Genomic DNA, 64,564 nt, shown 5'->3' with positions numbered 1-64,564 from the left:
TCCCTTTTAGGTACTTTATACAAGACTGCATAATATCTAATCAGATATGATCAATCGTACCTGCTTAACACCACACTGGGCATCGTAATTTGGTTGTTGGTGCCAGACAGGCTGGTATGAGTATTTCAGAGATTTGGAATACACTTGGCCATCTCAAGGATTTACAGAGAACATATTTTGGGAGCGGCAGTTCTCTAGGTGAAAATAGCTTTGTTGATACGAGAGGTCAAAGGAGAATGGACAGACTGGTTCAAAATGATATTAAAGGCAACAAAATCTCACATAAACAACTTTTATACTTCCAACTTATGAAGAACAAGTTAAAAAAAAACCTTTAAGCTGGCTCTCACTCCTGCACTTTATTTTGTGTCCTTTGTAGCCAAAAAATACATTCTTTGATGACAACACAAAGTAACAAGCAACTGTGTAAGAAAAACAACATGGCTGACGGTGAACCATGTGGTTTGAGCTCCTAGGGACATTTTCACCGATGTAGCGTGTCGTCTACACAACATTTATCATCTTTAGTGTCATTTCTTATTTCAGAAATGCCGTGGGAACATTCCTGTCCTGCATGTAATCCAGTGATTCCCCAAATCCTCAGCGTTGGTGACACAGTGCCATGTGGTGAGTGAAACATTTCCAGAGTCATCTATTGAAATTATAATGCAATTATAATATAATTAAGCTTTTTTTACTTTCTTACAAAACTCTTTAGAGTACAAGTAAATAACTTTTTGTGTTGTAATCTCAGATATTTCACAGATTACATCCAAACAATTCATAGTAGTAGTATTTTTAAAAATCTTTTTAGGGAGATCTTGAAACATTGACAACGTCATTCAAAACTAGTGTCACCTATATGTCGTTTGATGTATTCCTGCTTCTGGTGTAATTAGTAAAAGCCATCACTGAGATGTAGAGCTGAAACAATTAATCGATGTTGAATTATTAATCGATTCCTAAATGAATCGTCAACTATTTTGATAATCGATAATCGGTTTGAAGCTTTTTTCATGATTAAAACAAGATTTCGGATTCTTTTAGCTTCTTTAATGTGAATATTTCTTTGTTTCTTTGCTCCACATAACAAAGGAATCATCAAAACTGAATCATTTTGGTTTGAGGACAAAAACAAGACATTTAAGAACATCGTCATTTCCAGGTTTGACAAACACTGATCAACGTTTTTTAACATTTTCGGACATTTTAAGGACTAAGCGATTTATCGAGAATATAATCGACATATTAATCGATTGCAAAAATAATCGTTAGCTGCAGCTCTACTGAGATGCATTTTATTGTGTTTATCTCAAGTTTAATACGTATCGCTTCTTGATGTGCATAAAACCAGAGAGTCTCATTGGCCCTCGTGATCTGCCACTTGTTCTAACACTGAGTTGTACAAGTTCAGTGACCTGCACTCACTCGCCTTTGTTTGGGGCGGGAAATGGCATAATTATTCCAGTGAGTGACCAGGGCAGCTTTACTGTGCCTCATCTCTCAGTGTGTGTCCAGGCAGCTGTAAGAGCTCTGCTTGCGTGTCAAGCCCCGGTCAGACACATGGCTGCTAAATGTAGACGAACCCACACCTCCAACATCAACTCCACAACCGCAGTCTCCAGAAGGCTACTGTATGGGGGATTACAGGCGTTTTCAGATTACTGCTCAACTGCTCCGATGCCCTTTTTAACAGGGGCAAAAACAACCAGCTCACTGATGCTTATATTTTATCGGTCTAGTTCTACAGGGACAGAATTTACATTTCTGTAAATGCGCCAGAGGCTGTTTTTCATCTGTAGTCCCTGGACAGATGTAACAGTGTCCCATGTCGCCGTCAAAACAGAATATAAAAGTTATAACGCTATACGACATACTCGAATATGCATAACAGTGATAAAATAGAGACGAATTCAGATTCATAAAACATAATTTAGGATACCCTGTGGCTTTAAGCTATTAGGTATTCAACACAGAGACTAACACTAGAAGACAAACAAAATATAATTAAAAAACATCTGTACAGGTAAATGAAAGCAGAGCAAGAAGGTGGCAAAGACTGCAAAGAGAATAAAACACATGCACACTCAGGACAGTTAAAGGTCCTGTGTGTGTAAAATGTAGGTGAAATTATTTTAGATATTGAGAATAAAATAATTATGTTTCGTGTACATTGACTTGTAGGGGTGGGAATCACAGAGAACCTTGTGATACAAGTTTCATTTGAGCAGCGCCACCGCGAGGAGACATGAAGTAGCGACGCCTGGAGAGTAAAACTGGCCATTGACAACTAAAGCTGTTTATTGGTGTATATCTGCACCATTACCTCATTTATGAAGCCCTAAAGTTTGGAAACAAACAGTTTGGCCACTGCTGAGAATGCTGGGTTTTATGTATTCTCAGGCTTTGCAAGCATTCTGAAAAAACCTGGTATCGTGACGTAAGGATCCCGTCTCATGAACAGCAGATCCTCCTGGTCCAGGCACAAGTCCGGGCACTAGTCCGGGCACATCCGGTTGCGTACATTGAACCGCAGAAGAAGAAGAACTTCCGAAGAACAATGTTTTCATAATGAGTAGCAGCGCTTGTGCTAATTACGTCACTTCCATGTACCTGGCCAATCACAAGACATTTGGGAAAGCCCTCGTTGGCTGGCCAATCACAACTCAGTTTTGTCTTCTGGGGGTGAGATTTCGGTCTGAAACAGCGTGACTAATGAGAGCTTCAGTGAGGAAAGATTTCGATCGGCTGGTTTGCAGCAACTAGGAGGTTTTTGACCATAAAAACAAATTAATGTATGTAAGTCGACCTCCATAACTCATATATGTGCGATAGGACTGCTCTATGGGAGCTTTAAAATATCGATATTTGCCCTGGTGTTATCATAGGATAAACATGGTATCACCAAATCGATATTTTGTGCCAATCTCAGCTGACATAGGGCAGGCGATAGGTGGGGTACAGCCTGTCCAGATGGCCAGTCTTCAAATCTAAATCTAAATAATCTATGTGCCCAGTTCTTTTATTCCTGTTGGGACAGGTTTCCATTGCAGTGCTGCTCTAACAGAGAGTGACTGACACATCCCTTCCTCAGAGGGATAATACAGTCACCTCTTGTGGCACCTGCAGTATGTGGCTGCCAGTAAAGACACACACACACACTACAAGGGGAAACACTGTCAAATATTTTATGAGCAAGTGTCACTGGTTATAGTTTTGGGAGTTGAGTGTGGATGCATCATTTAGTGCACTAACTGGGATGTTGTCTAACCTGGCCACATTTGTGGTAATTAAATGACTTGTAAAATGTATCTCCAGTGTCAGAATAAGCAATATTCCCAGTGCTAAGGTGGCATGTGGACAAAAGAGGGGATGGGGGATGCAGGGGCTGTGTCAGTTTGGCTTTGGTTACTGTAAACAAGTGGTTACACGCGCACGCACACACACACACACACACACCCTCTCGCCCAGCCCATAATGTCTCTAATCACGGACATCTTAATCAAACTGAGCAAAACATAAAGAATTGGCTGGCACTGTGGATTAGGTTAGGAATGTGGGGGAGGAGGAGGGGAGAAGGGGGGGCACTCCTTAATGTAGGATGACAGTCCGGTGCCAGGAGTATGCCCCTGTCCATCTGCCATTCCACTTACCCAACCACCCGCCCACCCACCCACTGACTCACTACTGACTGGTGCATGCGCGCAGACACACGTGTGTTATTTTTTGTGTGTGTGCACGCGCTGAAATACTCCACCCCGCACTCTGGCCCTGCCCTTGTCCTCACTTGGCCTGGGCAGCAGATGGTGAGGGGTAAGGCTTGTAGCCCCCCCCCCCTACTCCCTACTCCAAGCCACAAACCCATCACCCCCTTATTTTTTTTCCACCCCACCCTTCTTTGTGTTGTTGAAGAGCTAGAGTGTTGAAAGGCGAAACTCCAGCTTGCCCCCCCCACCACCCACAAATCCTTGGCTGGCTGCCATTGGCGGGAATCAGTCAGGTGTTCTAATGCTTCAGTTAGGGGAGGAAACGCTGGTTAATCTGCCCATCGCGTGCCACTGGCCATGGCCTGGCCTCTTTGTGTCTGGCACCCCTCTGATCACTCCCTCCACCCCTTCATCTGTCTTGTCCCCCCTTTTCTTGTCCACCCCAGTTTTTCTTCCCCAAGACGGTGTCATCCTTTCTTAAGAACTGACCCCTCGTCCTTTTCGGGATGTTTGTTGACCACAGTCTTTGTCGGTCAAACCCAAAAAGTTCTGACACTTTAGTCTAGTTTTACTGTGCACTCCAGCCATTTGTAATCCCTTTGTAGTTTGTGCTGAGTCATCACAGAAATGTAATTAAGCGAGTCGATTTTTTATGGGGGGCATCATTATAGAATGAATCATCCTATTATAACTTTGTTTGTTTTGTTTGTTTTATTCAAACCTTTTGCACCTGCGCTGAAGTTTCCTGTATTTAAATTAAGCATTAATTATCTTGTGTTTCGTCTGTTATAGTTAAATGTTTATATTTAATTAGATGGAGAAGCTGCCCTCATTTTGGCATTAGCCATAGAAAATCCCATATTGATGACAACATATATATGTATATACTTATGTGTGTGTGTGTATATATATATATATATATATATATACAGTATATATGTATATGTGTGTATATATGTTTATATGTGTGTGTATATATTTATATATATTTTTTTAATGTCGACATTGATAATGTACACTATAACTGTAAAACAAGTAAACATTAGTTTACGCTCCTGAGTAGTCACAAACAAACAGAGAAACATTGTACAACACGTGTTATACAGTACCAAACCATGTATAAACCCTTTATTGATACTGAACCCTTGTTATTTTGCTATTGAAGAAAGGTTTATTACGATTTAATTAGATGGAGAAGCTGCGCTGATGTTAGCCATAGAAAAACCCATATTGATTACAACATAAATATATATATATATATATACATACGTATACACACACAAACATATATATACACATACATTATATATATATTTTTTTTAAATGGTAGACATTGATCATTTACTCTATAACTGTAAAACAAGTAAAGATTAGTTTACGCTCCTGAGTGGAAGAAACCAGTATTTTCCAAATATCCATTCAAAGCAGTTATACAGTACCACACCATGTACAGTATAGACCTTTATTGATATTGAACCCTTGTTATTTTGCTATTGAAGAAAGATTTATTATGATATATATTATATATAGATTGTTTGATTGAATTATTGCCCACTACTTATGACGTAGTATAGCAGATGGTGGAGGAAATTTGACATTTTATAGCTTCTCTGCTGCTGCTTCTAATTTAAAATATGTAGTGAGACTTCTAATGACATCAAATGAGATTTTATTGCTAGTATTCCACATGATCCCATAATAATAATAATGATAATAAGACATTCATGGTTGCTTTTAGTGAAATAAGTCAACACCTTCTCCAAAATTGCTTCCAATTGAACAAAATCCACAATTTGAATTGCTTCATCTGGTGATTACCCTCGTCTTTGTTGTCGTATCACAGAGTCAGATCATCACCATGGACTTCACGCCTTCGTTATACACAGGCAGCATCACCTCGTCCTCCTGGAAGGTGCACAGCTCTGATTACGATGAATGATGCTCAGATGCTACTTGGAGGAGGTTGATATGGTTGCGTAAACGGAGAGAGGGGTCATTACCATTTGACCCCTGCTGACCCTCTTCTTGATTGACCCCCTGCATTTGGTCAATGCATCGGAGAGTATAAGGTCAGAGATCAGAGTGTCCTCAGCTGTGCTGTCATGGAAACGGCAGCATTTGCTCTCCTTGTGGTCAGTTTAAATCTGAGGACAGTGGGTCATCCGCTTTCATTGTCTCACCTTTGAAAAATGTTTGGCGTTTACAGCTTTAAAGCTCGAGCTGATAGGGGAAGTGTTGAAATGTGGGTGCATGTCGTGCTTTACTGGGATGTTTTCTGAGGATAACGTGGCTGCAAATGTGTTCTGCTGATGCAACGTTTCCAAAGTGCTCGTCATATTCTACATCATTGTTCCTTCTTTGTGTTTTGCATCGGTAGTACTGTCTTGGGTGTGTGTGCAGCAATCACAGAGCCCCCTTCTTTTACTCTTATCGCCGACGCTTCACAGTCCGCCATTGTGGTCAGTCGAAAAACACACACCCGTGGTTTGTTTTTTTCCACTTCCTGTTTGTGAGGGTTTCCTCGCAATCAGTAGTGCTGCGGCGGGGCGGTGGGGGGAGAAAAATCAATACTTTGAATATAACGTGTGGCCAATGGAACACAGGCGTGATTTATGTCGGAATGGCCACTCTCCGAATCATATGGGATTTTCGTTAGGTGGCCAGATGAGAGGAGAGGAGGAGGGGTGGTAAGCACGGACGACCCAGAGCACCAAGAACTGTAAAAGGTTATGGAGAATAGAAAAGTGTTGATCATGGCAGCACTCCACTCCCCTCCCTACTGTCCCTCTCTCATTACACCACGCTCTCTGACCGTCCCGCTAATTGTAGCACTGTTAGTATCACCGTAGACTAAAAGACTGACGGGACAAAAACACAACAAGAGTCAAGCAGGTCGCCGACCACCAGCCAGAAACGGCATATGTCCCCTCTCCAGATTAATGAGAGCATGTTCATATTACCATACAGTAAAGAGAGGACGGGTGAAGAGGCGAGAGAGTGCAGCTTCAGATTCAGAGGGAAGCACGAGGCAGAAGGGGGGGGGGAAGGAGGGGAACGAGCAAGTCTTGAAAGGGGGACAGAAAGATGGAAGTGTGGAGGCGGGAAAGAGGCAGAGAAGCGAGGACATAACAGCCATCGAAAAATGTGAGTCTGTGTGTGTGTGTGTGTGTGTGTGTTTGCTTTATTGCAGTGGCCCCACCTACCCCTCCATCCTGTTAAGGAGGCACAGTCCTCAGGAGGAGGGGTAGGATCCCCCTCCCTCGGCCACTGACACACACACACACACTCTCTCTCTCTCTGGCTCACACACACACACACACACACTGGTGCTCTGTGAGGGAGCAGTCGCTGAAGAGCTCTGGATAGACCACACGAGGTTCTGCAGGTGTCCCCACCCTTCTCTCCTCACACTGATGCTTTAGAAGGTACTATGATGTTATTGTTATTTTTCTTACCTTACGCCGTGTTCTTCTTTAGTTTTCTTTGGGGTTTTCTGTCCGCTTTCTTCTTGTTCGCTCATCCTCACACGTCACGAGTAATCACTGTGCCTGTGATTCTAGTGTGTGTGTGTGTGTGAGTTGGTGTGACACCGAAACGTGTTTGGTTGTTTACAAGCTCTGCCGTAGTCGGGAGGGGGGAAAAAAATGCTTCACAACTTCAGCGGTAGTGAATTTTGTCAGCTGCATGTGTTTCAGCTCGGTTATATTTGATGCTGCGATGCCCTTTTTTTTTTTTTTTTCAAAACTAATTTAATCACGGCGGTGGCTTGAGCTGCTTGTTGCATTATTTAGTCTTGTATTTTATTACTTTTAATGGTACTCAACTCTTAAGGGGACGAGGGAGTCGGAGCACATTACGATTGCACTGTGTACACCCCCCCCCCCTCCCTCCCCCACATGTGTATTCATGTTTGAGGTTCAGGCGTTTACAGTAGTGATGGAGACTAAAAAGTGTTGGAGATGAGCAAATTGTGATTTTTGTGTTTACAGTCAAATAAAACAAAAAATGACAGCTGGGCAGTTGGGTTGTGGACCTTGCTGTTTTAAATTGTCCTCATAAGAAGTATATTTGGAGTCAAGTGTATCAGTCGCAGGCCTAAACTTGGATCTTAAATGCTCAGAATATGGCAAATTACTAATTTGTGTGTGCGTGTGTGTGTGTGTGTGTGTGTGCGCGCGTGTGTGTGTGTGTGTGAGAGAGAGAGCACATGTCACGTACTGTACTGGTGAACACCCAGTGCAACTATCACTTGAAAAGATGGAGGTTACAGTGTAAAGAGGCACTCCTCATACGATTTAAACAGCCACAATATGAACATTTTTTATTATATTTCTATGATATGTGCAGCTGCATTTTAAGTTCAAATTTGATGATAATTCCACATTATATAAGTCATCGAAAGTGTCGAGATGGCACAATTTTAAATGGGATGACTAAGCTTTAATGCTTGTGTTATACTCTGGGGTTTCAGTTGGAGACTCCTGCTGCTCATGTTTGTTTGTTTGTGACGACACAGTAATGACTATACACTCTGCAAATGACCCTTTTTTTGTTAGTGGTATTCACAATTAGTTGATTCCTAGTTTGTAAAGGAAATTTGAAAAGAGATCCGATGAATAACGAAGCTAAAATCAAGTTTCCTCCACTGTTCTATTACCTCTCGCATGTGCACATGCACGTGCTTTAGTGGTGGACGTTGGACTGCACCTGCCACCTTCTGCTAATATGAGAGACGCAGGTTTAGTGTAAAGTGGCACTCTGCTTTAACCTGTCCATTTTGAGAATTTTATTTGAATGAATAAAACATTTGGCTCACTTCTCCTCCTGCTTTCATTCATCAAAAAATGATTTCACACTCTACAAATTACCTCTCTTTTTTTTCTTCAGGTTTGTAGTACAGCTTCATTTGTCCTGACAGTGTGTAAATGAAGCTTGTGATGATTTGTTCAAACAGTCTTTCACATGTGTTTCCTCCTCTATATCTCATCCCTTTCTTCTGTTCTTCCTTTAGGTTAAAGCAGTGTTCTCTCCAACCACTCCCTCCCCTTTTTTTTAGGCTTGTATTGACCTGTTAATAGTATTATCCTCAGAGCGTGTGGCAGGGCCAGGGTCACATCCCTCTAGGGTTTGGATGGTCAGCTCCCTGACCACAGTTTGGTTAGAGAGTGACCAATAGGAACCTAAGCTGTGGTCATCCCTCAATCTCGCTCCTTTCACGGCAGAGGTCAAGCGAGTCAAAGGGTAATAAGTTTAACCCCCGGTGAGGAGTGAGGAGTCAGAGGTCACAAACAAGGTTTTGAGGGGAGAAAGGTTTGGCGTCATCAATCAGTGGCAGTCGTGGTTATATCCGCGCATATCGACGACACGCGACTCGTTTTCTGTCAGTCTCATCTGCATGGCTTACCCAACACAAAGGGCAGCAAGGATAGTCGTGAATAGAAATGTGAATGAAAGTAACGTCGCTGCTAGGAGCAGAGCAGTGGTTGAGCTTGTGCACTAACATTTGTAATCCTTGCTGTAAATGTAAGGTCCAGATTAATGTTGATTTTTAGTTTTCTCCACAAATCAGCTTTCCTTAATATGTTTTTATTGCTACCATAAGGCCATAGGATAATTTATTGTATAATATATTATTAATACACATGTTAATAAGGTTCTTTATCAATATTTCTGGTCCGTTTTCATGACTTTATGTAAATGACGTTGCGTTAATTTTTGAAAGGGTGTGGCCTTTTTCGCTACATTGTCACAGCCTCACTGGTGTATTATTATTATTATTATTATTTGAAAAATACACGTAATTAAACAGTCTTTTTATTCAAGAGGTAATAATATACATGGATAACACGGCATTTTCTCCAATTCACCTGCAGATGAGCAGAAGTGTATCGCTGCTTGTAAATCTCACATGGTGCTCTGCTGATGTTTCCTCTTCCTGGCTGATGTTAGCGATGTGTCAGCATTAAGCTAGGCCTGCCTGCTTGGCTGCTGAGAGGGCCGTGGATGGCGAGCGGCCCATCCTGGCCCTGGCCAAAAGCCAGATCAGACATGTATTGGTATCAGACGAACAGATGAAACACAATCAAGGATTAAGCGGGGGGGAGAAACAGTTTAATACCGTACGCAGCGGTGTTGATTCGTGTGATGCACAAAGTATAGCAATCTGCAATTCTGTATGTTACTCACATAAAGAGTTTTAATGATTAATGGCTTTTTTTCTGTCTGTGTGTGTGTGTGTGTTTTGATTTAACAGTGGACGGGAGGGAGAAATAATCTACAAAGTCAGCAGATGAAAAAGGCCACGCGACGGTGATCCCAGGTTGGTCCCAAAACCCCCAAAAATGTCGCAGTTAAATCGTACGCTCCTTTTAGCGAAACGAGCCACCGTAATTGACCTTATTGTTATTAGTATTTTAATTATAATAAGGGAGCGTCCACTTACACATTACACTCTGGTGCTGCGGTGCATACTGTACACTGAGATGCATGCACGCCTTTTAGGTGTGTGAATAGGAGATGTACATGTTGCTCAGTCAGCGACTGCTCATAGACACAGACCATCAATCACAAATGCACGGTGAGCTGCATTGCTCTTTCGCTGCTCCCTCAAGTCCTTTATCGGGGGCTGGAATTACACAGCACTTTACCCCTCGTCGCTGCGTTTTTCTGGACTCTCGTCTTAACCTTGCACCGCCTAGACTCCCGAGAACATGGGTTTTAAAAACTGTGACGAAAAAAAGGTGACAAATAATTTTCCACTTGCTTTAATAATGCCGTTTAGACAAATTGACGAACAAAAGCAATGAGTAAGATCTTTTTTTTGTGCATTGGTAAATGCAGTGAACTGTAAGCAGAATATTCTAACTTATTTTTAAACGTTCTGTAAGTGGCCTCTTGTTTCCCTGCATGTTCAATAGCTCTGCGTGTGCTTGACCATCATGTCCAGACCATTATCATCAATATGCATGGCTTCATACTTTACCACGCTTTCTGTTATATTTTCCCTATAAGATTTGCTGTTTTGAATCCAAACCTATGTCAGGATGTGGTCAAATTATCTATAGGTGCATGTATGGGCAGAGGCCAGGTGTTTTTGATAGATGAGTGTAAAGAACCTTGGCTTCTGGATAAGAAACAAGGCGCCGTATCCCGACGACTCTTTGCATTTTGCAATAGCGGCGAGGTTTTTTCGCGGAGGAGCGTGTGATAACGAGCAGGTGGACTGGTTATAGTCGTGATAAGAGCGCGTGGTCGATGACGCGGTCAAGGTCTCGCCTCTCGGACATAGTTTGATCAGCTGAAAGGGTTCACTTCACTTTTTTTTATCTCTCGGACTGCAACAGTTGCACGCAAGCACACACCACGCAGGACTGGATTCACAAGGCGCGACAGCGTATTAGGCCCTCGGGAAAACTATTTCGTTTTCTAAAGTGGAAAGTTCTTTAAATTGAAATCTAGCGGCCAAAACATAGTGTACAAATGGATAAGAGTTAATTTAAGTAATTTGGAGTGGCATTGTGGCATCAGGGTTCTCTGTTCGAATCTTTGCCCTCTGAGTGGGTCTTAATTAACTGGTGGTCGTCTCAATGTTGTCAAGAAATGCTCCCTGTAAAGGTCACTTATTACAACTCGCCATGTTGTGATGCCGCCAATAAAATGGCCAATAACTGACTCTGACAGTCGCGCGCTAATGAGAACAGTTTTGTCAAGACTTTGATCCTCAGCATTCAAACGATCAGCCTCCAAAATAACAAACACCTTCATTGTCATTCACGACGCTGTGGAATAATGATCTAAAAACTTGACAGAGAAATCTTATTGTCATTGATTAATCCATCTCAATTGTTGTCTCACTGAATCAATCAGCTGTTTGGTCTATGAAATGTCAGAAAATGGTATAAAATATCGACTGCTGTCTTACAAATGTCTTGTTTTATGCGCAAAAACAACAGTTTATTGTCGTAGAGCAGCAAAAGAAACCAGAAAACCAGAACAATTAACTGGATAATCAAATTAATTTAGTGGTTGATTAACAGTGCAACCGTACGTTGATGAATACGATTTAAGAACTGGATATGAGGCTCTTTGTGCCGATGTTGAGGCTCTGCAGGTTTAAAAACTATCTCCATAATCTGAGGTACGCGAGTGAAGCACTTTGTCACCGTTTTAGACGCAGTGTGTGTGTCGCGTGACACACACACTTGTACAATGTGTGTTACACGACTGGAACGAGGTGTTTTCTTCAGCTCCAAGAAGAGTAGAGGAGACTGGGTAACAGATCCTGGAAAACATTGTCATTTCTGCACGTTAAAAGTGACATTTCACTTCAATTTAATACGCTAAAGATGATTATGAAATGTAATATTTGATTATTTCTAGGTGTGTAACACAAGAAGTGCAGTATCTCTTTGAAGTCGACACTCAGTTGTTGTTTTGGTGGTGAAATCTGTCTCCAGATTCAATGAAGGTGATGAACAGTGACCTTGAAATGACCAGAGACCTATGACGCGAGGCTCCTTGGGAAAAGGCCATTCCTTCAATTGGCCTCGATCGACTCGGCGCTCATTTACATGGAACATAAATTCACATTTTAAACGGAAGAAAATTGCTCCGGCGGCTGATACACTGGAGCATATGAAATTATAATTGTAGTGGGGCCTGCGTTGGTGCGTGTTTCAGCGTGATAGAGCACTGAAGAGATGCGGAGCAGGAATTATGCGTCCAATAACCGAGATGGGATGTAAATATGGACAGTAGTTTGATGTGCCATCGGGCCATTTCATCTGGGACTGCAGTGCAGGGGCTAAATGGCAACCAGGCTCACACTGAAATTGGGGTCTCACAAGCCTAAAGTTTGTGTTTTATATCGTAGGTATGTGGTCTCATTCAAGTGTTTTAAGTGTAAATTGTTTTACATTTGACCTACAGATTATTTCCTCAGTGAACTCAGACAAGCAAATCCAAGTTTTCCTTTAAAACAAGCATCCAAACGTCATTCATATTTAATAATTAGTTCATTTTATGCCGATTTATCATTTGTAACTTATTAGAAGCGGTGATATGTTAATTGGGGCTGAGCTATTATAAACGGCGCTATTAGCAAAATTGCAATGACTGCAGTCTAATCCTTAAAAATGTATCTCATACACATCAGAAGCAGTTAATCTCTACGTTTTCATCCCTGCAATAGGATATAGATTTGTCCGTTTGATGGCAACATGTGAAATCTGTAAAAAAAATTGGAAAAAGATGGAGCTGAGCAGTGAGGTTTCTGAAGAATCAGATCTGTCAGACACATAAATACAGTATTTTCCTCAAATCGTTCAGTTCTAGTATTAATTCATACAAACGACAGTGGACGACGGTGATTGACTTCAAATCTGTCCCAATACAAGGCACTGAAACAATGATAATGTTGATGTTTGGGTTCATATAATACACATTTTAAGCGCATTTAATTGTGTGCATCTTGTGCTCCTTCAGTCTTTCCTCGGTGTGTCCCTCCCTCATCCTAATCCCTCCATCCCTCCCCTTCTTTGCACAGTTTCTTTTTTTTTCTCCTTCCTTTCACCTCTACAGTAGGGCTCCTAACGGAAAGGGCTGAGACAAACACACATGTCACATCAGTTCACGGAGATTCCAATTGTTTTTATTCACTGTGCACGTCAGAGGTCTCTGGGGTTGCCTGTGTTTCTCAGCGTGGCTTTTGTATATGCAAGTGCAACCACACACACACATCATTTGACACAGCTCCTGCACACCATTCTCCACGTCCATTCACATTTCAGGACCTCGTATATTGCACATCTCCTCCTCCTCCTCTCTACCTACACTGTTTATACACAAAAGTTTGGGGTCACCTATTCAATTTTTAGTGTTTTCCATTAAACGTCACACTTTTATTCATCAAAAGTTGCAAAATGAATAGAAAATATAGTCAAGACATTGACAAGATTAGAAATTATGATTTTTATTCAAAATAATGCACAAGGGTTTTCTAATCATCCAATAGCCTTCTAACGCCATTAGCAAACACAATGTACCATTAGAACACTGGAAATGTGCCTCTATACACCTATGTACATATTCCATTAAAAACCAGAAGTTTTAATGGTCGTTTACCACATTAACAATGTAAAGAGTGTATTACTGATTAATTTAATGTTATATTCATTGAAAAAAATGTGCATTTCCTTCAAAAATAAGGACATTTCAAAGTGACCCCAAACTTTTAGTGTGTGCTGCACTATTTTCCCTCTGAATTTCACCTCCTGTCACTCTGAACCATCAACACACAGGACAATATGGCTCAGCAGGAGGCCCATGTTTCAGAATTTGCTCTGCTCCGTCCATTGTGTCGTCCTCTTTGATGAATTTGCCTCCGACTGATACGAATGCGTCAGTCTTTTTGTTAGACCAAGACAATTGCTTGTACAGTGATGGTCCAGCGCCTTAACGGAATACTCGAGCATCCGCGGTTGCCGCGGGGGCCACAGAGGTCATGTTTTAGTCTTAACGTTACATGACAGCTAACAGACGGGACGAGGCGATGACGGGGCTGAGACTCGAGTTGAATTGGTGATAATGTGGAAAACACGAGAGCTGCAGCTAACGGTTATTTTCACGATGAATCGTTTGGTCCATAAAATGTCAGGAAATGCTAAAATACCTTGATCAGTGTTTGTCAAACCTGGAAATGACGATGTTCTCGAACGTCTTGTTTTGTCCACAAACCAAAATGATTCAGTTTTAATGATTTCTTGTTACATGGAGCAAAGAAACGAGGAAAATATTCACATTTAAGAAGCTAAAACAATCAGAAATCTCGTATTAATCACGAAAACCAATTAATCGATATATAAGATCTGCATTTCAGAATAAGACACAGTGAGAACCTCACTGAACTTATAAAAAACAATGATCTTGACCTTCCCAGCATACGACTGAACCCTCATGTGATCTCTAAAACAATAGTCAAATATGGGGGGGGTGGAGTAGAGATTTCCCCGCGCCCTTAATTTGGAAGGACTTGTTATTTGCAGTCTTACAAAGGCAGCGTCTTTATTCAAGGGTCACTAGTACCGTCTTAGACCTGACCCTTTTCTTTCTTCTCTCTCTCTTTCAAGGCTCCGGCTGAATTTTGAAAGTTTTTAAGCGCACAGCAAAACCAAGCAGTAGTAGATACTCAAGGTCTGTAAAATGAAGAAAGATATATCAGTTCCACTTAAGTCTACGTAATTGCGCTGATGACCCAGCGTTTACATATCTTGTTTTCGCACACAAACAGTTTTGTCGTTTGCGAGAGTTTAAGACAAACTTAAGATGAAAGTTTAGCTTTTACTGAATCAATGTAAGGACTTTTTAGAGTACAGTTATTTTCTATTTTTCTAATTGCAGTGAATGATTACAATGCTAAAGTGTTGGGGTGTGCAGGTTTTTTTTTACAAAGTGGGGAGGGGGGGGGGGGCTCATGATGTTGGGACAGATGGCATTTAGCTCTAGCTGTGCTGAGCTCAGTGGGACCCGAAGCTTAAGAGGTTAGGCCTGTCAAAACCACTCTGTTCATTCACTGCCTAACAAAGTGTTGACTGTCAGCCTGTTCCGTTTAATAAACTTAAGATTTTTCCTTTGTCAACGTCTGAGCAACACTTTGCAACTCGATGACCTGAATATTCCAACAAAGGGGAGAAAAAGATGGCACCTCGGGCAAAAGATGTTAAAATGTGTAGTGTTTTGTTAATTAAGCATATTAAATGAGAGATATCTGTATTTAAAAAGCTCAAGGATACACATTTGGTGTTGTATTATTGAGTTATCAAAACAAAAAAATATATTTTTTCTTCTATTCTATGCAGTAGTTTAGAACGCAGATGTAAACAGGAAAGGGAATAGGATGAGGTGGAATTATTTAGGACGCCTCATATTCAGTTATTTTGTCCTGCACATGAAATGAGTCATTATTTCATGCATCGTGCTTCACCACAAGAGGGAGACATACTGTAACAGCATACTGTACTCTGTCCACGCTCAGCTCATCTGTCCTGAAACACAACACAAGTACAAGTTACGAGTGTTTTTGAACCGTCACAAATTGTTGAGTAAACACACTTTCTCTCTTTCTCTTTTTCCTCTTCCGTCTCTCAATTTGTTTCAGGGCTCGTTTGAGGTTAAAGGCAGGCAAGCGGTGACCTGAGAGCGAGAGGCAGCCGTGACATCTGACCTCTGACCTCTGGCTGGGTGTGCGGCTGACCCAGGAGGATACGGCTCCACAATGGGAGGCACGTGCCTCATCCATGTCGCCATGGTAACACGAGACCTTTTAGAATCAGTGGGGGCGGGCGGGGGTGCAGGAGGTCAAAGCGTGGTCTTTATCCCGATCTGTGTTAACCATCTGCTGCCAATTGACTCTTATAGATATAACATGTACCTGTGTGTGTGTGTGTGTGGAGCCCAATCCATGGTCTGACTGTGTAATCTCTGCAGGCAACTGTGATGGTGCTTTAAAATTCTCACAATCACCTGGAGAGATTCTGCAGTTTTTCTTCAATATGCGTAAAAAAAAAATCTGACTTGCGCCACTAAATTGTTTAATCTGTTTATTTAGTTGTTAGTTTCTATATAACAAATCACAAATTCTTCAGTCTCTTTATTTCAACCTGTTTTCCTCTATACAGGAACAATATTTACAAAATTAACATCATGTTCAGTTGAAGAAGCCCCGAAACTAGTGATTAACCCTTTAACACCTGACCCTCAAAATGCCCATCTTTGCTTATTTTAACCATAAAAGGACCAGAAAATATGTGATTTTGCCAATTTTTCAACAATATCTTGCAGTTATTTATAATGTAATGCATGTTAAAATAGTGTAGGAACAATTTAAAATGAAGAAAAACAAAACACTGTTGCAGATTTTGGCCGTTAAACAGTATAAAACTAAATTGAGTTTTTGTCTCAATGTCCAAATTTTTTTAACTATGTACAGTTTTCACTTTTTCCCCTTTCTGGAGACAAAGATGGCTGATTCTGAGGGAAATTACCGTAATAACCACACGTTGGCTTTGACGTGCAACTTCTCCGCTTTCAGAAACAGTTGGGAATTTTTCCAATGAACCAATAAACCATCGTGTAATAACGGTAACGCAAAGTGCGCTCGCGTAAACGCGCGTTCTGCGATACGCTCGGTGTATTAAGTAATGTTGTAACTCGCATGAGAAGTGGGCTATTTACAACCAGCAAAGTCACCCCCTGGTGGCTGTTCACTATATCTTTACCTTCACATTGACGGCCTCCAGCAAACAGTAAGACGATGGCCACTTTTTAATGTCTGGTCTACGTTGGAAAAACAGCACTTTTAGCACAGACATAGTGTAGAATGTCTCAGTCGCCTTTAGGAGGACTATTCCCTCGCACTCTTCTGCATCGAGATTGGAGAGCAGATTGTTTACCAAAGGTTGGCTGAAAAACCGTCTGCTTACAAGAAACTGTGATCAAAGTGGATTTCACACGCTGGCTTAAGGTAATAATGATTTGTGCCCAGGAGAAAAAAAACCACGATCCCATGTGACAGTTTTTCTCCGTCTTTTTTGTGTCTGACACTGAGTCAAAACAGAACAGTCAGTGATTGGGTGAAAGAGAAAGAAGAAGAAGAAGGGCTGAAGATTATTGAATTACAGGTCCTGAATGAGGGCCAACAGGTGCAGTCCACCTGGAAGAAAGCGTGTTTCACACTTTATACTTCATGCCTCTTTGATGCCACAGAAGAACCGCAAACACCCTGATCCTGCCACCCCCACCACTTTGTAGAAACCCATAAACACTATAGAAGCCTCCAGGTTTAATTTACAGTAATATTCAACACTCTTTTTACTCATTAGCACCATCATCCCCCCCCCCCCCCCCCTTCTGCTCCATCTCTGGTTTTCCTATCTCGTCGCCTTCTCCTTGTGTTCTGCTGTGTCTTGGTAAAATCTCAGCTGGCAACTGTGAGTCGTTCACTCGCTGCTCTCACAATGGCCTCTGGGATTATGCTAAACACAGCGCCTCGGCCGCTCTCCACATCGACTGGCGTCAGCGACGCCCTTTAAGGGAGCACACAGGAAAAGAGATGGAGGCTTCTCAATGAAGATGTCACTGCAATTACAGCAGCACGGTTCACAGATACCCTCGCTGTCTCCTCTTCCCCCCTCCGCCCTTTCCCCACTTTTTCCTTTTTCAGATTTTCTTTTTGAAGTGCTGCCTCATCTCTCGCAGCTCCTTCATAATGCATGTCCATTTTGAATTTGCATGAATTTACTTTCCAGATGCTTCTCCTGCCATCTTGACTTACAGTGATGAGTACTGTACAGAGCCGGCCCATTGTGTCATCGCTGGATGAAAGGACAGAAAACAGCTTGTTTTTATAACTTAATTTTTCTGTCGTCGGGTGGTGGTATTTCTTTTTTACAGAAGGAGCTCAAGGTTTTTTTGTGAAGTGTGCGGCAGTCGCTGCCCCTGCAGTGATGCTGGAGGGGGTGAAGACGAGCTTTCTGATGCGGATGATACTGCATCAGGAACTGATTGGCTGATGCTCTATAGCCAACAGTATCTGATGCATTGCCCTCAGCATCGAAAGAATCATCACTAAAAAAAAAAACGAAACCTTCCTGATTCATCAGTTTAAAATTGAATTTTTTAAACTGCCAGAACTGTTAAACAGTTAAAATAAACAGATGCTGCAGAGTTGCGACATTGGTTACCCCCCCAGAATTAGACTGTGTTTGTGTACATGTATGCTAGTCACCGTTGTAGGCTGGGGGATTGTGTAACGATGATCACAGAGAGGTTGTGAAACTCAAAGCAGCACTTACGCTAAGCTCTGGTCCAATCTGTCAACTCTTTGACGTTTAAACGTACGTCCGTGCTATCTGGTGTCATGTTCCCCCACCACCACTCGTTTGTTCAAGTTCAAATGGGACATTTTAGTCAATTGAGGTCACGTTTTGGCTTCTCTTCTCCCTTTCTCCTGGCTGCCAGGTTCCGTTTTAATGAATTTCTACATGTACTGCATCAATATTTTACCCTCTTTTACTCTCTCGCACCCACTTTGCTCTCACCTGGATTTGCCGGCACAACTTGTCTCCTTTTGGTTCTCAAAGGGAATATCTGTCATCCTCTTTCATTAGACACTGGATCCATTCTATTTATTAATGTCGACAAAGTGTTTTTCTTTTTGATTAATCAAGTGCTTTATCTTAACTGTCTCTGCTGACTCGTGACTTCTTGCCAAGTCAAATAAACTCTGAGTGAAGAAGAGCCTTTTTTGTTGCACATGCGTTTTCTGCGTCATCTGTGTTTGTAGACATTTCTTTATTCACGGCACGTGAGTGGATATTAATGCAGTCTGTAGTTGTATCTGAAGGGGGAAATTGCAGGGATCTATGGCGGCCTTTGCGTACCAGGAAGGATGTTTTGTTTGCTTTGTTAGCTTCTGCTTTAAAGGCGCCATATGTAAGAATGTGGCCAAAAACAGTTACTACACTCAAGTTCAAAATACCGAGGTCTTTAAAGTTTTGTTTTCTCCGCCACATACCCGTGGTTGCTCAGCAGCTGAGACTCTACTGACTGCAATGATTGGTAGACGGCGGTAGGTGGCGCCACAACATGATTTCAAAACATAGACATGATTTGCAGTCTGCAAAAGATTTTTTTTAATGCAAATATTTTGTCTGTACTGTTGTTGTTGGTGAGTTCAGTTTGTTATATGAACATTATTCCTGAGTCTCTGTGACATATTAGGAGAAATATTCTGGCCAGTTGCTTTAGATTTATTACATAATGCACCTTTAAACCACATATAATAGTCTTATTCTAAGGCTTTATACACCGACGCAAACATACTTATTTAAACCCTCCCAAATGTTACATACTGAACCTTTTAGTGTCAAAAACTTCTTTGTTTAGACTGAAAAATTCACACAGAGCACAAATGAAAACACTGACGTGTATCTTGTTTATAAGATATCTTGTCGATCAATCACATAATTGTTTTGCTCGACTTTGGCTCTAAACTTGGCAGGTGACTTACTAAGTGCACCAGTGTGCTCAGTGCCCAGTTTGGTGGATGATAAACACAAGAGATATTGGTTCAAAAGGAACTCATTGAAAGAGAAGAATCTACTCTACTTTTTTTTTTTTTACCATGTCAAAGTTTTAGTTTTTTAAATTCTACACCTACAGAATCTGCACTCCTGTCATCCACGCCCTGTGAGGAAGGTCAGCATTAAAGGAGGTGGTGCCAAGTTCATCTCTATCCACTCATATCAGCAAGCTGTTGGCACATGTACATGAGTGTGTAGTGTACACACACACACATACACACACAATCCCCTCGCTGTCTCTCCACCCATGGGAAATCCAGGAAGCCATGCCAATTCCAGCAGATGTTCCTGAAGCACAGGCATCTTGTAAACACCATGAAATGTTGAGGCTAATGTAGTGGCTGCTGACAGAGGTCTTAACACATGATTCGATTTTACCACCTGCTGCAAACACATAATGCAGGCTTACATGCTAAGGTGCTAAAAAAAACTCTTGACAGCGTTGAAGGGTATCTGTGCACTGCAGCGCCCCAAACATTGTGAAAATAAATACATGTTTATTTCCATTAAATAAACGTCAAAAGCTCCAGATTTGTTCCTCAAAAAAGTAAAGAGGGCAACAACACAGTGGTAGAAATTTTACTAAAAGCTTAAATTAATATTTATTGTCTTATTGATTCTGGATTCAATGTTTACTGCATGCAAGAGTAACTTAAAGGAGCGCTGTATGTTACACATTTATAGTATATGTCACCAGAGATTAAGTAAATGCTAGATTAAAAATGTAAAAGACAACAGTGTATATTCACAAGTTATGCTATAATTTATACCAATAATGCAGATTAAACGCACAAAGCACAGACGTCTTTAACCATATTGAGTTGGACATTATGTATAGGGATCCATATTCCTGATCATATTAACAATTAAATAGATTGATTCCGTTGTTTTTTAGTGTTAAAGCAAACGATACTAACAAATATGGTCAAATTCACAGATAAAGCACGACAAGAACAACTCCAGACACATTAAACAGACAATAACGCATACTGTTATTGTGTTATATATCAAAATAACTTGGATTAAAAAGGACTAAAACAACTAAAACGCAGAAATGAAGTAGATGATTTTTTTTATTGAGGCAAACGAGCCGTTTTACATCATTACATTTACAAGACAGTGAACAAAACTGTAAGATGAAAAAGAAACTCAGAGAAATAAAGGGTTAAAATCCTCAAAATGATTGAATAAAGGCGTTAAAGTTGTCTAGATTGTTGTATGAAAAAATATTTAATGTTCTTACAACAGTTTTTGGAAGTTGACATTTTTGTCCTCCAATGACTTAAGAGGGCAGTAAATTAAACTAACGCCTGAGGGTGAAAACAGGACATGATGGTCGAAGGTTTTGAGGTATACAGTATATATACAACTTGTGTATAGTATAGAAGTTCTGTCACAATTTTTTAATTAATAAACCTTGATTTTCAACTTCAAATATGGTATAAATACACCAGCTAATGTGTAAAAAGTCTCCCATAAAACCTCTCATTTGGAAGATAAATACAAAGTACAGATCTTTAGGATAATAAAAGCTGGTATAGGTTGCCAGATGTAGCTTTTTTTTATTGCATCAGACTCAGTAAATGTGAATTATGTTATTAGAATCCACCTTATTTGTGGTAATAGGCAGGAAAAATGCCATCACTTTATCTTCTCTACTGCATATTTTAAAAGTATTATCATGGAGAAGATGCAGAAGAGGAATACATGAGTGAGTTTCTAACAGCATCCACTATTTTCCCTCCTCATCACCAGTCCATAGAGGGAGCCACTGCAGTCTGCGGCTGATGATCGCTCACTGCGCCCCCGCTGAGAGAGAGCTCAACCTGCCCGGTTCACCGCCCCCCCAGCAGCATGTCATACTGTACGAACCGCATGTTCATCACAAGTGCTACTTGCACTACTCAGACATCCACGTAAACATCCACTGCCTGCGCACTTTGCGTGGATAAAAGCCAGTCTTCTGCTCCAGCTCCAGCTCCGTCAGCGCGCACACGGCTGGACTGGTTTTGGGAAGTGTTTTCTCTGGGCACGCAGGGAGAGTTGGAGATCCACAGGTACACTGCACACAGGTAAGGTCGAGATGATGCACAGGAGGGATTTCATGTTGAAACGACGCATCTGCTGCTGCAGCACTTGTCTCTGACGTCGCTCGGACAAGTGTCTTCAGGAGACTTTGCGCCGCAGAGAAAACAACGCACATCAAATTCGCTCGGTCCAAATGTGTTGTGCAAGTGCAAACGTATGTGTTTTTTTTCACACGAGCTCAGCATCACGCTTGATTAACTCGCTCGTTTCGCTGACAGACGTGACACACACACACACACACACACACACAACCGGGACGTGTTTACGCACGATCGTTACGCGCATTTACGCGATAATCCTTCTGGGGTGAAAAAACGGCAGAAAAACACTTCACTCGGGAGTCGAAGTCACAGATTGAGCTGGAGCGGCGCCAACATCAACATCACGCCAGCAGGGGGGACGCGTTCAGACTCGTTAAGTAATGCCATCAGTGATGTAATAACTGGTATTAAAACGTGTGGGCTTGTTAAGCCCCCCCCCCCCCAAAAAAATGATCTTGCGCTCTCTTCCATCCATCCAGTCGGTTCCTCCGCATCTCGTCGCAGCGTTTCCGCAGACATGCTGGGGATCTGTGTGTGTCTCTGCGCGCTGTTCACGCATGTCCTCTCTCAGGAGGCTGAGGAGCCCGTGTCCTACACTGTGAGTCCAACTTTCTTTTACCTGATGCTGTTTGCTCTCCACTTGGAGGCAGATTCTCTAAGATTGTGCTTTTAGGTGATGCAGTTTTTGGAATTTGAATTCCTCAAATGTTTATTTTCTCTTATATGTCTGCTACATGGTGTTTTATTGATGCAATCTTCTCATGTACCATGTTCTGGAACTCTAGAATAATGTTGTACACTCTTAGAAATAAGTGTCCAAAAGTGTCCTTCTACAAGGGCTGAGGTTCTACCTGGAACCACTTGCTTCTGAAAAACCCTTTCCCAAAGAAAGGGTTTTTCAAGGGTTCTTGGTAACACTAATGGTTCCAGTGAGAACCATTTTGATCCAGAGAACCCTTTAAAACCCCTTTCCTGAATAAAGGGTTTTAAAAGGGTTTTTGTTAGGACAAGCCGAAGAACCTTATATGGTTCCACTTAGCACTTTTATTTCTAAGAGTGTGTGATTGCAGTAACTTAATAAAGTTTTGTGTATCTCTGTTTGTGTTTGTGCTGCTGCCAGTGTTGGCCAAATTTCAGTGACTCTTCAAGGTTAGATTTTTACTCAACAAGCTTTTATGTCGATGAACATGTGAATCATCTTTCCTTCACAGTGCACCGAGGGATACGAGTATGACAGAGTCCGAGAGCAGTGCAGAGGTGAGGATTCTTTATTTTTAAAGGTCAATTTAGGAGGGTTTTATTGGAAGAAATTGAATGTCACCCATTAATATGCTTGTACAACTGTATAACTACTTAAAAATAAAAAATCATGTGGTTTTTATTCCCTTAGACCTAGCATTTTATATGTGCAGTAAACAAAGGGCCTTGCTTTACAGAGGCTACAGAATGGAAAGATTGTTTTGTATGATTGCAAAAATCATACTACAATCTGCAGTCGCACCATTAGATGTCACTAATTCTCCCTCACTGGACCTTTAAATCTGTTGTTAAATGTGTAAAAGAGTCACCACATCTGCCGTTTTCTGCCTCAGACATCGACGAGTGCACTTTGTTAGACGACGCCTGCAAAGGAGGCATGCAGTGCATCAACCACTTTGGCGGATACCTCTGCCTCCCCAAGAGCGCCGTCATCTACATCAGTCAGGAGACTGAGCAGGCGGCGCCGCCCCCGCCGCCGGATTCCGTGCCCGCGGTGCCGCCGAACCAGCCACAGATTCCGTCGGTGTTTCCCGGTGCCCCGAGAGCCCCTCAGCCTGGCTGGACCGCCCGCTGTTCGCCGGGATTTACTGCGGACGAGCAGAACCTCTGCAGAGGTGAGATCATCCACACACACATCCCTGTGTTTAGCTGTAAGCTGCATTTTCACGTATCGCAGACCTTTGGTCTTTAAAGTAGACATCATTTATTATACCCTATTTCTCCAAGTGAACCTAGTTCCCTGGTGTCCTAATGAACATGTCTGTGACATGCTTTGGTCAAAATATCTTAAGGATGAAGCACCACAGCAGTTCAATCACTCTGCCAAAGCAGCCCTGTTCAGAACGCTCTCTTTTGAGTGCCTGTCTCTTTAAATTCAAATGAGACACAGGAAACTACGTCAGCATCACTGAGGCTAACGGCAGCTAACAGCAGTTAGCATTTGGAAAAGCCATCATTTGCCGACTCTAGCCGTCACATTGCCATCAAATATAAAATGTAAATCCTCTGCCCTCGCCTGCACTCTCGCGTTTTTTAGGGACAAAGTGGAGCTCCGCGAGACAACAATTCCCCGAATGTCTCATTGAAGTCAACACGCGTGTTTTATCTCCTGTACTTAGACTGAGGCGGACCACAAAAACATGACTGAGTCATCTTTTTTTCACACTTTGCCGACTCATAGGGCCTCCAGAGTCCCAAATATAAGTATTAAAATGATTAAAAAGTTGATTTTGCTTAATATGTCTCATTTAAGACACACCTTACAACCATGTGTAGGTTTTCTCCAGGTACGCCGACTTCCTCCCACAGTCCAAAAACTCTAAATTGACCGTAAGGTGTGAATATGATGGTGAACTATTGTTGTTTATCCTGTGATGGACTGTCCAATCTGTCCAGTGTGTTTCCTTGCCCTTTTGCCCTATGTCATCTGGGATTGGCACCAGCAGCCCCACGCAACCCTCCTGTGGAGGATAAAGTAGTAGAAAATGGATGGATGGATGTTAAGTATTGAATCCAGGAGTTTTTTTGGGCTCGGCTCCTTATTTCCAATGAATGGGAATCTTAACACAACATTTTGGACAATGCTATGCGTCCAACTTTGTGGCAACAGTTTGAGGAAACATGACTGTGTCCCAGTGCACAAAGCAAAGACAAAGAGAAAGACATAAGGCCTGACCTTTAACTCCATTGAGCACCTTTAATGCACTGGAACAAAATCCCATAGAAACACTTCAAAATCTTGAGGAAAGTCTTCCCAAGAAGTTGTTATAGCTGCAAAAGGATGGATCAAATCCATATTAAAGTCCTGTATATATGTATTTGAATACATCATTACAGTCCATGTTGGTTTAATGGTCAGGTGTCTGAATACTTTTGTACCTTTAAATTGTCTTTGCATTATCATATAGAGTGGAAATAGTAGTTTAAAATGCAACAGTAATAACAGTATACTGCACTTGGACAGATGCGGTTGTTGCTGCTGCCTGGAAAAACATGCTCCTGAGTGAGTCTCCATCCAGCAGAGCCTGTGAAGGCGTTCAAATAATGACTCGCTAATGACTTTAGAGGCTCAACAAGTGGAGCTCCAAAGGTGAAGCGTTCCATGCGTCTCGCTGACTGACAGTCACGAACATTCAAACCATGCGTAGCCGCCAGATGTGCAGCGAGCTCCTCGCTTTTCCTCTTTGTGATGTCATGTTCTCTAAAGTCTTTAGTCCCTTCTTTTCTTTTGGCCACAGTTCATCTTCTCCCCCCCTTCAGAAAAAAACATTGTTTTAGGCGTTGGAGGAGGTGTTCTTTGAGAATTTATAACTAAATTGTACATGTGATCCTTTTCTGAAGAAAGGCTCTTTGATCTACATGAGTGAGGAGGGGTTTAAAGACACACACACATACACACACATTCTTGTACTTGCTGCATACTGAGGACCAGGTAAAAGTGCTGACAAAGTGAGGACCAACATTTCCAATTTCCACTATATAAATCAACACAATTACAAATATCTACGTCATGAATGACATCTACAAAGAACAACTGGGTGAAACACCAGGGCTGGAAAACCGTTTTTTGTACCAAATTTAGGGAGCTGTGTTTAAAAACAGAGTATAGTATGTTTACAACCTAAGGAAGTGATTTCAATGAAGACAAAGTGAGGACCGGCCAAAATGTCCACACTTCATAAAAATGACCTCACTCGGTTGGTTAAAAACCCTAACTGGTCCTCAGTATGCCACAAGTACAAGAACACATACACACACACACAATGGTGCCCAGATGTTTCAGGCTGCACCTGAGGGACAGAAATCACGCACTCGTAACCTCGTAAACCTTAAGTTTTTCATCTCTCTGAGTCCGTGAGAAAATGTAGGATTAAGGGGGGGATGCATATAAAGACTTAGCTATATATTACTGTATATAGTAAGTATAGAGGACTCGTATTAAAGTGACAGAGGTGGCAGGTGTGCTGGTGGAGATTTTTTCAGTGTTAGAAAAGTGCTTGAATTATGGATGTAAATATTAACCCTTTAAGGTACTACTCAACCATTTGGTCGACCACACTTTAGAGGTGCATTATGTAATAAATCTAAATCAACTGGCCATAAAATCCTCCTAATATGTCACAGAGACTCAGGAATAATGTTCATAATGTTTGCAGACTGCAAATCATGTTTATGTTTCGAAATCAGGTTTTGGCTACCAAGTCTCAGCTGCCGAGCAACCACGGGCTGCAAGTTACGTCAGAAAACAATACCTAAAAGACTTCGGCATTTTGAATTTGAGTGTAGTAACCGTTTTTGGCCACATTCTTACATATGGCACCTTTAAGTAACTATATCTCATTGAAAAATGCATCAAGTTGAACTCACTAACACTTAATGGTTAATGCTAACATGCTCTGAATGTTATTCTTTATGAATTCGACGTCTCAACCGTTTGGTAGAGGCCTGTATCTGAAATACTGTAGGGTCTAATTTAATATTGATTGCCATTATTGCTATCATAAGTGAATAAAATAAAATAATAAAAAATGCAAATAAATAACTTTTCCTTTGCTTTTTTTGTGGTGCGTACCTTAAAGGGTTAACGTTCCTTGTATTTCTCCTCCACACAAACAAATGGCTTTGTGAATGGTTCCCCCCTGATTTTTATTCCCGGAGATTCTTCACTTAGCCAAAACAGTGTTCTTGCCAGACGGCAGATCTGCAGCGTGAAATCAAATCACTGGCAGATTTGGCTGCGTTTAAAAAGGTGCATCTCCTTTGATCTCTGCCATCAGCAAAGTATTTGCACAGAGAAAACTCCACTGACACTCCCTGGATATTTGTTTTCTCTCTGGTTCTTCCATGTTCTAAAAATTGCTTTTATCTCCTTTTACCAACCAAGTCACTTACATCGCTTTTCTTCATCATTCTGATGCTTGGTCTGACTGTGTCTACATGCCCAGTTGCTGCTACATGATTGTCTGATTAGGAATTGGCATTATTAAGCGGTTGAACAGGTGTACCTAATAAAGAGGAGGCTGTGCGGTGATGGCTTGTGATCACAGAGTTCTGGTGAACGTTTGATTTTACATCCTGGGGGAGCAAAGATACAGCATGTGTGAGGTGAGCTTTATGTGCTCTTCTGAGTTGGGACCCATTTTGGTTTTTATTAGAGTGTAAAACATGGCAGCGTATCAGCTGAAGTGACTACATAAGTGAGCTGGAGTGGGGACAAAACTTAGTCATTCACTCCTGCCTGGTCCTGGTGTGCAGTCCCAGTGCCCGGGCCGTGATATTCGCTGTGAGTGTTGTTGCTTAACTGTAAGGCATGTTTGATGTGGGTGTATATTTCTGCTGGTGGAGTGATATAATCTTTGTTTACATCGGTCTCTGGTTTCTCCGTCATTACCTCTGACTTGGCCACAGTGTGCCAATTGTTCTTGGAGGCAGAATTTGTCATCTTCTCTCCTCTTTCCCCGCTCCGTTTTTGCACAGCTGACATATATACTCGCTCGCAGAGGAATTCCCATTAGCTCCCAGCGGAGGGGAAACCTCACATGTATCAAATAGCGCTTACATCAGTTCTCCTTCCCCTGCTAACTCACCACTCTGCGGAGGAAACCGTAGGGTGCCGAGTCAGTTGGGGCAAAGGTGGTGGAAGATGAAAGCCTGACGCTGACTGAATCACCGCAGAAGTGCCGGAGCGCCGGCCGAGCCAGGTTGTACCAGCGTCATGGCTTGGCCTGCTGGGGAGCCGCTCCGCTGATTTATAGCTGAGTGTGTGTCAATAATTGTAGAAAGATCAGCTGAATGCTCTGCAAAAAAAAGGAGAAAGAAAATGAAGCCAATTTTCCAAAGCACAACTTATGCAAATAGATTCAAACAAAACGGCGTTCTCTAAAGAGCGAAACAAACCACCAACTGCATTACATAACACACACTTGTACACTGATATTTTCCCCCCTTTTAAAGGTTGCTGTAATATTTGTTGCCCCGTGAACAAACGGTGGTTATTGCAACAGTAATCAAGCCCTGAGCCCCGAGTGTGAACCCTGAGGCTTAAGTGTGTGTTGTTGTAGTGACACATCCAGGGGAGCTGGCTCGCTGCTCCGAGCCTGGCCACACACACAAGAAAAAGCTATGAACTCTTACTGTAAGTGTGACAGCTTAATGATGGCCCCACATTTCCATGACCTCCCCACACGCCAAACACACACACACACACACACACACACACACAAACACACACACACACACACACACTTTTACTGTGTTAAGCACCCCTACAAGTGGCTTGTTGTGCTCTTGTGTGAGCTTATTTTCTTCAGAGGTGAGATCACATCCTCTTGGAAATTAAGGTTGTCTATCAAACGGAGTCAAATCTGAGAGTAAAATCGGACAAAAAAAAGTGGAAAGCAGTTATTTGATTTGTAGATAGATAGATAGATAGATAGATAGATAGATAGATAGATAGATAGATAGATAGATAGATAGATAGATAGATAGATAGATAGATAGATAGATAGATAGATAGATAGATAGATAGATAGATAGATAGATAGATAGATAGATAGATAGATAGATAGGTGTTAGCTACCTAGCTTATATAACTAACTAGCAGATAGATAGATAGATAGACAGACAGACAGATAGGTGGGGACCGTACCTATGTTCCGCGGGTCCTATGTTCCCCGCTTTGTATGTGACCGGGGAACATAGGACCCTTTCTCTAACCCTAATCTTAACCCTACCCTTTTTCAAAAAAAGGGTCCTATGTTCCCCTGTCACATACAAAGTGGACCTTTTTTGGGAAAAACGGGGAACATAGGACCCGGGGAACATAGGTACGACCCCGATAGGTGTTAGCTACCTAGCTTATATAACTAGCTAGCAGATAGATAGATAGATAGATAGATAGATAGATAGATAGATAGATAGATAGATAGATAGATAGATAGATAGATAGATAGATAGATAGATAGATAGATAGATAGATAGATAGATAGATAGATAGATAGATAGATAGATTATTATACGTATCTCACGTTTGAATAATACTACACATAACTGCTCATGGGCTGCTCAGGCATACAATAATAATAATCGGTCAAAAAGAGGGATAAATAACACATCTTACACTTTGCGGCTTCTACTATTTCCCTCCTCGCGAGTTTACACTCTGAAAAGTTCTGCCTATTTATTTCTCATCTCTAAATTAGACACTCTCGATGGGACATGAGAGGACATGCCACTCCTGTTTACCTGTCTGGTTTCCCGAGGTCATGTCGGCCATATTACCACCTACATGCCTGACTAATTTCAGCTGCGTCTGGATGCTCCTCACCTGCAGTGGCTGGAAACCTTTTTTCCCCCCGACTTATGTCGAGTGTTAAGCCCTCTGTGACAGAGAACCTGTGTGCACTCTTTTTTTCCGAGCACATGCAATCACATTTTTTCCATGCAGATGCAATGAATGCACTTTAGAGGAATATCTCTGGAATGTCAGCAGCAGGTTTTTTTTTTTCCGTTTGCACCCATCTTTTGTGATGGTAGGAATTACTCAACACCTTGACAGATAAGCATCGGATTGATCTGCGCGGAGCAGGAATGCACAGAGAGAAAGAGAGCGTTTGACTCTGCCAGCAAACTTCACGATCTGTCCTAAACAATTTCAACTTTATTGCTCTGCTCGCTCTGCCTCGTCCTCACGTTTGCATTTGAAGAATTAACTCCCCAAAAAACCAGTCCCAGTCGTTCCACACACATATTTAAATAGAGGATGGTTTGACAGTGATATCAGTTTTTCAGGAAATTCCTTTTCGATGTTATCCTGTTCCTGTTTGTTTCCATCCTAAATCAACGATACAGATAATCGGATTGTGAGCTGCACACTGCAGAGTTTACAAGATCTTTGATTTCTTGACGTGTCAGGGTTTACTGGAACACAAAGACACAACCTTTGTGCCTGTACCCGAGACCCTTCTATTACCGGGCCGAGCTCTTTTCTTCCACCTGTTTTTCAGACTAATGATTTGCACTGTCCTGCATCAGTGTGTGTGTGTGTGTGTCTTTACCTTGTGATTTTTACGGCTCAGCCGACTGCACCTGTTTCTCTGCAGCTTCAGCCGCCGTTTCATCTTTAAGCCTCTAAACCGGCGATGTTTGTCGGCGTGGATATTGACAGCAGTTTATAATTCAGATCAAACACATGGATGGCTTTACATGCTAATGCATGCCAACATTTAGCATTTAGCCTGATGCAAATGCTAAAATGCATGCTAAAAATGCTAAATACAGCCTTATAAAGTCATTAGTCCATACTTGGGAAGTCATTTGTGTCATATTTAGATGGTTTAAGGTCCTTTAAATTCCCTAACTGTTAGAGGGCAGAGAAGTTTTTCAAATGTTTCAGCTGTATGATAAGAGTCTGCTTCATTTAGAGTGTACTATGTAGGCCGGCTTATTGGCAGGAATTGAAGATATGCCATTATTATTGCGGAATTCCATTTACATCAGAACCCGAAAGTTGGAAGTGGCCGTGACGTCACCCGTGAGTTATAACGGTTGAGGAAAAGTCAGAGGTAAAACTAGGGATGGGGAATTGGTATTGGTGATTGCACAAACTGTAAAAATATGTGTTGTTAACAGCTTCATATGTTCATAAATGGGTCTAAAATGACCATATATCGGACTAATATCGGTGTCGGTGGATACTCGAGATATCAGTATCGGACACAAAAAAAGTGTTATTGTCCCATCCCTAAAAAAATATGAGCGCAAACATAGCCATAGCTTAGCCATTGTTAGCGATATCAGTTGATAACAACACTCTACATGATATTTTGTGCATGAAAAACTGTGTCTACGGAGAAGCTTATTTGCAAACAATGGAGAAGAAGCTTGTTGTGAATAAAGTGTTTTTACGTCCTATCTTTGGTATGCCAAGGCCACCGTAGTCCCGCGTAGCATTTGGAAAGTGTAGGAGTGACCGGAGGAGACCTCTGTTTGTTACTTTGTTATTTTCGTCACTGACATTTACAAATTTTCCAGTTATGTTGCGTGTTTATTGAGAATAATTGAATCTGTGATTATCAGAATCTGCCTCCCACGTCCATATTTTTGAAGGCAACACTGGTGAGTCAACATTGCTGAGATTTTGCTGGCTTGGAAAACGCTTTTTCCATTTTGTAAACTGTGCCAGAATCTGGTGAATATCGCAACTTTGTGGTTGCTGATTTAAAAAAAAATTACTTTTAATTAAACGATCTATTATGACATCTGTGTCGCTATGGCAATATGTGTTTTTGTTAATATCGAGAAACAAGATTAAAACAAGTGCAATGTTACGTAAGGATTATGAAAATAGACATTAAAATCAGAGAATGACTTCTGTATTTGCAGTGCAATATGCTTTTAATGACAGTGTGTAGTTTGACATTTGTGTTTTTGTTAATATCTTGCGCGTAGAAGCCAAAACTAAAACAACCGCAATGGGAAAATAAGAGCGTGACTTGTTGCCCTTCTGCATTTTAATGGCATCACTTCTGGACCAGCGTGTTCCGACTCTTTTGGCCTGCGCGGTGTTGCTGTTATTCAGTGCTGTTTGCCACTGGCTTTGCTCTTTTCTGCCATCACATCAGCGGTGGCAGAGGCAGAGAGAGCGAGAGGGTGGTGAGCGGTTTTGTCGTGCGTCCTCGCTGTTAAGTGCTTAATGTTGTTGTTATTATTCTCCCAGAGGTCGGTGCCTGTCCACGAGCCAGCTGCTTCCTCCTCTGATGTGCTAACGCGTGTCGGTCTTTCCGTTTACCTCACGATGGAAAAGGGACGCAGGGCTGCTATAAATCACTGCTGCGCTCAGCAGAGGTGACACTCTCGTGCAATCACAGAAATCTGTGTTTCACATTCTCTCTCTCTCTCCGCCTTCTGCTTCTTGTTATGGCAGTGATATTTCGACCCGTCGGTGTCTGTGTTTACAGGTTTCATTCCTTCCATGCCACAAATTTTCTATGAAGGCTGTAAAAGGCTACCGGCTGACTATCGACATGTCAGGTGGGCAGATTGATTGATCTTCCCCACGTTGAGTAACAGCAGAGGTGCTCTTTTTTTTTTTCCTTTTCTTTCTTCCGCAGACATTTTCAGTGTAACAGGAAGGATTATTATCAGTTGGGAATGTAGCTGGCACACGGGACGGATTTTGAAGAACGTCAAGACTCTGCCCGACCTTTAGAAGTGTGTGGAACAAACTCACAAATCAGTTAATAAATGTCCAACATGACTGAAACTCCTGTTGCTCCCGAACAATGAGAGCAATGGGAGAGTGGGGGAATCTTGGGAGTGGTGTGAATAACTGGAGCATGGAAATATTTTCTTGCCCTAATACAGATGGAAATGGAAGCAGAAGTAAGAGAAATTTGATTGTCTTGATTATTTCTTATCTGTTTTGCGTTTGGACTTGCATCGGACTACCACACCCATTTTGTCCTGAGGTCGTCTTGAAGTCGGCGATGGCTGCACTTTTACGCTGCACTGCAGAGAGATTTATACACAAATTAAACAAGTTGCAGTGTTTACAAAGAGGGGGGGTAATAGTAAGGTGCTTGAGGTTAAGGGAAAAAACCAAACCCTTGTGGGCTGTGGAATGACATGTTGATGAATTTGACGCCGCATGTGAAATTTTACGGGCCATTAACACTGCGCATCTTGCCCCAACCCCCCCTGCTTTCCCAAAGATTGAATTATCCAATAATCAGAGGGAAACAGTGGTGCTGTCCAACAGCGGGACGGCTCCAACTGTTCTCTGGAACGGCTCCTGCTTTCCATTGCACTGGTTCAGTGAAAACAAGACTAAATGCTCTCAAGTGATAATTACAACAAGCCCGGTCATGTCAGAATAAATCTGTTGCAAATAACACATTGTTCTGAATTCAGGCCAAACTATTTTTTTTTTTTTAAGTCCTTACTCTGGACAAACATGTTTTACTTTGTCATCTATTTTGACACACGTGAGCACTTTCTTTCCAGTGATACCAGTGTCGTTCTGATCTGGCTTGTGTTTTTTGGGTCTGGGTGGCTGCTTCTGTTACATAAAAAAACGTGACATCACCGCCATTAAATGCAATGACAAAGAATATGACAACAGTAAACACTGCTGCACGCCACTTTCTACCACTTTATCGTGAAGGTCATGCGAGGAGCTGGAGCCAATCCCCGGGCTGACAGAGCGTGAAGGGCGGGGTCCACCCTGGACAGGTCGCCAGTCCATCGCAGGGCCAACATAGACAAACAACCGTTCACTGTTTACTCGTAGAATATCTAGTTAACCTAATCTGCATGGATTTGGGACTGTGGGAGAGAACCCACACACACAGAACATGCACACAGGGAACTTGTGAGGCACTGTACCTAACATAACCTAACATTAATTGTTAAAAACACAGCACTGCTCAAAAGACACTTTATTGGAACACATCCAGAACTTAGAGAAAAGCTGTATTTAGTTTTAAAATAACACCTTTTTCAGAAAAGTGTCTTACACTTGAACAATAGCACGACTCTGGAAGTGAAACCCTAATGAATGTTACTGTAAAACCTGTGTTTGTCCCCCTATTTCAAGGTTTATTACACCACGTTTATTCAAGACATGCTTGAGCCGTTACTGTACAGGCACGTGTGTTGTATGTGGAGTTCAACTCATTGACAGCTTGAGAAAACAGGCAAGGCCAACTTTCAGTCACATCATTCAAATCCAAACGCCAACCATCACAGAATTTGACAGACAAGGAAAAACAACTAAGCTCGTGGTGCCCTAAGACTTTTGAGTGCAGAGTAGAACCACTGCAGGTTAGGCAATTATTTACATTTCCATTATCAAACGTTGCAGTCCCAGTTTTTGGCGTCCTTCCATTGGTGTACAAGAATGGCGCTAGATACACTACAGTAGAGCTTAGATCAGACCCAAAAAAATCAAGCCCGACTCGACCCGTGCACGTTGTGTCCGAGCCCCGACACATTAACTGTAATTACGCGCCCGAGTCCGATTTAAACCCAACAATTTTTTAATACGTGAGCCTTAAATGTACACGTTCGTCCACGTCCTCTGCACAGCGGGAGCTTGTTGTACCTGCTGCCACAGTCTAAGGCTAGCTACACGACAATGATCTGAACACAAACCGCAAAAGTGGCATTGCGTTCCCACTTTTTATTTCGTGTTTAGACGAGCGTCTTTGGGTGGAAATCTGAATGCACGCAGTGACGCAAAAGTGTGTGAAATTTGATGTAGTTTGCATGCCAGGTGGCTAGGTGGCACTGTGAAGCACTGCCATACAACAACACCAGGAGCGTTGAAACTTCCTTCTACTTCTCTCTAGTAACACGAAGTAGCAGCTAAGGCGACTTGAATGTCCGACTGATGGATATAATCCGACATGTTTGACATGGATCTGACGTCAACGCGTACAGGAGGATAGCCAGCGTGACGGGAACGTGACGGCGGAGCGTCTTTAAGATTTCCACTCTGGAGGGTGGCTTCATTTTTTTTGCGTTTTTAACTCCCACAAACGCCGTCACCGTCTAGACGAAAGGCACATCTGATCAAATATTTTGTCGGTTTCACCCGGGAGCGTTGTCGTGAGATCCGCTTCCATGAACGCGTATGTTGCTAATGACGATACGCTTCATGGTTTTTAAATGATGCGTTCACGGCCGCAGGTTTTTACACCTTCACGCAATACGACGTGCTATAACATACCACGCGAACACAACGAGGGAGAAAAAACACAAATCCCTGTCCTAGGGCTCGGGCAGAGAATCTAAACTCTACACTACAGTACATTGATTGGTTGACAGAGATTCATAACTTCCAGAGGAATCAGGGCAAAAAGTAGGATTCTTTGTTTTGGTACACAACTTTTGACAATGGAAACACAAATAACCGTGTAACATACCAAAGTGTACGTCCAACTTGTACATGCCTTCATTGTGAATCATTCCATTGGGGAAGCCTGCGGAAAAAAAAAGGGCCATTTGATGTTCACAGCACCTTTGATGCACACATACCCACTCATCCATACATACCCACACCCACCCACCCACACTCGCATTCTTTGAGCTGCCGCCATCCCCATCACTCCCCCAGCTCCCACAAGACATTTAGCATTAATCTCCCCGCAAAGCGAGGAGTTTTTTAACTCTGACATCACACATGCACACAGGGCTGTAAATCTAACTTCAAAAATCTGCCCTTTTTCTTGTTTAAAATGAAAAAGCCTCCACCCTCTCTCCTCATTTTCCCCCTAGTTCCACATCTTCCACTCCTCTGCTGGACGCCCTTATCTTTCAGAGTCCCACTCTCTCTCTAACAAGGAACTTGTTAGATGATGTTAAATGAAAAATAAAGGGGGGTGGGGGGGGGGGGGTTATCTGACCTCAGAGAACACAGTCACTTCTCGCCACATGTAACACATCATCACATTTGATGACTTGTTGCAATAAAAACTTGTTTTCCTGTGTAAACTCTACGGACTGTTCTGTTCTGCATGTGGTGAGCTGTGGAGACTTTATGGGACCTAAAAGCTAGCTTGCACCCACTTGTACACACACACACACTTTGACTTTAACTTTGAATTGGCAGCTTCTGAAAGGTTTAGCGACAAAGTAGCACTTAACCACAAAATATTCCCGTGAATGAATGTTTGGATTGCGTTCAGCACATGTGCTTTTTATTTAGAGCTCTCGCGGAGGGGAGCGCGGAGGACGGCTCGGACTCTTCTGTTCTTCACAGAACTCCTCTGAAACAATTTACAGTCGCTCAGTTCTTTCTCCAACACTTTCATGCTTCCTACACCTCATGTAGCAAAAGCGTTGGAACGTAATCCACCTGCACCAGCGGCGACACCTTTCATAATGAATGGTTCGCTCCCAGGTAGCCATGACTACGCCGCCTAACATTGTCAAATTCATTGTCAGTAAATCATTAAAAAGTCAGCCTGATTTTATCGTAGTTGGCGACGATGTTAGCAAATCCTGCTATAAGGAGCTGATTTGTAACTCAAGTCTCCGAACCATATGTGGCTCCCATTTTCATCCTGAACAAAGTCAACGATGCCAACTACAATCAGTCAGAGGAAATGAGAGTTGAAACCGAGGGATTACCCTCTTCTCCGTCAAGATGATCTGTTGTCGACGAGTGCGGCGAACCGCTTTGTGTGTTCCACCGTTATAGCAGTGAATCACCGACTGCTGCTAACAGTGACAGCGGCACGGGGAGTCAGATTAGGCCGTAACTGAGAGAGGTGGATTATCGTAACGTCCTTCAAGTTTTTCAACGATAGTTAAACAGCAGCTGTGACAAAAAGCCAGAAAATACAGGAAGCACCGGCTTGGCCATTCCCATAGCTCCAAAACTACTACACTAGAGTGCAATTCTGTCCATGATAAAGATGTTATATGACAATACAGTGGTTCTGAGGTACTCATTTATGATATATAAAGATGTATTCTTAAGTAAACAGGAAAAAAAGTAATTTCTTCACAGTGTTTGTTCACAACAAAACTTGACAACTGTGATCAAGAACAATATCCTGCAAAGTCTTAAATTATTGCACTCATAGCAATCCATTGGCAAAAGAACAAACATTTCTGGACCTAAAAATACAGCTAGAAAAAGATGCTTCTCTTCTTTTCAGTCAGTGCAAATAAATAAATAAATAAATGAAGCTGGATCATGTCAAGGAAATGCATGAAAATGAAATGAGGAAATGAATGTCGGTCTGCGATATTTCTGCTCTTTACCTCGCAGCATCCAGGAGGTTTTAGTTGTTGCCAAGGAACGTCTTCTGGTACATGTCTGTGCTGGGAAAAGGTGAAACTGACACAAACTTGGAGTCTTTTGACCATTCAGAATTAAAAGATGATTTACGTTTAGGGAATTTCTGTCAACTATCAAACAAAATATCTGACATAATTGATCAATGACACTTTTAGACAATTATTTGTTGTGCCGTAGATGGAGATCAAGACTCGTTTTCTCCTTAAATTGTTTAATTTTTTACGTTTTGGAGAAAATAAAAATGGCGCAGGTAGCCTACTGCTCTGCTTGCTAAGTAAAGCTAAACTGCGCTAAACAGAAATACAGGTTAAATTAAAAACCTTTTAGACTTATCATTCCTGGTGCATCGCCAGATTTATGCAGAGCTTTGACACTTCTTTGCCAAACAGGTCGAATTATAGACTTGCTTAAGACTTTGGTTTAAGACCAAATGACAGCAAACATTCCCGGCAGCTTGTGTGTGTGTCGTGCTAATTAGTTAACAAGCTAAACCAAAACACTGTACATTCTGGCAAAGTTGCCAATGTACAACTTTGCCAAAGTTGCCCCATTTACGTGTCTTTCGCTAAGACCGAGACAATTCACGAGCGTCACAGTGTTGTCTGTTTCTTGGCGCGGCGACAGCAATAACAGACAGGATTTTATTTTATCAGGAACTTCAGACTTGTGTTGTCAGAATCCACTGCCAGAAGGCAAGGCATTTCCAGTCTCAGTGAATCACCAAATACCTCCAGGAAGTAGGTGTGGTTGTGATTCATGGCACTTGATCCCAGCTTCTGACTGCTGCTGTCTCCTGTCTTAACTATTCGCTGTTGTCCATTGAAATACTTTTTGCTCCATATGTGCAGCAGTGCATGCACCATATGTGCATTGTCACTCTCACATCTTTACAAATGATCTGTTAAACCCCTCAAAAAACAATCTCTTGACCTCAAAGGCTCAGTGCTGCAGGTGGGTCAGTATCCCACAATGAGATCCCACTGCAATCCAGGCCATTTGATTATTTTTCTTGGTGCCAGTCATGGGCGCACTTTCCCACATGTCTTTCAAGCCACATCAGAGCACAGATCCTCTTAGGACAGCACTGCTTTTATCTTGGTCTGGGCATTCCTCTTCCCTGTGTAAGTCGCACCTGTTGTCTCTCAGTTGCACCTTCAGATAAGCCCTAATGTACTTTGCTTATCCTGTCAGCGTGCCCCTGTAGAGCCCTCTGCTCTTTCCTTTCTTTTAAGACAACTCAGCTTCTGTCCACCTGTTGCGTCATCAGCTCTCACACAGCAAATAAAGCCACTTTCTCACCGGGCACACCGGGTCCCAGTGGATGCTCGAGGCTGTGGGTGTGGATATCTGTGGTACAACAAGGTCCAGTCCAATGTGTGATACCTATTGGCGAGACTGCAGGTGACCTTTCCCATGTGCTTTAGGTAAACTATGGTGGCCTTTGCATACCGGAAAATATGTCCTTCTTCTTCAGGCCCTGGCATACTTCCGTACGCACCGTACACATGATGCAAATTGCCCAGATTTTGGAACTGCATGCAAAGAGCGAGTTGGGTGTGCGTGGAGAGTATTAAGCCCCGTTCTCTAAGCAGAAAAAAACATTTGGACAACAGAAGAAGTAGTCGCCAAGGATAGTCATCCGAGCCTCGACCTGGCAACCCTCGACAGGCTGACACCCCGACTACCCTGGGAGTTGTAGCATCGTTTGCTTGTTATTTGGTAGGAATAAGTCCTATTTCCTGCATCCAGACCACCCGATGGAGAAGCACTTTGACGCGTGGAAGTACAAAAACCACGGGCTTTAGTTTGCGTACACTGACTGGGACAAGTTGGTGTAGTGGTTTGCGCTTTTGCCTTTGCAGCAAGAAGACCTGGATTCGAGCCCCGGTAGCACCAAGGGCCTTTCTCCATGGAGTTTGCATGTTCTCCCCATGTGTGCATGGGTTTTCTCCAGGTTCTCCGTGTTCCTCCCAGTCCAAAAACTGGCGAACTGTCCAGGGTGTGACCCGCCTATCGCCCTATGTCAGCTGAGATTGGCACAGCACCGCCCCACGACCTTCCTGTGGAGGGTAAAGCGGTAGAAAATGGATAGAAACACTGACTGGTTTGTCTGTTTCAGCTTGCTGTAGAAACAAGACACGGTGCAATGCCTCTTTTGCACAAAATTCTACACTTGTGCAAAAACAGAATCGATGTCGATAAGCTCTCCAAACTGTTACACTGTGGACTTTTGCTATAGTTACTCTCTCTTTCCAGCCTCCTGCAGGAGGTGGGACAATACCAACCGTGTCAGCAAAGAAAGGACAGCGTGCAGCTTTAGGTTTACCGCACATTTTCCACTTAGGTTCTTCTGATTATTGTTATGTGTCAAATCACAATGCAGAAAAAAAAAAGAAGTGTTCCTGTGTGTGGTATTGAGGATAACTGTCTGTCATGCTGTTACACTGATGCCCACTGGCTGTCTGCGTACACTATGATGGGCTGTGTCAGACCACCCAGGAGGACTGATGATGGGCCCACCGGGATGAGAGTATACACTACGGGTGTATTTGTAGTGTGTGTGTGTGTGTGTGTGTGGAGGAGAGAGAGATAAAAGTTCAGAAAAAAAGTGGGTAAGGGGGGGTTATAGTGAGAAATGACTTCTGAAAGAAGCTGTGGCTTTCACAAACCAAACTTTTTGTAGGATTAATGTGATAGAGGGAACTTTCCACTGATGTGTCATCTATTTTAGTCCATGCTGGAAAATCTAAACTTAACTAATAGCATAAGGGGAAAATAAAGTATTTTTGGAGGTCTAATCAATTGTGATTATGTCAAACATTTTTTGGTCCTTTGCAGAGTAAAGAGTAAAATCTGAGTTGGTAACTTATGAGTTTGCACTTCTGTGACAGCAAATTATGGTTTTGAATAATTAAGGACATGTTTCATCTTTGTGGCAGGAGCTTTGCGATGTTATTCTTAAAATTAAAGTCACAGTTCAGGTTTTGCCTTGGATCCAGATCCATCTTTCTTCCTGACAACAAGGCTAACTAGCTAAAACAGAAGGAGAAAGATATATTAATTAATTCCCAGGTCTATCACTTAGTTCAAAAGTGTCACTTTGTGATTTTGGTGCTTTAAATCCTTCTTTTGAAAATATCTCATATCATATCATGTAGAAGTCACAACAATTATAGCAATTTTGGCTTCTCAGGAACGTGATTGTCAGATACAAAACAGTTACCTGCTGCTGTTCCCGCACAAGGCAGCTCCAAGTTTCATGGATGCAATCTGGGCAAGTAACGCTACATTAAAGATTGATAGATAGACAGCACATCACTTTATGTAGTACTGTAGAAACTTAAGTGTCTTGCACAAAAGACAGCACTGCTTCTTTCTCCTCTCTCTCCCTCACACACACATAAACTTCCCCCTTCAGAAATCTGTCCTGTTAGCAGCAGATATAATCTGTGTTTTCCCCCTTCACTCTGCAAAGCTGCAAAATAAAAGCCCTCTTTATTTAATCGCTCCGCTCTCTGTGTGTGTGATGGTGTCACTGATGATGTTTTCTCTCCACAGAAAACACTTCACAGATCACAGAGAGTGCGTACAGTACAGTCCAGACACGTCGCTGCGTTGCTTTGTCTTGTCTTGCACACGCGAGGCGTTAAGTTTGTGTCGAGTTACCTTTGTTGTTTGTTTTTTCGTTGCAGACGTAGATGAATGTGCCACGGGTCGACACACATGTGGCTCTGATCAGACCTGCTACAACACCAGAGGCTCCTACACCTGCCAGTGTCCTCCAGGCTACCAGAGGACCGGAGACCACTGTGTGGGTGAGTCACTCACTATCTTTAAAAAACTTATTTTATTACCTGCCTTATATACATATATATATATATTTGTATGTTACTGCCCATTTTCATTAACTCTAGCCTGTACGTTTGTGTGTTTTTTCTGGCAGACAGAGACGAATGTGCCATGACCCACTACTGCATGCACAGATGTGTTAACACCCAGGGCTCGTACTACTGCGAGTGCAACGCAGGTCACAAGTTGGCCAGCAACAACCACAGCTGTGTGGGTAAGTCACTGAAAAGCCGTGTGTACTTGTGTGTGTGTGTGTGTGTGTGTGTGTGTGTGTGTGTGTGTGTGTGTGTGTGTGTGTGTGTGTGTGTGTGTGTGTGTGTGTGTGTGTTGGTCGAATTACATTAAAAAAAACTTGGCTCTTGGCGCTTTGTTATTCACATGCAGAATGCGTCAGACATTCTGTGCTAGAACAGCAAGTTTTATTGCGATGACGATGGCGGTTATGGTTATATATTCATTTATTTTTCATTCGTAAACATTCACATAAAGACAGAACTAAATAGGTAAGAGTAAAATAGTGTCGTATACACATTCCCTAGCCCCTTACCCTAACCTTAACCATCACAACCCTAATCCTAAACCAGGTCTTATAACCCTGAAAAAGGCATTTGAAGATGTGAGGACCAGAGAAAATGTCCTCAATTTGCCCAAAATGTCCCTCACATACGGGTTACAGCTGTCTCAGTGAGGACACCTTATCCACTAAATGCCTATGCCTAACTTTAACCTAAACTTTATTCTAACCCTAACCCTGAAACCCAGTCTTAATATCCTTGTTTCCCATGGTTTATGCATCATGGTCCTCATAAAGATATACATACAATTACACACAAATAATCATAAATACACACATATTGTGCATTATAATAATATTAAGCGAGTTATAGTCTTTAGATGGTAGATAGATGGTCTTCTGCATACCTTAGTTGTTTTTTCACACAGAAAACATCCGCTCACTTGATATTTTCTCTTTTTTGGAGAATCTTCTCTAAAACTTTAGACACGGTCGTGCATTAAAATGTACGTAGCTCACGCACCGACATCCATGTCATGTTTAAAGTCACTTAAATCACTGTTCTGCTCCTTTCTAACACTCGGTTTGATCTTTAGCAACTCAAATTACGACTGTGACTACATCAACTTGTGTTGTAGAGCAGTTGAACCTATGGTATACCTAATAAAGTGGTAAAAAAAACGTTTGTTTTGCAGATGTGAATGAGTGTGACGTGCAGAGTCCCTGTCAGCACCATTGCTATAACCTGATTGGGTCCTTCCTCTGCCAGTGTGACCAGGGCTACGAGTTGGCACCGGACATGGTCTCCTGCCAAGGTAAAAAAAAAAACATACAAACACACACATTTCCTGTGGTGAAAAAGAGCCATTTTAACACTAATTCAGATCAGGAAGAGTGTTAAATGCATCCTTTTTTGTGTTCAAGTGTCATTATTCCAGAATATTTTTGGTTTAAATCTAGGCAGCCCATGCCCAATCAAAGGTTCAAATGTAAATTGGTGTTAAAATGACTATTTCATACGATTTGAACACTGCAAAAGCTACTGTGTCGGAGCACACTCACACGTTCATTCCCATTCTCAACGCCTTCTGCCTCCCCAGATATTGATGAATGCGGCTTCTCCAGCTACATGTGTCAGTACCAGTGCATCAACAGCCCAGGGAGCTACACCTGTGAATGTCCAGAAGGATATCAACTCCAGGGAAACAGGTTTTGTCAAGGTACGAAGCTTGTCCTCCCCTTTTTCCCTCTCCCTTTTCCCTCCTATCAATCTTCTTTAATCCCCCTCTCAGTTTATTTATTTATCCATCTTCTCTCCTCCTCTCTGTTTTCACACACAACACAAGATGTTCCCGAGCGAGTGTTATCCACTCTGCCTCCCTTCCCATCTCACTCTCCCTGAACTCTTTGAAGATAATTGTTAAAGGAAACCTGATCATCCCTTCTATCATCCACTGTTCTAGCGTTCAGGGCAGGAATGAAATCCACTCTCGGCCGGTACTGTCATGGAAAGAATGCAGAGGTTAGAAAACCCAAACAGTGTAACTTTGTGTTGCCCCGCTGAGCCACCTCTGTCAATGTATATGCATGATGCTGGTTTCTTGAAGAGGATTTATTTGAAGCTCCGGCGTTCTCTCAAAGGGTGAGCTGTTATTTTTTTCTTCCCCCCCCCTCCCCCTCGGTCAGGTGCAGGCTTTACAGAGGGAGCCATGAATTCAGACTGTTGTGTCAGGGGGGACCTTTAGGTGATGAATCCCCGTTGGTGTGCCAGAAATAGCCCTGTGGTTTGGGGCACGTTTGATCAAGCTATTTTCACGGTGCTGCAGGAAAAAAGGGCTGCTGCAGTTCTGCCTGTGTGGGATCGCTGCCTCACAGGGGGCTTCCCTCTCGTCTTTCCTTGCATCTTCACAGCTGCTCCGAATGCAGCTACCATCTGAAAACACGATCCCATAATTGTACATGTGCTGAACTTTGACTCAGGATGGGTATCATTGGGATTTTTATACACTACCGTTCAAAAGTTTGGGGTCACCTATACATTTTTTTTGTGTTTTCCATTAAAAGTCACACTTTTATTCATCAATAGACTTTCAAAATGAATAGAAAATATAATCAGGATTAGGGATGAGGCAGATCCGATCCGGTATCGGGTTCCGATACAGACATAATTGATGCATCAAAAATTTCCGATAAAACTGTAGAAATGTTCGATCCAATCCGTCTGTGCTTTAATGTCTGCTGAAATGTCTCCACAAGTGATTCCCTGACTGCTCTGATCGCAAAACATGGAATGGATTTCCTGAACTGAGCGTCTCAATGAGAAGCGGAGTAATGATGCACAACTCCGTTCAGGAAATCCATTCCACAGTTTACAGCCAGCTAGCAGGCGAATTGACCAGAAGTTAACCAGGAAATCAGCTCCATCATACTTGCCTGTATAAAGGAGTTTATTAAAGCCTTATATAAAATCAACAATGATGATAATAATATTAAAGCAAAAAGAGCATCCATATCGGAATAGTATCGGTATCGGCAGTTCGCCAAATTCAGGTATCGGATCGGATCGGAAGTGAAAAAAAGTGGATCGGTGCATCCCTAGTCAAGACATTGACAAGATTAGAAATAATGATTTTTATTCAAAATAATCATTTTGCCCTTTCGTCAAAGAACCAGCAAAACTGTTTTCACCTGTGCTAACATCATCGCACAAGGGTTTTCAAAGGTTTTCTAATCATGCAATAGGCTTCTAACGCCATTAGCAAACACAATGTACCATTAGAACACTGGAAATGGGCCTCTATACACCTATGTACATATTCCATTAAAAACCAGACGTTTGCAGCTAGAATAGTCATTTACCACATTAACAATGTATAGAGTGTATTTCTGATTCATTTAATGGACATTTCTAAGCCCAAACTTTTGAACAGTAGTATATCAGTCGCAGGTTCATACTGCCAAGCTCTGGCACAGTTCCTATTCATTCTAGATCCGTTCAGAAACCTTAGTGCTCTCAGAGAAGTAGCCCAGGTTCACCCCACTTAAGTAGAACTAAAGTACAACTACCACAACATGCTCTTTGTTTCCTTTGCTGTTTTCACCAGCATGTTGTCCTTCTTTCTTCCTCTCATCTATAACTTTCATTGACGCCCACTGATGACATAACGGTTCACAAGGAAAATCCAAGCATTTTTCGGGTTTTCCTCCCACTGGGTTTCCCAGTGGGAGCCAACCTTTCGGGTTTCCAAACTCATTTATTTTCAGCGTGAACGCACAAGCCAGTTCTGAATCTGAACCGTGCTGGAGCTGTGCCAGTGGTAAAGCGCTGTTATTGATACTCTTCTACAATCTGGCGCTGACGGCGCCTGAACGCAGAGGTGTGGTTGGTGGAGCTCTTACCTCACCGCCAGAGACCAGGGTCTTCTGTTTTGGGAAGGGTTGTAAATCTTTTACAATAAACTTGTCGACAGCCCCATGACATCAGCTGTTTTTTCCCTGTTACCTCGTTTGTACTGACTCCCGTGGCTGCTGCTTGACTAACGTTGCTTTTGGGATTATTTAGCAAATAAATTAGAAGTTTAAAACGGATGCTAACAGCGTCTTGACAAGTCGCTTTACACATTTGACCAACACGGGTGTTACTTTCAGTCGAGCTTCTATTAGGAGTACACTGCAGTTCTGTTAGCAGCAGCAGAAACATTAGCTTTATAAAAAGTTAGCTAATAAAACATTAGCTTGGCTAAAGTTAAATGATGCGTTCACACCAACCGGTCAATAGCACCACGGGATCACTTTAGTGCATTTTTGTGCATTTGCATCATCCTGGAAGTTGGTCTATTATTATTGTCCGTAGAGGATAGAAGTGACGGGACATTTCTTTTTGCTATCAACCATGGCTAATATCAGGCGCATCGTTGCATTCTATCTCTTGTGGAAACGTCTGCACAGAAGAAACTGCCATCACGTGTGGTTTCACAACACCGTCCGACTTTCACCGCTTACTTCTGGAGCTCTGTGTGGATAAGGAACACTTCCAGAGATACTTTAGCCTGACGAGCTGACGCTCCGCAGCTGGGACGAAACGCCAGTAGTTGGTACCAGCTAGCAAGTCGTCAAATTAGCTGCTTGTTGTGTTTCTACTCTGCAGACATTTCCACAAGAGATAGAGTGCATATAGCAACTTGTTTCTTAGAGCTCCTGGTGGCCGCACAACAAAAGTATAATTCTGGGCAGAGTCTGGCCACCGGCAAGTACCTAACGTCAACCGCTAGAATATCAAAATTTCACCAGCGCTTTGAGATTACAATCTCGTAACCTCCACATTTCAAATACTGGCCTGGCCTTTCAGTGGAGGGCGTTTTCACTGCGCTAACAAGCTAGCGGTATGCGTTTCACAGGGCGTAACAAGCTATATGCGTTGGGGGAAGCGCAGATTTATCCCCAACTTACCCCCAATGTCAGTCGATGCCAGTCGAGTGTTAGGGTTAGGGTTTGGTTTGGGGTTAGGGTAAGGGTAATGTTTAGCATTCTGTATTGTGTACGGCTTTCGGAACATAGGGATTTCGGAACATAAGTGTGTAACCCAGCATTACATTTACACTGCATTTGTAAGTGTTAATTATAATACTTTAAAATTAAGAAAAGTAAGCCTAAACTTTGCTTACTGGAGAGTAAACAACGCATCAGAACTTTGACCTTAAGTCAGTAACTTGATTGTAACAAAGTAGGAGGCGGTTGGGATGCAGAAAATGCTAACACACCCTGCTAAATAATAACTGCACTAGAATTTTCTGATTGTGAATTGTTTGACCAGCTTATATCTACTTTAGTACTGATTTAAAACCAGCTTTTGATACCCATCCCTACCTTTGACTCATGAAGTATGTGGAATTTGTTGGAGGAGGAAAAACAAGCAGTGCTTCTGCTATTTTTGACTGGTCAACACTACATTTTTCTCTCTCTCTTTCTGTCACTCTGCCAATCAACAGATATAAATGAATGCGAAACAGGGACCCATAACTGCCAAGATGACGAAATGTGCTGGAATTATTACGGGGGCTTCCGCTGCTACACCAGGAACCCCTGCGAGCCGCCTTATGTCAAGACCTCCGAGAAGTCAGTCAAACATCATCATCCACTTCATCTGTTTCAGTTACACTAATGTCGTCGGACGTTCATCATCATCGTGTGTTTGTGCGTTTGCAGTCGCTGTATCTGCCGTTCTCAGACCGAGTGTCAGGGTGTCCCGCCGTCCGTCGTCTACAAATACATGAGCATCCAGGCGGAGCGCAGCGTGCCCGCGGACATCTTCCAGATCCAGGCCACCAACATCTACGCCAACACGCACAACACCTTCAGGATCAAAGCTGGGAATGAGGCGGGAGAATTCTTCCTGCGGGTAAGAGCTAATAGAAGCTATTTTCTTTTTTAATCCTCCCACTGTTTATCTGGCATGGACATCTGGGGAAGGGTGTGACAAGGTAATAATCAACTAATTAAATGCTAAGATTTCTTCGGAGATTCAAAATCTGTGGTTTAAAGCTAAATCCGTTAAATGACTCACATTGTCCCACTGTTATTATCTTCCTGACTCCACCTCGTAAAAGCAATTAAGCAGTCAAAAAAATACAAGTATTTTTATCCCATTGATGGTTGCTAGAGATGCTTTTACAGACAAAGAGAATGTGAATGTTTGTGGAACTTATTTTAGTTTTCAAACCAACAAAAAATAATCTGTTCTCTGGCCCAGATTATCTCATTCCTGTCAGTTTTATGTGTTTCCCTGCTCCAACACACCTGATTCAAATGTTCAGCTCATCAGCAAGAGCTGCAGAAACCTGATAACGACCTATTTATCTGAATCAGGTGTGCTGGAGCAAGGGAACCTATAAAACATGCAGGGCGGTGAGTCCCCACGACCACAATTGAGGAAACTCCAGTCGAGCTTACACGCTACCATACATGAAACATTTACAATGCACATGCTTAACCCTTAAATACACATTTATTTGTGTTGGCTTTTCTAGAACATTTGATCCTTTTTTTCATGCATATTGTTGCAAACTTTATGTCACGCTGTGCATTTTTGAGTCTACTTTAAACAATGTTAATGGTGCATTTTGTAATAAATCTAAAGCAACTGGCCATAAAATCCTCCTAATATGTCACAGAGACTCAGGAATAATGTTCATATAACAAACTGAACTCACCAACAACAACAGTACAGCCAGAATATTATTTATTAAAAAAAATATTTTGCAGACCGCAAATCATTTTTATGTTTTGAAATCATGTTTTGGCATGTGGCGCCACCTACCGCCGTCTACCAATCATTGCAGTCAGTAGAATCTGAGCTGCCGAGCAACCAGTTACAAGGGTTGCCAGTTACGTCAGAAAACAAAACCTAAAAGACCTTGGTATTTTGAATTTGAATGTAGTAACCGTTTTTGGCCACATTCTTACATATGGCACCTATAACTAAAATACTCACACTAACTTCACCTAAGCACAAAAATGTGCTCATTGAAACCCATTCAAACCAGTGTTTTTGATGCATCATGACAAAAACTTGGCAATTTAAGGGTTAAAAACCTTTAAAACAACAATAATTTATACCATTGTATAGCTTGTACTTGTATGAGCACATTTTGGTGCTCTAGGTGTGTTAACGTCAGTATTTCATGAAATATGACATAGCAAAAAAATAACAAGTCATGCATATTCACGTACACCAGACTGCAATAATCAAAATAATCCAGTTTGCATGAAGTATATTGAAAATTGTTCATTTATTGTGTTTCTTAGATCATAAAATATAAGTGCATCATGCCGAAAAGTTGCACATCTCAGGGTTAAACACTCGTCGATTGTGCTTTTTGCAGCGTTCCAGCAACGTGAGCGCCATGCTGGTGCTAACCAAGCCTCTAGCAGGCCCCAAAGAGTACATCGTGGACCTGGAGATGATCACTCACCATCTGACCATGAACTACCGCTCCAGCTCACTGCTGAGGCTCACCATCATCGTCGGCCATTACGCTTTTTGAGCGGCACATACATAAGTCTCCGTAGCCTCCATAAAGTCTGGTTCAGCAAAAACAACATAGCAGCGTAGCACAGATGACGCCTTTATCCGCATTAAAAATACTGTACATTTTCATAAAATACATGCAATACATACAAGACCGACCAGTCCATGCTGTCCTGTGACCACTGGGCATCTTTTTCTCTTTATTTAATTTAAAGAGCCTGACGAGGGCATAAGAAAGAGGCTGTTTGCTACTTCCATACCTGAAAACAGTGTGGAGCAGAACAGTCACATTCGGGAAAAGAGGCCTAGTGGACACACATCCTAAATGGGATGAGTTTGGGGTTTTTAATGCAGCAGCAGGACCTACATTTATCACTTTATTTTGGACCAACAAATACTTTACACTAACCTGTTGTAATAAAGAGAGAAGAATCCTATTTTCTATATTCATGTACATGTCAAATATCAAGCTTTTTTGTTGTTGTTTTTTGATAAATGTTGTCGGGGGTTAGGACTGCTGCGCCGCGCTCTTCATGCAAGTTTCTGTATAGTTTTTACTTGTGATCGTTTTCCAGAGACGTTGAGAAGTGTGAAGGGAGGGAGTTGAGAGAGAGGTCGACTTTGTACGTGACAACGGCCGAGCGTCACGCTTAAGTAAGAGAAAGGAAAGGCTCAGTGGATGTGGTTTAGCTGTTTCTCTGATGCAATCATTTTTTGTTTTGTTTGTTTTTACTTGAGAACATGCACATGAAATGATGGCTTTGATTTCACACACACACACCTTGGCCACAGCTGATCCTGAACCAGAGGAACAGCACAGGTTCTCTAATGCTGCTTTTCCAATACACGGCCCCAGCACGACTCGCCTCAGGCTTGGCTTTTTTTTTTGCTTTTCCATTAGTGATAGTACCTAGTTCCTGGTACTTTTATTTAGTACCTGCTGTGGCGAGGTTCTAAACGAGCTTAGCCAATGAATGGTCTGAGAATCAAACCAAACAATGCCAAACTGTAACTGAATCAGTTGAAACGACTTAAAAATCCTCAAAACGTGCTTTAATCTCCAAAATTTAACACGGAAATGTCTAAAATCTCAACATTTCACAGAGGAGTCTGGTGTATTTAGCCTGCGATTGCTGCTGTAATTTCAGTTCAGTGAACGATTCTGTAAACAAATCTTTTTAATGAAGCGATTCTAATGATTCAGTTACACCCCACAACAACAAACCACGAGTTTGTGTGTTTTTGTCGCGTGTAAAACCATGCAGTCACGCAGCCTCGCAGTGATGACTCGGCCCATGTTGAGGAGATGCTACAGTAATGGACAACCGACCGCACCGTGTAGAGTTGAGCCGTGCTGGTACTGTGTCGTGGAAAAGCACCAGGTTCTCTGCTGTGTATCTGGTCCACGTGTAAAAAAACAGGGGATTATTACAACGCCACCACACTCTTTGGTAAGAACAAGTGTCATTATTCACTCCACACAAAACCACACGTTGTCACCACTGTCTGTCGAAGTGTAGAAAGTCATCCATCATTGCCTTTTAAATGTCTTTTATGCGGTTTTCAGCAGTGATCATCATCATGCAATAGTGCCTTAGAGATATAAACACATACAGTACAAAAGGACAAAATGTAACACTAATCCAGTCACTAATGCTGTCGAGATTCTTCAATGTTCTAATGTCTCTCTTCTTCTATTTAAAATCTATATTTTTGTCACATGTATCTTTTACGTCAATTGTACTCTGGAAGAGCAACAACAACAACAAAAATAATTATATATATATTGTCGATTAAAATGAGAGGATAAATGACGTTGAAGCCTCTGTTTTTATAAGAACTGGGTGAAAAGTTAGGGTCAGAAATGTTTGTGTTTGTGTGACTTTCCCATATTGTACGGTGAAAATGCAGCGACTGCACAAAACGCTCCTCCGATGCATGATTCAGGCATCTGAATTATGATAAATCCAGTGAACGTGGTGCTCTGGGCATCGCGCTCTATCTATCTTGTTTAAACAAACCTAGAGGGTGCACACACACACATATATATAAATATATATAGTTATATAGAGTATGTGTGCATAGGGACAAACCTCTGTGCACACAAACACACACGCGTTTAGATGTGAAATTGGCTGGGCGTGGTTTTATGGTAAGTTGTTACTCAATCATTGTGCTGTCGAGAGCTTTAGTCAGAGCAGCGCTGGGACGTGTAAGATGATACATGATGTGTCATTGTTCCCCTGGCTCCATCTCCCCAACTCCCTGCTCAGTAAATCCCATGCTTTCTTCTTCTCCTGCTGCTGTACGTGCACGATTCAACCCCCAGGAGAACGTCGGTGCTCACCCCTGCTTCTTCGTAAAGCTTGACGTTACATTACGTTTCGAGGTCAGAGGGCCTTGAGCTGAATTTGGCCGCAGAACACAGCAGGGAAAGAAAAAATTGCGGAACGTTCAGTCACTCGGATGTTTGTTAACCTCTGTCATCTCCTCTCTCTGCAGCATCCCAGTGATGCAATAAACTCGTTTTTCCGTGTGTTTCTTGCTGTTTTTTTATAGTCTCTGAACTTGTGTGAGGTCAGAAAACTCATTTGCCGCAATTTGAAAATGTCAAATATGGCCAAAAAAGTATGTACGAGTGGACGTATTTGCGTGCGGTCTTTTCTTTTATATTCGGTGTGAGATTCTGTGATGTAACTTGATTAAAGAGTTCACAGTTGTTTCTTTGAGGCCTAACAACAAACATGACTTTTCTATCAAATATCAAATCTGAGCTTCCAAAAACTTCACAGGCTTGAATTCTGAGGCCAACGCCCTGATATTTATTTATCATTTTACTTTTGCTTTACTTCACTTAAGAAAATAGTGTATGAAACATTTGCATTATTTAAAGGTTTTCTTTTGTTTTTGCGAACAAAAATTCCCACAGTTAATACATCGTATGGCTCACAGCATCCAAATTAAAGCAGCGGTGCAGGATTTTTGCCTTTTTTTACCCTAATTTAACAGCTTCAGATTCATCTTAACGGTTAAAAGTCTTGTCTCCACTCCCTCTACTGTCTGTTAGCCGGAAAACCAGCCTTGGAAGATCAGGACCGCCGACCCAGAGTCCTCTAGAAGTACCGCGTTAAAGGTGATATTTGAGTACAAGTACAAGTATCTTAACCAGAAAATTACTGAAGGCAACTTAAGTAACAAAAGGAATTTTCTGATACAAAATGTACACTCTTATAAATAAAAGTGCTAAGTAGAACCATATAAGGTTCTTCGGCTTGTCCTCTTATGAGAACCATTTTTGGCTCCAGGTAGAACCTTTTTTGTAAAGCTTCCACCTGGAAGCCTTTTGGAGGGTTCCACCAAGAACCCTTTTAAAACCCTTTATTCAGGAAAGGGGTTTTAAAGGGTTCCCCGGGTCAAAGTGGTTCTTACTGGAACCATTAGTGTTATCAAGAACCCTTGAAAAACCCTTTCTTCGGTTTTTCAGAAGCAAATGGTTCCAGGTAGACCCTCAGCCCTCGTAGAAGGACACTTTTAGAACCCTTATTTCTAACTACTTAAGCAGAAGGGCGAGCGGTCTTTCAACTGGAAGGTTGTGGGTTCTATTTCCTGGTGTCCTTGAGCAATGACTTAAGCTGCTGTTGTGTAAAGCAGCTCATCAAGATGAGAAAAGCTCTATATAAATACAGACCATTACCAACTCCCCTTCTTCTTCTTCTGATTTTATTCGGTAGTAACAAAGACAGTTGGAGGAAATGTAGTGGAGTCAAAGTATGAAACTCCTGGCGACTGCAGCTTTACATCACTTTCTCTCGACTTTAAAAGCAGTGGATGTTTTCGTCTTCCACCTTCAGTGAGCTCTTTCCCCCTCACAAACTTATAAGATAAGTGTTTCTTTGCTCACTCACCGGCCTCTTCCTCCTCCTCTTCCTCCTCCTCCTCTAAATAAAGCAGCACTTCAAGAAAACCGAGCTGAGGCCTGACACGGTGCCCTTCACGCTCCAGGTATTTTGCTCTTTTGACCCCGGCAGCGAATGATAGACACGACTGTTTCTTGCAAGTAATGTAAACTTTCCCTCCTCGCTGCTGCTGTCATTAAAGGGCTTCACTGTTACTGTACCTGAGGAATAAACATCATCTGTGTATATCATGTTTTCCCCCCCCTTCTCCTTGTAATTATGTCATAATTCAAAGTCAGCGTACAACAACAAACTCCTCTCTCTGAGGAACGACGGCCCTATTAATTGTCAGGATATAATTACATTCACACACACACACACACACACACACACAACACCCCGAGGAGCCGTCTCCTTTAGTCATCTCAGAGCTATAATTAGCCCGATGTGATCACACACACACACACAGGTATGGACCTCCAGGATTTACCTGACTGAGATGACATCTGTGGTCGGGCACCAGGCAGAGAGAGTGTTTACAGCCTGGCACGTGTTCACCATCCTGGTGATTTCTTGAGTGGCAGCGGCGTGCGCGTTACCGCCGCTCGCTCTCTTGCCAGCGCTAACAAAGTGACCTCATCACATGGTTCACGTCTTCATCCTGACCTCAAATACCATCCAAACAAACCAGTCACTTCACACCTCTCTGTGGCATTAAAACACCGACCAGTACCGACCCTCTGCCGCACACATGCCAGGGACAACATCACGGAACAGCACCAACTCGAAGATGTGATTTTCGAGTTGATTTCCTGCGTGTAATACAGTACAACAGCACTTAAAGGCGCCATATGTAAGAATGTGGCCAAAAACGGTTACTACATTCAAATTCAAAATACCGAGGTCTTTTAGGTTTCGTTTTCTGACGTAACTGGCAACCCGTGGTTGCTCGGCAGCTGAGACTCTACCGACTGCAATGATTAGTAGGTGGCAGTAGGTGGCGCCACATGCTAAAAACATGGTTTCAAAACATAAACATGATTTGCAGTCTGCAAAATATTATTTTAATGCAAATATTTTGTCTGTACTGTTGTTGTTGGTGAGTTCAGTTTGTTATATGAACATTATTCCTGAGTCTCTGTGACATTTTATGGCCAGTTGCTTTAGATTTATTACATAATGCACCTTTAACTTTCAACTTTTAGATGTGATTTAGAGTTTAAACACTGAGCAGTGGATGTGCCTTCAAAACTCCTGGTTTGATGTTTCTTTAATCGCCTTTTTCCTCCACAGAGCTCCCCCTCTGCGTCTGAATGAACGGGTCGTGATTCGTCTTACGGTCACAGTCGCTAAATCCGCCAGACTCCTCTGGTAATTATTGCGATTTTAGACATTTCCGTGCTAAATGTTGCAGATTAGCGCATGTTTTCAGGATTTTTAAGTCTTTTTTTTACTTTTGATCTACAGTTCGGCGTGTGATTCCTGTGTCGGACGTCGTGCTCGCGACTCTTCCAGTGATGACACTCTGTGACCAATCAGTGGTCGGCTTGGAACCTCACCAGAGCAAGGTACTAAAAAAAGCACCAGGTACCTTTTGGAGGGTTCCACCAAGAACCCTTTAAAACCCTAAATTCAGTAAAGGGGTTTCAAAGGGTTCTCTGGATAAAACTGGTTCTTACTGGAACCATTAGTGTTACCAAGAACCCTTGAAAAACCCTTTCTTCAGGAAATGGTCCAGGTAGAACCTCAGCCCCAAGTAGAAGGACACTTTTGGAACCCGTATTTCTTAGAGTGTAGGTGTAAAGAGGCCCATTTACGGTGTTCTAATGATACATTGTGTTTGCTAATCAGGCCAAATCTACTCGTGAGCTCTGATTGGCCTGAAGTCAAGGTGAGACAGGAAATAGTTGAAGGAACTTAATCCTCAGAAGGTCACTCACTGGTGGAGTGAAGTTTCTTCACATTCACAAGGGTAAGTTCACACATTTTCATTGTCAGGTTGATTTGAGCACCAACACAAACACCAACACCAGCTTTTACTCGTTCCCTTTTCCTCACCCTGACCTCACTGAGATACATTCTTTCAGACTAAAGTGATCGGGGATGAAACCCACAGTCCTCGCACTCGGAGGACGTTCATCTGCAACTAATACGAGGCCTTGGCAGCTTCGCTTAGACAAATAAAGTGGACTTTTTTAGCTGGCGCGGAACCTCTCGACGGCGTGAGGAAAACAATCCGGCCCAGATTTGAGGTTAAAGACTAAAGTCAGCTCACTGTCAAAGTGCATCAGGGCAAATGGATCATTTCATGAATTTCAAAAATTCATTAAAATTATTTCTTAAGAGGTTTGCAAATATTTTCAACGTATCCTTGTTCAGGGCGATGCCGACTTTTATGATGGTAAATTTCAAGTCATTCAGAGATACTTTTTGTTTTTATTTAAGAAAGTCAGCTCACTGTCAAAGTGCATCAGGGCAAATGGATAATTTCCTGAATTTCAAAAATTCATTATAATTATTCCTTAAGAGCTTTGCAAATATTTTCAACGGATCCTTGTTCAGGGCGATGCCGACTATTATGATGGTAAATTTCAAGTCATTCTGAGATACTTTTTGTTTTTTTGAAGAAAGTCAGTTTACTGTCAAAGTGCATCAGGGCAATGGATCATTTCCTGATTTTCAAAAATTCATTAAAATTATTCCTTAAGAGCTTTGCAAATATTTTCAACGCATCCTTGTTCAGGGCGATGCCGACTATTATGATGGTAAATTTCAAGTCATTCCGAGATACTTTTTGTTTTTGAGAAGAAAGTCAGCTCACTGTCAAAGTGCATCAGGGCAAATTGATCATTTCCTGAATTTCAAAAAATCATTAAAATTATTCCTTAAGAGGTTTGCAAATATTTTCAACGGATCCTTGTTCAGGGTGATGCCGACTATTATGATGGTAAATTTCAAGTCATTCCGAGATACTTTTTGTTTTTTTGAAGAAAGTCAGTTTACTGTCAAAGTGCATCAGGGCAAATGGATAATTTCCTGAATTTCAAAAAATCATTAAAATTATTCCTTAAGAGCTTTGCAAATATTTTCAATGGATCCTTGTTCAGGGCGATGCCGACTATTATGATGGTAAATTTCAAGTCATTCCGAGATACTTTTTGTTTTTGAGAAGAAAGTCAGCTCACTGTCAAAGTGCATCAGGGCAAATGGATCATTTCCTGATTTTCAAAAATTCATTAAAATTATTCCTTAAGAGCTTTGCAAATATTTTCAACGCATCCTTGTTCAGGGCGATGCCGACTATTATGATGGTAAATTTCAAGTCATTCCGAGATACTTTTTGTTTTTGAGAAGAAAGTCAGCTCACTGTCAAAGTGCATCAGGGCAAATGGATCATTTCATGAATTTCAAAAATTCATTAAAATTATTTCTTAAGAGGTTTGCAAATATTTTCAACGGATCCTTGTTCAGGGCGATGCCGACTTTTATGATGGTAAATTTCAAGTCATTCCGAGATACTTTTTTTTTTTTGAAGAAAGTCAGTTTACTGTCAAAGTGCATCAGGGCAAATGGATCATTTCCTGAATTTCAAAAAATCATTAAAATTATTCCTTAAGAGCTTTGCAAATATTTTCAATGGATCCTTGTTCAGGGCGATGCCGACTATTATGATGGTAAATTTCAAGTCATTCCGAGATACTTTTTGTTTTTGAGAAGAAAGTCAGCCCACTGTCAAAGTGCATCAGGGCAAATGGATCATTTCATGAATTTCAAAAATTCATTAAAATTATTTCTTAAGAGGTTTGCAAATATTTTCAACGCATCCTTGTTCAGGGCGATGCCGACTTTTATGATGGTAAATTTCAAGTCATTCAGAGATACTTTTTTTTTTTTTTAAGAAAGTCAGCTCACTGTCAAAGTGCATCAGGGCAAATGGATAATTTCCTGAATTTCAAAAATTCATTATAATTCCTTAAGAGCTTTGCAAATATTTTCAACGGATCCTTGTTCAGGGCGATGCCGACTATTATGATGGTAAATTTCAAGTCATTCCGAGATACTTTTTTTTTTTTGAAGAAAGTCAGTTTACTGTCAAAGTGCATCAGGGCAAATGGATCATTTCCTGATTTTCAAAAATTCATTAAAATTATTCTTTAAGAGGTTTGCGAATATTTTCAACGCATCCTTGTTCAGGGCGATGCCGACTTTTATGATGGTAAATTTCAAGTCATTCCGAGATACTTTTTTTTTTTTGAAGAAAGTCAGTTTACTGTCAAAGTGCATCAGGGCAAATGGATCATTTCCTGATTTTCAAAAATTCATTAAAATTATTCCTTTAGAGGTTTGCAAATATTTTCAACGCATCCTTGTTCAGGGCGATGCCGACTATTATGATGGTAAATTTCAAGTCATTCAGAGATACTTTTTGTTTTTTTTTAAGAAAGTCAGCTCACTGTCAAAGTGCATCAGGGCAAATGGATAATTTCCTGAATTTCAAAAATTCATTATAATTATTCCTTAAGAGCTTTGCAAATATTTTCAACGGATCCTTGTTCAGGGCGATGCCGACTATTATGATGGTAAATTTCAAGTCATTCCGAGATACTTTTTGTTTTTTTGAAGAAAGTCAGTTTACTGTCAAAGTGCATCAGGGCAAATGGATCATTTCATGAATTTCAAAAATTCATTAAAATTATTTCTTAAGAGGTTTGCAAATATTTTCAACGCATCCTTGTTCAGGGCGATGCCGACTATTATGATGGTAAATTTCAAGTCATTCCGAGATACTTTTTGTTTTTGAGAAGAAAGTCAGCTCACTGTCAAAGTGCATCAGGGCAAATGGATCATTTCATGAATTTCAAAAATTCATTAAAATTATTTCTTAAGAGGTTTGCAAATATTTTCAACGGATCCTTGTTCAGGGCGATGCCGACTTTTATGATGGTAAATTTCAAGTCATTCCGAGATACTTTTTTTTTTTTGAAGAAAGTCAGTTTACTGTCAAAGTGCATCAGGGCAAATGGATCATTTCCTGAATTTCAAAAAATCATTAAAATTATTCCTTAAGAGCTTTGCAAATATTTTCAATGGATCCTTGTTCAGGGCGATGCCGACTATTATGATGGTAAATTTCAAGTCATTCCGAGATACTTTTTGTTTTTGAGAAGAAAGTCAGCCCACTGTCAAAGTGCATCAGGGCAAATGGATCATTTCATGAATTTCAAAAATTCATTAAAATTATTTCTTAAGAGGTTTGCAAATATTTTCAACGCATCCTTGTTCAGGGCGATGCCGACTTTTATGATGGTAAATTTCAAGTCATTCAGAGATACTTTTTTTTTTTTTTAAGAAAGTCAGCTCACTGTCAAAGTGCATCAGGGCAAATGGATAATTTCCTGAATTTCAAAAATTCATTATAATTATTCCTTAAGAGCTTTGCAAATATTTTCAACGGATCCTTGTTCAGGGCGATGCCGACTATTATGATGGTAAATTTCAAGTCATTCCGAGATACTTTTTTTTTTTTGAAGAAAGTCAGTTTACTGTCAAAGTGCATCAGGGCAAATGGATCATTTCCTGATTTTCAAAAATTCATTAAAATTATTCTTTAAGAGGTTTGCAAATATTTTCAACGCATCCTTGTTCAGGGCGATGCCGACTTTTATGATGGTAAATTTCAAGTCATTCCGAGATACTTTTTTTTTTTTGAAGAAAGTCAGTTTACTGTCAAAGTGCATCAGGGCAAATGGATCATTTCCTGATTTTCAAAAATTCATTAAAATTATTCCTTTAGAGGTTTGCAAATATTTTCAACGCATCCTTGTTCAGGGCGATGCCGACTATTATGATGGTAAATTTCAAGTCATTCCGAGATACTTTTTGTTTTTTTGAAGAAAGTCAGTTTACTGTCAAAGTGCATCAGGGCAAATGGATCATTTCCTGATTTTCAAAAATTCATTAAAATTATTCCTTAAGAGGTTTGCAAATATTTTCAACGCATCCTTGTTCAGGGCGATGCCGACTATTATGATGGTAAATTTCAAGTCATTCAGAGATACTTTTTGTTTTTTTTGAAGAAAGTCAGTTTACTGTCAAAGTGCATCAGGGCAAATGGATAATTTCCTGAATTTCAAAAATTCATTATAATTATTCCTTAAGAGCTTTGCAAATATTTTCAACGGATCCTTGTTCAGGGCGATGCCGACTATTATGATGGTAAATTTCAAGTCATTCCGAGATACTTTTTGTTTTTTTGAAGAAAGTCAGTTTACTGTCAAAGTGCATCAGGGCAAATGGATCATTTCCTGATTTTCAAAAATTCATTAAAATTATTCCTTAAGAGCTTTGCAAATATTTTCAACGCATCCTTGTTCAGGGCGATGCCGACTATTATGATGGTAAATTTCAAGTCATTCCGAGATACTTTTTGTTTTTTTGAAGAAAGTCAGTTTACTGTCAAAGTGCATCAGGACAAATGGATCATTTCCTGAATTTCAAAAAATCATTAAAATTATTCCTTAAGAGCTTTGCAAATATTTTCAATGGATCCTTGTTCAGGGCGATGCCGACTATTATGATGGTAAATTTCAAGTCATTCCGAGATACTTTTTGTTTTTGAGAAGAAAGTCAGCTCACTGTCAATGTGCATCAGGGCAAATGGATCATTTCCTGAATTTCAAAAATTCATTAAAATTATTTCTTAAGAGGTTTGCAAATATTTTCAACGTATCCTTGTTCAGGGCGATGCCGACTTTTATGATGGTAAATTTCAAGTCATTCAGAGATACTTTTTGTTTTTTTTTAAGAAAGTCAGCTCACTGTCAAAGTGCATCAGGGCAAATGGATAATTTCCTGAATTTCAAAAATTCATTATAATTATTCCTTAAGAGCTTTGCAAATATTTTCAACGGATCCTTGTTCAGGGCGATGCCGACTATTATGATGGTAAATTTCAAGTCATTCCGAGATACTTTTTGTTTTTTTGAAGAAAGTCAGTTTACTGTCAAAGTGCATCAGGGCAAATGGATCATTTCATGAATTTCAAAAATTTATTAAAATTATTTCTTAAGAGGTTTGCAAATATTTTCAACGCATCCTTGTTCAGGGCGATGCCGACTATTATGATGGTAAATTTCAAGTCATTCAGAGATACTTTTTGTTTTTGAGAAGAAAGTCAGCTCACTGTCAAAGTGCATCAGGGCAAATGGATCATTTCCAATTATGATGGTAAATTTCAAGTCTTACTTCTTCGTCCACTTCCATCAGCTCACTCACATCTGCCCTGGATTCCCAAGCCCCTTTTTCCACTTCCCTGCCATGGAGAAATCGAGAGAGACTTCCATGATGTATGTGTGAAGCGTGTGTGGGCGTGAGCACATGCATGTGTGACAGCGATGAAGACAGGCAGGTGGAGGTCAAAGGTCAGGCGCGTTTGCTCTTGACGTGCCAGTCACTAATACTTTTCCTCAGGTTGAAGGTGTGCTCTCTGAGTGGGAGGGTGTGTCGCTGCTGCAAAGCGCAGTAATGAACAGGAGGCTGGCGCTCTGCCTGATCAAATTCCGCCAGCCTCGTATCTATTTTGCTTTCCAAAAATGTTCGGCATACCAGTGGGTTTTATTGACTTGTCAGAGCAGACAGCAGCCGAGTGCAAGCTCTGCCTTGTAAGGTGTGCAGTTACCAGCATCCTGAGGCAGGAATGTCTGCTGCTGCTGCCCGTGATGGTTTTTCAGTGTCTGTTGCTGAAATTTGACAAATGCTGACAGTGGTGTTCGTCCAGATTGGACTTTTTGAACCTCCACCAGGAGCTATATGCTTTCGCCGGAGTTTGTTTGTCTGTCTGTTAGCAACATAACTCGAAAAGTCACAGACAGATTTGGATGAAATTTTCAGGAAATGTCCGCAATGGGACCAGGAACAAGTGATAAAATTTTGGGCATGATCCGTAGATGCTGCCTGGCGCCAGCAGGATGTATTTTGTAGGCTGTCTTGGTGGAAGTCTGCGCTCTCCGAGTGCTTTTCTAGTTTCCTCATGTTTCTGTTTGAATTAAATGGGAAAATAAGTCAAATACGGACAAAAAACAAACAACTTTTTGTGTTAAAACTGTATTGATTGTGTCATGTTTAAACAAAAAGAACATTTGTATTTATTTTCTGTTACTTGAACATGTTACGGGGTGATTGGAAAACATGTTTTTTCCTAAATATATTTGTATTTTCAGTTTTACATATATGATCCTCATACATAATACACTGTGCATGCTTTCCTATCCAATCCAATCCAATCCAATCCAATCCAACTTTATTTATAAAGCACTTTAAAAACAACAACAGCAGCTGAAACAAAGTGCTATATGAGTAAATATAAGTAAATATCCCTATCCTTTATACAGTTGCCAGACAAAATGTAAATTATTTTATTTCTAATTTTGTATTTTAATGGTTTAATTAATTGCTTTCCAAATGGTGCTGTGGAAAAGGCCCCACACATGCCCACGTCTGTCAGGGAAGATAGCCAATACAGCAGGGTGTCACCTGGGGTTAACCCTAACCCTAACCTCCCTATTATTAATGGATAATTCATACACTGGTTGCATTTGACAAAAAAACAAATGACCAGATATAGCACGCTTATATAAAGGGGGGGAAACTCCACTGAAGGAGCTTCAGAAGCCGCCGTGTGAAGTCTGATCAGTTTGAAGCTGAAGCCTGCAGGTCTGAATATGAAAAAAAAAAGGAGATGTAAGATGTCAGATCTCCGAACACGCCAACGAAACGAAGAGCACTCGTTAACTCTGTTTAAGTCAAACATTCATCAAACAGTCACGGTGATAACTCGTCCTCCTCCTGCTCTTCACGCGTCGACTGCTCTGCAGCTTCCTGAGATTCTCTCTGAACTTGTCTCTAAAAACAGCCTCTTTCCTGCTCATGGAAAAACCTCCAGAACCTTCAGAGTTCATACACTCTTAGAAATAAAAGGTTCTTTTCGGCTTGTCCTCATAGGAGAACCCTTTTTGGCTCCAGGTAGAACCTTTTTTTTATAAAAGTTCAACCTGGAACCCTTTTGGAGGGTTCCACCAAGAACCCTTTTGAAATCCTTTCATCTGGAAAGGGTTTTTCAGATGCAAATGGTTCCAGGTAGAACCTCAGCCCTTGTAGAAGAACCCTTTTGGAACCCTTATTTAAGAGTGCAGCTGCTCAGCTGGACTTGATAGTGAGCATTGGGCATTTTTAAATATATTATTTTCATCAACTATGTTGTAACTATGTCATTTGGGTTAATTTGTTAATCTCAAGGGATTTCCTGCTTAAATAAAATAAATTAAAGACATTTTGGCACCTTGGGTCCTTAATAAATAAATTGTTGTTGTATCTATATATGGCCCATAAAATGAAGTTAGCATGTATCAAGTTATTTGCATTTAGTTTTTGAAATAAAACTCAGAATTATGCAGACCTTATCCTTCAATATGTGGAAAATAAACAAAATTATAAAACATAATAAAAATAAATAACACAATATTTGGATTTTATGTAGTTCATATACAAGTTTGGGAAGGTATCTACCAGAGGTGGAATTAGTAAGTATTTTAATGAATTACATTTACTCTGTGTTACTGTAATTGAAAGTTTTTTTTTGTTTTTCTTTAAATGTGTCATTTAACTTTTACTCAAGTCTGTTTTTTTGGAAGTACATATACTTCACTATGTTTTAAATCACATCCTTTACTGAGTAGAAAAAAAATTTGATTGTCCGAATTAATAAAATAATCCTAATAAAATAATATTCACCCACGCACCGGAAACGTTGGCAGTGAATGATGGTGGAAGCATTTGTGACCTTTGACCCATGTTGACTGACGCAATATGTGTTTACATATTTTATTTTAATTTGTAAAGTTTTGCCTTTAATTTAAAACAATCAAAGACACAAGAAAGAACCCCAACTTTGTTTTTTTGTTTTTTTTAAAGTAACTGAGTAACTTTTAAAACTTTATCAGAATAGTGGTACTTTTAGTTAGTACTCTTTCCACCTCTGTGTACTACAAGTATTATGTAAAATCTAAAAAAAAAGAGTTCATTAAGTAGTGTGCTACTTTTCAATATTTCATAATATGTTCATCTTAATCTGTTAAAGTTTCATCTAAATCCTTTAATTGCGCTGTGGGTTGGGTTATTCTTTTTTTTTTTTATTATTCGGATTTGTTTGGAGAGGCTTTGACGACGACAGCTCTAAATGCTGCTCAAACAATCGCCGGCGACTTTAATCTTCCAGGAGAAGCAGAGATGCTTTGTTCTGTAATCTCCACTGACTGTAATGTCACGAGAGCGAGGCACAGAAACGGGGCTGAAGTGAATTTAATAAAAAAAAACACAAAGAGGCTGCTCCTGGTGTCATTTCCCACACTTCCTTTGTGCAGGACGTGTCCAGATCACTGACTGGAAACGCAGCGGTTTGATTTTCACTGAGTGAAACTGAGTCAGATTCAGAGAGCCAACGCTGACAGAAGCTCATCTGATATCTGTGTCATAATGACTTTAGAGCCGAGTTCTCTGTGTCTTTGTGAGCCTCCGTCCTGCAGATACACTTACTGTAGCTGAGTGGCTGTTAACAGCTGCCTCTTTCTTTCTTTTCTTGCTTTCTTTTTTGTTGATGGTTGTTTGTGATAGTCTGTCATTTCATTTAGTCCTGGGGCTGCGGCGTGCATGCACTTATTAAAACCAGTGTCAGTGCCCATTACATTCCACAGCAGTGGCGCTCAGGTGCAGAATGCAAATGTGAAACAATAAAGGCATTAAAGGCCTCGAGAAGACACTGCGTTGTTTGTTTTACGGGGAGAAAATTGACTTAAAGTCGGTTTGTGTCATTAACACAACTGACATCATAAGATTTTATTGTGTATAATGTTACATTTTCGCATCTTGAAACCCATTTTTTTTACTCTTTGGCTTCATACTTTATACAGTATTTTATTGTTTTATTGTTTGTTCTTAGGTCTATTTGTTCTTAGGTCTATTAGGTCTGATGTTTTTATATTTTATTTATTTTATTTATATGCAGCACTTTGTTTCAGCTGTTGTTGTTGATAAAATGTTGTTAGTGTCGTTTTAAAGTAGGTTTTTTGTGTACTCTTTACTTTAAGATAATTTGCTGGTGAACGACGAGGACAGGTGAATGAATGAATCAATGAATGAATGATGTGGACAGGTGAATGATGAGGACAGGTGAATGAATGATGAGGACAGGTGAACGATGAAGACAGGTGCATGAACGATGAGGACAGGTGCATGATGAGGACAGGTGAATGAACGATGGGGACAGGTGAATGAACGATGAGGACAGGTGAATGATGAGGACAGGTGAATGATGAGGACAGGTGAATGAACGATGGGGACAGGTGAATGAACGATGGGGACAGGTGAATGAACGATGAGGACAGGTGAATGATGAGGACAGGTGAATAAATGATGAGGACAGGTGAATGAACGATGAGGACAGGTGAATGAACGATGAGGACAGGTGAATGATGAGGACAGGTGAATGAATGATGAGGACAGGTGAATGAATGATGAGGACAGGTGAATGATGAGGACAGGTGAACGATGAGGACAGGTGAATGAATGATTAGGACAGGTGAATGAATGATGAGGACAGGTGAACGATGAGGACAGGTGAATGAATGATTAGGACAGGTGAATGAATGATGAGGACAGGTGAATGATGAAGACAGATGAACTATGAGGACAGGTAAATGATGAGGACAAGTGAATGATGAAGACAGGTGAATGATGAAGACCGATGAACGATGAGGACAGGTGAATGAATGAAGAGGACAGGTGAACGATGAGGACAGGTGAATGAACGATGAGGACAGGTGAATGGCAAGTACAGGTGAATGAATGATGAGGACAGTTGAATGATGTGGACTGGTGAATTATGAGGACAGGTGAATGATGAAGACCGATGAACGATGAGGACAGGTGAATGAATGATTAGGACAGGTGAATGAATGATGAGGACAGGTGAATGATGAAGACAGATGAACTATGAGGACAGGTAAATGATGAGGACAAGTGAATGATGAAGACAGGTGAATGATGAAGACCGATGAACGATGAGGACAGGTGAATGAATGAAGAGGACAGGTGAACGATGAGGACAGGTGAATGAACGATGAGGACAGGTGAATGGCAAGTACAGGTGAATGAATGATGAGGACAGTTGAATGATGTGGACT

General features: G+C 41.3%; 1 protein-coding gene across 1 annotated transcript; it reads left to right on the top strand.

Moving 5' to 3' along the window:
* Positions 1–21,849: 21,849 nt before the first annotated feature.
* On the top strand, positions 21,850–50,911 carry efemp1 (EGF containing fibulin extracellular matrix protein 1). The gene is made up of 11 exons (XM_083897835.1): positions 21,850–21,918; positions 22,455–22,573; positions 23,187–23,232; positions 23,568–23,849; positions 40,735–40,857; positions 40,986–41,105; positions 42,101–42,220; positions 42,506–42,625; positions 46,394–46,520; positions 46,611–46,803; positions 48,287–50,911. The coding sequence occupies exons 2-11, from the start codon at positions 22,493–22,495 to the stop codon at positions 48,446–48,448; spliced, it is 1,374 nt and encodes a 457-aa protein (XP_083753961.1). The 5' UTR covers positions 21,850–21,918; positions 22,455–22,492; the 3' UTR covers positions 48,449–50,911.
* The last annotated feature ends 13,653 nt before the right edge of the window (positions 50,912–64,564 follow it).

Source organism: Microchirus variegatus (genome assembly GCF_963457635.1).
Source record: "Microchirus variegatus genome assembly, chromosome: 11".
Classification (NCBI taxonomy): domain Eukaryota; kingdom Metazoa; phylum Chordata; class Actinopteri; order Pleuronectiformes; family Soleidae; genus Microchirus; species Microchirus variegatus.
This window is presented reverse-complemented; position numbering and strand designations above follow the sequence as displayed.

Coding starts and splice junctions, on each gene's coding strand:
- efemp1 (XM_083897835.1), top strand. CDS start 22,493: ATGCTGGGGATCTGTGTGTGTCTCTGCGCGCTGTTCACGCATGTCCTC. Junction 23,850..40,734: donor CGAGCAGAACCTCTGCAGAG/GTGAGATCATCC, acceptor TTTTCGTTGCAG/ACGTAGATGAATGTGCCACG. Junction 40,858..40,985: donor GACCGGAGACCACTGTGTGG/GTGAGTCACTCA, acceptor TTTTTCTGGCAG/ACAGAGACGAATGTGCCATG.